Source organism: Notechis scutatus, chromosome 1 (genome assembly GCF_049901735.1).
Source record: "Notechis scutatus isolate UNSWTSFEM ecotype Mainland chromosome 1, rNotScu1.2, whole genome shotgun sequence".
Taxonomy (NCBI): Eukaryota; Metazoa; Chordata; class Lepidosauria; order Squamata; family Elapidae; genus Notechis; species Notechis scutatus.
In genome coordinates, this window is record NC_142009.1 from 23,011,246 (window position 1) to 23,079,070 (window position 67,825).

Consider the following 67,825-nt stretch of genomic DNA (forward strand, 5'->3'; position numbering starts at 1 on the left):
TAACCCTCTTCCTCCTCAATCTGCTGGAACCAGCATCATCCAAAACCAATTAATTATATCCATGACTATAGAATTAATGCTAAAAAATAATCAATGGCAGCACCCAGTTAACTACCAAATGCTTTATTGAAAAAGCTCCCTTTCAACCATCCCCCAGAATGCAAATCCAGCTTCTGAAGGAAAGCCAGTTTATAAAACCAACACTATAATCATAAAGCAAGACCTCTGGCCTTAACCTTCCCTTATTTAGGGAAATAGGAAGAGGACAACCAATAGTTTCTCCCAAGTTGAACATACTAAACAAGTCAACTCAGGTTGAAGAAGAAAATCCTCTGGGTACCTACGGGCCAAGTCATAAAGGATGAATGAATGAATAAATGAAACACAGTACCCTGAATTACATCCAGAGCTTCTCAGCAAATAACATTTAATGGTGTAACGTCTATCAGTAAGAGGGCTATCCCATTCTATATCAACTGGAGTTTCCAAGTAAATTTCAAAGGCAGCCCCGAGTAGACTATTTTGGTCCAAATGAATAGTAATGAGGGCATGAGTTACTATTGCAAGGTCCTTACAAATATGATTTATGTGGGCATGGCATTTTGCTGTATAAATACAGCAATTTTGTTTCATTAGTCTAGATTTAATGTTTTGGGCGAATCCAGTTATTCCAGCTGCTACAACAGTTACTACTTTTATAAGATCAAGGCTACTGAATTATTCTTGAAATAGCCTTGGCCTTACTCTGAACAGGGATCTTCAACACTTTTGAGCTAAGGGCCACACTCTGCCGAATAGCGGTCTGACCAGGGCTCAGTCACAAAAAGAAATGAAGTAAGAACAAAAGCAATTTTATTTAATTTACATTTCATTCAAAATATAATACATAAAAACAGCTGCTATAATTATACTTCAAGTATCTAACACTTTCCCCATTCCATTAAAAACGAGAACTCGGTAACAACTTTACATAGTCCTCACAAAGTTGGGAGGGGAGACAGAGAGAGTACACAATTTAGACAGAAAGAATCACGTTTCAGAATCCCTTCCACTAAGCCGTTTTTTCTATCATATCTGTTTCTATTTCTAGCCTGATTTAAACATTATCCTCTATCAACTGTTACTGTTCCACACTTGCTATTCTCTCCAACATATTTTGCTTGTCCTTTGCTTTTGAGAAAAATGAGGATCCAATTTTAAAATCCTAGCATATGCAGGTCTATGATTTCTTTCTCATTTCAGCTCTTCACTGCACTCAGGACTCTAAAAACCGTATTTCTTGGAGGGTGGGACAGAAAATGTTTGGCAGACCCACTGTGATGTGCATTCACATAAATGCAACCAACCAAAAGAGCAGCTTCCTTTCCTCCATCGTAATTTAACTGCCTACCCAATAAGATAGATTATTTCAAAAGGAGGGGCTACTCTGGAGCAAACAAACAGCAGGCAAAACCACCTTTGAGCAATATCAAAGGAAATCTGCAGAGAATACAGTAAAACACTAAATAATATTCTGGGCCAGCCATGCCCTTTCCAAGACACTCCATTCTATCTTTCTTTCTTCTCCTACCACCCACCACTCCCATTATGGAAAAGGGAATGGTGACAGAGTGATTTGATTCTCATATAAAAATAGTTCTTACATATTTCTCTCTGGGGATGAGACAGGGTAACACCTGCACAATTAATTACATTTTTGCACTGTTTTTTAGTCAAGGGATCATTTTGAGCACCTGGAACCACGCATAGCCTGCATGGACTTTTAATCCCCTTATCTTGAATTTTCCTGGTGCATACTCTGCTCCTACCTTGACTAGGTTCTGATCTCCCCATCCACATAGGATCTCCCATTTTGTTATCGCTGCAACAATGGAATCCTCTCCCCCCCCAAAAGAAAATGGCTAAGGGGATATAAACAGCAGTACTGAGCAACAGAAATTATATGTGTCTGCACAGTACAGTATGGTTTAAAAAAGGCAAGGTGATGACTACATTAAAAAGTTTTAATGTGTGAGATAGACAAGGCATACATTAAAAAACAGGGACAGCTTTGATTGCACCATACACCATTGTGGCCATTTTGATTTTTCTGACCGCCTCTGAAATGGTCATAGACTACAAGCTGCTGGATGGACATATTTTCATACCTCCCTTTTCATAAAAGTGTTGTGAAACAAACAAAATGGAGAACACCTCATTATCCAATGAAATATTTTAATCTTCCAGTGTTTGGGATTAAGATTTAAAATGGTTTTTTTTTAATTGCAGCCTGAAGGGTAGTCTATTCCACCTATTATGTTTCATGGACATAATCTCTTCCAGAAGTAACCTGGGTTACCCTTTACACATGCTTATTAAATGGGGCTCAAATTTCCTTCTACCATACATTTCAACTTTTCATCAATGAAAATCTCACTAATTTTTCTACCAAGTTTCTGAGTCTCCCTTCCTTCCTCCCAGTCTCTCTATCTTTTAGATTTTATTATAGGTGGTCCTCAACTTATGACCAGAATTGAGCCCAAAATTTTTATTGCTAAGCAAAACAGTTGTTAAATTAGTTTTGCCCCATTTTACAACCTTTCTTGCCACAGTTATTAAGTGAATCTGGCTTCTGCATTGACTTTGCTTGTTGGAAGCAGACTGGGAAGTTGCAAATGGTGACCAATGACCCTAGCAAAAATGCATATGTCAGTATCAAACATCCCAATTTTAATAACATAACCATGAGAATGCTGTAATGGTCAGGTGAAAACCAGCCATAAGTCACTTATGTCAGTGCTGTTGTAACTTCAAAGGGTCACTAAACAAATGATTGTAAATAGAGGACTATTTATACAGGCTTTTCAGCCTCTGCCTTTTCAGCCTCAGCATCTCTCTTCAACTGATCAAAAATCCAGCAGGGTTTTGTTCTTTTGCTTGAAGAAATATAAAGATATACTATCAGTAATTCCAAATATATTGCTGCAGCTGCAAGATGTGTGAAATGGTAGATTTGGGCATAGGTCAGCCTAGGGCATTTTGCTGCGTGAGACAAGGATTCTCCCTTCACCGCAGTAAAAACGCCATCAATTACCTAACACTCCACTCTGCTGTGAGACACACAAAATCTACTTGAGGTGGCTGCCTCTTTCTTTCTAAAGGTGGGGCTGCCCCTCCCTCAATGAGCATCTGACAAAGCTCTAGATTTAAAAGATTTCCATGCACGACCAAGCAACCTGTGTGCATGGCATATTCTCCAGAAGCAGAGCTAAACCATTTGTTTTAGGTTTGGATGTCATTACCTAGAAAGAGGTCTCTTTACTTCAAAAGTGGGGGTTTTCGTTGCTCCTTTTGCTCAGATCCAGAATGCGATCTTGAAATGCTGCCCCTGCCAGCCGTCATCCCCCCCCCCAAAAAAAATTTCACCTCTGAACACCCAACCTCTGGCACCCCTAAATTTCACTTATTTTAAAAGAGGCGTGAGCTCCATCCCATTCCCAAGAGCAAGAGGAACGAGGAGAGCGGGGATGTGCAGCCGTTTATCGGGGCAAATGGAGATTTCTACAGCATCTACAGCTTTCCGAGTGCTAAGGAGGCACCTGTTTAGTTTAGGAGAGGAACTCAAGCCCAGCACCGCACATCTTCGGAGGTGCCGAGCCTCCTTCTCAGGAGAATATGCAAACGCGTTCGCGTATAAATCTGTTTCTCAGTCAACCAGACACCTGCTACTTCGGCGTCCCGGAGAAAAGAGCAGGGGCGGGGAACTCGCCACAGCACCATCGCCGCCGCCGCAGCGTGTAGTGGCGCCGAGCCCTTCCTCTCCTCCGGCTGCCACATCTGGGCTGTTCCCACGTTTAGCGCCGAAGCGCCTCAGCCCACCGGCGCATCGCTTTCTGGCTGCTCTAGTCGTTGCGGGGGAGGAGTTTGTCGGGACGAACTTGAGGAAGAGGCGACTGTTGTCTTCCCGCCATTTCTCGCCCAACGCCATTTCTCGCATCCACGTCCTTTAGTCTGGCAAAGTGGCCTTTTCGAAGCCAATGGCTCACTCTTCCGAAGAGGCGACGGAACGATTCTCCTTCGCTGGAATCCCGTCCTTCCTTGAGGAGCTCGAGGCAACGGAGTCCCTCCTCCTCCTTTCCCCCCTTCTAGCAACAGCCGCAGGAAGGAGGTTCGGCCGAAGAAATTCAATGACCGATCCAAAGTCACTCGACAAGCTTTCATGGCTGAGGCCAGCCGCGAGACTCCCCCCCCACCCCCGGTTCTAGGAATGGTACCAACGGTCTGCCGGGTAGGGTGAAAAAGTCAAGATGGCGGCTGAAAACCCCGCCCCTTTTTATGTTTGTGTCGTGGCTGCCATCTTGACTTTTTCGCCCTATTGACAAGCATTCCCTCTAGTGGTAGCACTTTCTCAACAGGTTGTTTTTTTTCTTCGGGTTCAATCTGTCCTATTCCTGGAGACTGCCTGGACAAATCCCTGCAATTTTCTTGGTAAGATTTTTCAGAAGTGATTTTCCATTGCTTCTTCCTAGGGGGTTAAGAGAAAGTGATTGGCCCAAGGTCACCCAAGCTGGCTTTGTGCCCAAGGTGGGGCTAGAACTCAAGGATCTCCAGGTTTCTAGATGGTGGCCACCATAGTACACTTGAATCTCCTCCCTGGTTATATATTACAACCAAATGGAACTGTGGAAAGGGAACTTCACAAAGACAGTAGTGTCACAAAAAAACAAGAAAAGCCCAAGGGGAACATCAGGTCAGCCAGAAAACAAACTTACATAGGAAAAGGAATCAAATAAAAAGTATTAAAGAATCCCTATAGACAAAAGCCTAAGTAATTAAGAAAACTAGACAAATAAGAAAAGGAAACAAAAGATAATTTAGAAAACCCTTACAAACACAAGACATACCAAATAAGCAAAACAAACAGACAAAGGACACAAAATATAAATTACAAAAGGGACAGGCAGGAGATTGCCACAGAACAAATATGAAAAACTATCTTAAAGCTCAAAGAGATTACAGAAAACCAATAATACAATCTGGCCACCCCGTGGAGTTTTCCTTCTGCACCCCGCGGAGTTTGCCCTCCAGTGGGAATAAAGACAAACTCAAACAGGATTTGAAACATTAGGCACAAATACAAACACACAAAATCAACTTACAAAGGGAGAAAAAAGTATAAAAAACCAGGGACTTACCATAAGAAGCTAGCTAGCCCAGGAACGCAGACTTCTCGCTGTTCCCCGCCTTCCTGAAAAATAAAAAGATCCAGCTTTCAAGCAGTTGTCCGTATATCCTTGTGCCGGAGCTCTCCCAGCGGGAAAATTGAATCCTCGAAAGAAAGGCATTTTGACACCTTTCAACAGAACTTTGTACCATCCCCATCATCTTGACTTTTCCACCATATCCACAGACTCCCTCCCTGTTATACCACCTTCTTAACAGACGTTGGAAGGATTTAAATTGCTGGCAGGCTGTGTGGAGTTTACTTGATTTATCCTACAGTACAAACCACACAGCTCATCCAAAACCAAGTGGAAAACTAACAAGATTTGCATATTTTGCAGTTAAGCTAAGGTTAGTTTGGTTAAGCCTTTTTGCAAATCAGCAATGAAGAATGCCACGGTTCAGGTGATTAAGAGTGGGGTCTCACATTCAGTTCTGAATCGATTCTTGCCATAGAACTGTTGTGGAGGTAGATAGAAGGAAGGGCAGTCAGATGAAGCTAATAGGTCTTTTGAGGGAGAATTAGATGATAAAGAGACAGTAGGTGGCAGCAGCAACTAGCTGATATTGGCTAAGTATTGTTGAAAGAAATATCCTTCTGGGTTCAGTTCTAAGTGGGGAAAAAGACACTGGAAACATGGAGGCTGCTTGGAAGGTTTAATGGTGGACAGGACCGCATGGCCTGGAGCTCCACAGTGAAAGAGAAGAGGTCCAGAATGGCTGAGTTGCTGAGAGTGCCTGGGTTTTATAACCTTTGTTGGGCCCCACCTTAGTGTTTCCTGTTCCTGTGTAAGAAATGTATCCCATTGGTTGTCAGACTCCCAGGGGCAACTCTGTAAGCTGTCCTGAGTTCCAGGCTTGGTCTAGCCTTGCTGGATGATTTATGCCATTAAAAGGGCTTTTGGCAATTGCTATAGCTTTGCCTGGAGTTCCTTGTTATGTAAAGTATTCTGGCCCAGGCCTTAATGGCCCACCCATTAACAAAGGTGGGGATGAGTTTCTGCTTCTGAGGTGAGTTTCTGCTTCTTGAGTTTCTACTCTTTTTAGGGGAAATATTCTGCCTTTTTAATATTTCCTAGGCTATTTCAATTTTCTAGGAGAGGGGTGGGTGCTAACTTCCTACAGTATAAAAAGACAACCTGGTTAGTATTTGAATGGGAGGCCAACAGGATATTATAGAATGCATACTGAACCTAAAAGATAAAAAATACCTTAGAAGGTGACAGAAAGTTTGCTTGTATGAATATACCCATCAAATCACTCCTGATAATACTCTGGACAGCAAATGGTTCGTTGAACAAATCAGCATTCTCATTCAAGGTACAAATGACCAGGTACAAATGGTACAATCGACGTCTTCGGTCTGATCTAAGTATAGTACATAAAATCATACATTGCAATGTCCTACCTGTCAATGAATACTTCAGCTTCAACCATAACAACACAAGAGCAAACAATAGATACAAATTTAGGATTAATCGCACCAAACTTGATTGCAGGAAATACGACTTCAGCAACAGAGTGGTCAATGTCTGGAATACTCTACCTGACACTGTGGTTTTTTCCCCAAACCCCAAAAACTTTAACCTTAGACTGTCTACTATTGACCTCACCCCTTTCCTAAGGGGTCTGAAGGGGGCATGCATAAGCGCACCAATGTGCCTACCGTCCCTGTCCTATTGTTTCTTTTATATATATTTTTCTTATATGTATCCATGTATTCATAACTATGTTTTTACTTATACCTATTATCTTGTAAGCAATTGACAAATCAAAATAAATAAATAAAATAAATTTAAAGTACCGTACTTTGGACACATAAGGCAAAGACCTAGTTCCCTGGAGAAAGCTCTAATGTTGGAAAAGGTGGAAGGAAAAAAAAAACCTGGATGGCCTCAGTTAACAATGGCGATGCCTTCCTGGTTGGAAGATCTGAAGGACCAGGTTAGAGACAGATAGTTGTGGAGGGAATCTATGTGGTCACTAAGGGACAACAGCAAAAGTCTCAAAGGTGCTTTTCAAAAGGCAACTGGACTTTCTTAGGTTTTTTTTTTCTTGAAAACGTTTTGCTTCTCATCTAAGAAGCTTCTTCAACTTCTTCAGAAGCTTCTTGGATGAGAAGCAAAACATTTTCAATAAAAAACTAAGTCCAGTTGCCTTTTGAAAAGCACCTTTGAGATAATCATGACCTGAATGATTGAGAATCTCCATAGACAGTAACTTGAAGGCACCTAATCGTCAAATCAACAAGATACAAGTGATGATGGGGTGGTTAAATGCCAAATATTTTTTTAATTTGTACTGGAATGAAACAAGGAAGCTGAGAACTCATGTTGCTTTTCAGGAAGAAGAGCTATGGCTTAGATGAATTCCCTTAAATCTCTTGAAATATTACATGCTGTGGTGCCTTATCTCATTCTCTGTCTATAAATTGCTACATTCACATGGTATGTCTAAGCTAGTTATTTAATTAACCCATTTCCCAAGTTCCCTAAATACCCAGAACCACAAGATTATCAAATTGGCAAAGTTCACTCCAGCAAATTGAGTTAAAAAATCTAACCAAAATCAGTTCAGTTAAACACCTAAGTCTTCATTTGTTCAACATATTAAGCTTAGCTTTAAGCTTAATAAGGCTGCATTTGCTCAAATGCTTAAATTTTCTCAAATGCAGCCTTAGATGTTTAACTGAGCTGATTAAGTGTGTTGCGTGATCACAGACATTTTCAATAAATTATCTTGAATGTTTAAAAAAAGCTGTCTCTCTTCAGTTTTTTTAAAAGACATTGGACATCTGAAACATCTGACCCAAGTGAAGTGAACACACGTAAGTTGTGTTACTATCTCCATCTTAACATGGCCATTTTTAGATGGCTTTAAAAATGCATTTCAAACTTTAATAATCAGGTTTTTGGGTGCTGGATCATGACAAATGCCTTCTTTTCTAAGATTTTGGATTCTCCTGTTTCTCTGCACCTGATCTCTGCACGCTCACATAGGTTGTAAATGGGAATAGCCTGAACTGCTGAGGTTGTATGTTTGAGTCATATATCAGAACAGAAAGTGACTTAAAAATTCAAGGTTAGGAATGACTACTCACAGCAATGGTGGGCAAATTTGTAAGAGCTGGGATGCAAGCCAAACCTTCTAACTACAATTTTTAGAAACTGATATGCAGTTCTCTGTGCTATGAGGTGGGAAGCACACATATGTAAGCTCTTATATGGTACTAAGCCATTATATGTTGATTTGTGATTTAACAGGTTGAGTGTATCTAATCAACCTATATTACAGTAAGTAAATAAAGTACAACATAAGAGTAGTATGAAGTAGATTCAGAAGCCAACGGCATAGGTCAGGACTACTTTTATTTGTAGCGTCTCTAGTAACAAGCTTTCAAGTCTGAATATGCTTCCCTTCCCACCCACTCACCTTTATCTTGATGTGAAAAGGAGCTTGCCTGAGCCATTTTCTCAAATTAGTTTCTTGGAAAGGACACAAGCTGTGCTTGTCTGATCATTGACTTGGTAGTGACTCTTCCTCATGTCCTTCAAAGCTATTCCCTATGCCCTCTAGATCAATGCATCAATGCATTAACCACTACGACTCACAATATGGCTAATCCTGACCTATATGAAGCATTCTCTAGCTCTTCTGCACAAAATGGAATCAGCAATTTTTATGATTTGCTGAGCAAGTGAGCTTGACCAGCTTTTAAATCCATGCAGATAAGCTTTTAAATTCCACAGGATGCTTTTGTAGTCCTAGTTTACAGAGAACAAGGTTGAAATGGATATTCAAAGTTTATTTGAACTTTGTTATGGAATATTCCGCTGCTAGATTATTTTGGGGGGGGAGTGAGTGCCAAATGGAGAGAACTTCTGCTTGCACAGAGAGTCATGGATTACTTTTCTCCTGATATCTCAAGTTAAAAACCATAACAGAAGAGCTGCAACATAACACTCCCCCACTGGTGCTAATGGAGAGTCGGCATTTTTAATGATAATAATAAAAAAAAGCAATATTGAGCAAGATGGACCTGTGATTTAACTCCAGATAACACCGTATGTCACAGGAGTTACTAATAAAGGGAGCCTCTTCATGTAGGTGAGAAGTCAGACTAAAGCTGCCAGATTGGGGGAGGGGGTCTCAGCCCTCAGCTTCAGAAATCAGCTAGCAGATGATCTGGTGTTTACTACCGAGTGTATGGCTTTCCCCAGCAAAGCTGCAAAGAGGTTTACAGCAGCCATTCTGTTAATTGGATTACAGGCTGTTAGGCCTTGCTGAGAGGGTGACAAAGGGCCCTCCGGAGGCTCAGCAGTTTAACAAGAAATATACTATCTTTGGGAATAGAGGAATGAAAAAGCCTGCGGGTCCGCCTCTTCCCAGAGCCCAGCTAAAACCTGGCCTTTGCTGCCCTCTGCAGAGGTTTGAGCCTCAGTACACAACGCTGCCTGCAAACAGAAACAAAACCAGAGCAGAAACCGAATTACCACAGGCAGGGAGAGCCCAAGGCAGCCACCCATTTTTAAAAGGCATCTTAGGCTGTGATTGAAGAAGACAACTTGTATTTTTGCAGCTGCTTGCTTTATTAAGCGGTGTGAACGTAGGTGTGTTTTCCCCCAAAAACTCAACAATATTTAGAAATTTGAAGCATGTTGTCCACAAAAGGACTGACTGAAATTTGTCCTCTCACAGAATGCTCATAGTGTGGAGTATATGGCCAGCCAAAAAAAGCCCATTTACCAAAAACCAAATAGCCCTTCAGTGGGGGCTTCTATAAAATTCAAAGGATTTCTATAAATAATTATGTTGCTAGAGGCCATATTTTACTTTGCAGCAAACCAGCTTTGTACTTATTAAATAATTAGATGGGTCAGGAAGCTGGTGGGCACATTGCCAATTGTTGCAGGTTATCCCTGAAATATTAGCTTTTTCTCTCATGCTTTCTTTTTAAATTAAGGAACTTTACAGTGTGCAGTTGAAATGAAATCATCGAATCGATTCTAACAGCTGAGCTGGAAATCAGAGTCTTTTAAAAAGATGTTTTGAAGCATAGGGAGAACAATTTAACTTACCTTTTTCTTGGCATGCTAATTTTCTACACACAAGTAGTCCTCAGCTTACAACAGTTCATTTAATGACCGTTCAAAGTTACAACAGCACTGTAAAAAATGACTTATAACCGTTTTTCACACAACTGTTGCAGTGTTCCCATGGTCACATGATCAGAAGTCAGATTTGTTTGTGACTGGTTGCAGCATCCGGCAGTCATGTGATTTCAACTTACAATCTTTTTTTTTTTTGCTAATTTCTAGCAAAAGATGCCATTGGGGAAGGTGGATTCATTTAAGGACTATGATTCACTTAATGACTGCCATAAAAATTGCCCTAAAATTGGATCCAACTCAATTGATGACTGCAATGATTGCAACAGAAATTCCAGTCCCAAGTGTGGTCATAAGTCAAAGACTACCTGTAAATTGACTGGAATAAATAATAATTATATTTAGATACATTGCTACAACAATGGGCACCTTCATAGCACCAGGGGTTCCGTTTAACTATCATGGACAATAAACATGAGTACATTTGTCTAATTCCATGGGAATAATGTAGCCTTTCATTATTACGCTTGTGAGCAAAAGCCATTCAGCAGGTAATTGGGCAGCACTGAAGGACAAACCAGTGAAAAATAACTTGACCATCTTATCCATCTCTAAACTATTCCAGAGACATGAGTGTTGCAGGAAGAAAGCTTCTATTCCTTCCTGTGGCATATGATATATACATCTTCTTATACAGCCACTAGTTATTTAGTGGTATACGTATATCCTGCCCCTCACTGGAACATCAGTTGAGGATTCAGGGTAGACAAGAGTATATACCGTCCACTCAGGAATTCTCTATAATCAATTTCTCAATCTCAGCAATAAGTTTTTTTTCTTGGTCATTTGATAAGAACAGAAAATGGCTGCTTTCATCAAACTTTTGGTCTGGATTTTTTCCCTTTTGCTTTGTGTTTATTACTGCTGATGCATTTTACATTGTCCACTTTTGTTTTGTTTTGTTTTCTAAAATAAGTTTTATTGGTTTTTAAAGACAAACAAAAACAAACAAAATATAAAAACATCCAGCTTTCTTTCATAAATGTACAAGCAGTGTGTCGGTTGGTTTACCAATTTATTGTGCATCCATTTCATAGTCTCAATTACAGTTACATTGCATGATAACTCATATTATCAATCAAAAATTGAATACCCTAGTATCATTATTAAACAATCATTTGACTATAATTTTGTTCATTCATACTTTGCGAGATAACTATAATTTACTTAGTTTATTTTATAACAATTCATATAATCCTCCCAAATCTATCCTAAAAACATTTTATAGATATGATATCAAAAAAAGAAATACATCTTTATATATTCATTATTTTCTAAAATTCTAGATATTCTATTATTGTGTTTTATTATCTAACCATTGATAGAAAAGGTCCCAAATTTTATAAATTGTTATACATTGTCCACTTTTGTTTTTTAAAAAGATCACTTTTTAATATTTTTTCATTGTTTTGATTTCATTGTATTATTTTTATTTTCATGGAGCAGCGTGGTGGCTTCGTAGTAAAGATGCTCACTTCCCACTCGGAAGGTTGAGAGTTCAATCTCAGGGAGCAACAGATGTTTCTTTCTCAGGGCAGAAAGAGAAAATAACTTCTGCAATTCCACAAACTTCACATAGGTGTCAGGAAGGGCATCCGGCCAGTAAACTCTCAGCTCCATCCAGTCACCCTGACTCTACCCCAAGCTAAGAAATTACAAGGTGACAAAAAGTGAGTTTTTATTTTCATTCTTGTATCTTGCAACTTCAAAGAGACTTTTTGGGCAGAAAAAGTAGAAAAGTACAGATGGAAATGTGAATTTCTCCCCCAAACTAACTGTAGAGTGATAATGAGTGATTTCTCATTACTTTCCATCGTAATGAAGCAAGACACAAACCTCAGTCACATATGGCAAGAAAAGGGAATATGGGTAGAAAACTGGCATGACTGTATTTCAGGCATTATTGCCACTTTGCTTTCATGCTCAGTAGTTGAAAGCTTACAAATTACAACCCTCAAACTGCCACTTTGCAAGATGCGCAAAGTCTCTCCTATGTAATCAAACTGACTGCTCTTGCTGATGTCAAGTTATAGCAGGGAGGAGCATCCCACACCCCTTCCAAATTTTCCAGGTCGTTGGAGCATCTGTGCATTCTCTGGCAGCTCAGCGGGGTTCCTGTGCTGCAAAATCAACTTGGCACCATTTAAAACCCACCGTATTTCAAAAGCAATGAGCCAAAATTAGGTTGGCTTGCTCTGAAAAGCCACAAGGAAAGCAAATATTGGCATCATAGAAATCTTGCCTTGTGCTGGGGATTCCCTCAAAATCCAGCTAGGAACACATATAATCAGATATAGAGCTTTTCGGCATATATATATATATTATTATTATTTTTGGGAATATGACATGGGGAGGACCAAATCCAGGGGTACCATCAAAAAGATTTGGAGCAGCATAACCTTCATTGGTGACCCTTAATGGTTGGAATTGCATTGAGGAAAAATTAAAGTTGAATGATTAAAAAAAAATCTGCTTTGAACGTAAACTGGTTTTCTAAAGCAATGCCATTTTCAGGGGAAATCAAATGTAGGTCCTAGTAATCTGACATCCAACCTATATGGAAGGCTCCAAACTGAAAAAGACTACAAAAATGTTCTAGGTTCAAAGTCTGATAGTTCCTGATGCTGGCATTTTCAACTTGGTATCTATCTGGGTTATAAGATCCTGCACAAACCTTATAAAATGATTCTAATTGAATCAAACTGGCCAGAATACTACAAATTGACGTACTGGTCTTCAGGAAAAAAAAAAATTGTTAAAAAAAATCATTCATTCATTCCCATTAATAATTTATAGCAAAATCGAAAGGTAAAGGACGGAAAGGGGAGTTGAAGGATGTTTTATCAGATTTGATGTAATCTAATTATGTACTATTTAGTGAATCTGAATCAATGCTCTCAGTTTTTACACTACAGCCCCATCTGTTTATATGATCCATTTTAGACTACTTCAGATGGTCAAGCAGTGACACTAACAGCCTTTAGTTCAGCAGTGTATTTCTATCCTATCAGTCTGGAATCCTTCAAGCCAACTCATTAATTTACAAGACCATAAAAGAGGCCTTGTGCACTCCATGAGAATTTCAACCCTTTTTTCCTTTGCTCGAGGAAATTTTCACCAGCTTCTCCAAGATAACAAGAACAGAGTGACTGAGAAAATAAGAACCATGGTTCAAATATCAGTCAAGCGGACATACATCTAGTTCTGTATTTCTTAATCTCAACATTTTTAAGATGTGCAGATTTCAGTTCCCAGAATTACCTGGCCAGTCTACTCCCCAGGGGTGGGATTCTACTGGTTCGGCTCAGATCGGCCAAACCGGTAGCTCCGAAGATCATCTGGGAGTGAACCAGTTCGCTCCGACAATCAGCTGCTGGGCCCACCCACCTGCCCGGGCTCCATACTGACCTTTATTTCCTGCTTTTGACGCTCAGCTGCATTGCGCGGCACAGCAGATTGCTGTGCGTCCGCTGTTGAAGAGACAGGGAGAGTGCTGGAGAAAGTCAATAGGAATGCTTCTGCGCACACACAAAATGCGCCCACCAAGTTATGCCTACCGAACTGGTGCTAAACCAATTTGAATCCCACCCCTGCTACTACATGGGAATTTTGGGAGTTGGTCCACATGTCCTCAAGTTGCTGAGATTGAAAGACCCTGATCTATCCAGCAGTGGTTAATATCCATAAAGGGAGTATCCTGTGAAATCTGCCAAGATAGGCAATGTTTCAATTCCCTTCTATGAAGCACTATTATCTAGTGGGGATCCCAAAGCATGCTTTCTCAGTATTGCCCTTTGGGACAGCACATCACCCCAAACTTCAGAGGGCCCCAAGTTTATTGGTCTTGAAAACCTTTCCCTTCACCTCTGAGCATTAGGCTAGAGCTGTGTTGGCGAACCTATGCCACGCGTGCCGGAAGTGGCACGCAGAGCCATTTCCCCCGGCATGCGAGAGGTCATCCGGAAGAGCCCCACTGCACATGCGTGCGTGCGCCACTGCCCGACAGCTGATTGTCGGGTATCTGGCGCGCATGCACAGGGGGCGGAGGGGTGTGTGCAGGAGATGCATGCGCATGCAGAGATGCACTGCGCGTGAGGGTATTGCACACGCATGCAGATGCACTGCACGCAATGGGATCATGCATGCATGCGCAGATGCACGGCGCATGAGGGGAATCGCGTGCATGTGCGCAGAGATGGCGGCGCACGAGGGGGAATTGCGCTCACATGTGCAGGCGGCGTGGGGGAGGCCAGCACGCATTGCCTTCTGGGTGCTGGCACGCTTATGCGCACAAGTGTGCGCACTGCAATTAATGGCACGGCAACCAAAAAAGTTTAGCCACCACTGGGCTAGAGCACTGGAAGAGTTTATCCAGTAATGGTTTTGGAATTGCAGTGTTATATTTTGGGCTTGGTTTATGCTATAACTACTATTACTATAGTTTGAGTGTTTTGTTACTTTTGTTTGTTTGTTTGTTTGTTTGCCTATGTTTTTAACCCTAGATAAGGTTAAGGCTGGTGTCACTATTTGTGAATTAGACCACTATATAAATAATACGAACAAATAAATAGCTCATAATAATGAATTTAATTCTAATATGGTCTAAAAGGAGGTCCTGGGAGAGTGATCAACCAAATGGATTGCTTCTGAATAATGAACTTCATGCAGGTTATCAGACGTGGTGGGATTCAAAAAATTTTACTTCCAGTTCTGTGGGCATGGCTTGGTGGGTGTGGCAGGGGAAGGATACTGTAAAATCTCCAGTCAGAAGCGGTATTTGCTGGTTCTCCGAACTACTCAAAATTCCCACTACCAGTTCTCCAGAACCTGCTGAATAACATCTCTGACCTGGACAAATATTTCCTAAACTGATGAACTTAAGTCAGTGTTTATCAACCTTGGCAGCTTGAAGTTGTGTGGACTTCATCTCCTAGAATTCCCCAGAAACCCTGACTTTGGCGTTTAAGCTAATATCCATCAAGGTATCTTATGACAAAGAGACATCATTCTCTAAATCATTACTGTATAAACTGCACCATCAAAGTATATGGAACTTTCACTTTAAAGTACTTTACATGTGCTTTAATTGTGGGATTAAACAGGCAAAATTGACAAAGCCCTTCCTTTAATAGCTTACATTTCAAAGGAGACAAAGTGGAAGGTATTAAACTGCACATGGCTTAAATTATGAAGACAACAATTCAAAATGTACTTCACTGTGGAAGCCTGCATATCTTGCAAATTTTCTCCCAGCATCACAGGAATTATGAAATAATCTTGTTCTTCTAGGAAGTTTCAAAAGATGAGAGAATCTGACCACAACAACCTGTTCAAAATTCATATCTGGACCTCCAGAAATAAGTGTATATACGGACCCAAGCAGGCTTGATTTCAAATGCATTTTGGATGCATTTGGCCACTATGCAATTTTCCTCTAAATGTGCCAAGTATGACAGATTGTATTGAGATGCATCCAATAAATGAGTCATCATAATTAGACCAGAATTCATTTAGTTAAAACCTGCTTTGCATCCTCAATCCTTAACTTTGAAGATGACTATAGATATTTTTATTAATAGAGGGAGGTACAGTAGCTAAGCAATCTTTTGACAATACACAGGATATTGCCAATGGGTACCAGTATACAGGGACATCCTTATTAAGGAAGGAAAAGACCTGGAAATGACAGGACTTGTCATTAAACAACTTCTGCACTCTAAGAGGTTGACAAAGTCAACCCTCCATGCTGCCAAGTTTGAAAAACAGTGCCTTAGACTGGTGAGGTTTTCATACAGCATTTTGACGATAGGGGTTTTTTTAAAGGAAAAACAGGCTCCACAGATGTGCTACTACTTGGACAGGCTGTCTACAAATAAAGAATGCGGTGGCATTTTATAGTGTACAAGTAAGGAACGTGGTGGCATTTTACCTTGTATTGTATTAGGTGTTAGAAACTTGTAGTCTGCCAGTATAGCTTGTAGTTTCTAACAGGGCTATAGGTGATTTATAAGCTCTCCCTCTGCTTTTATTGCTACTCCCAGAATCCCTGTAGCCCTAATGCCAAATATTGGAGACAAAAATAATATTTGGAGATTATTATTGTGGTTGGTTACAAAGCCAGATGTTTAAACTGTATTGCTTTTTTGTCCACCTGTCAAGTCTTTTTTGTCCACCTACCTTCCAATAGACTTGGAACAGGCAGATGTTGTTTAATAGTATTAAAGATATCATTGCAAGATGTAAGCTGTTCCAAGTAAAGCTGTTTTTTTTTTTTTGCAATTGCCTGGTGGTGAATTATTGTCATGGTTGGTTGCAGTCAGCCAGATGTTTACACTGGATGTGACTTTATCCACAGCAATAGGCAGGTGTTGTATGATAGTGTTAAAGGTTATCACAGGATGTAAGTTGTTCTCTAGGTAAAGCTGAACTTTGTGATTGACTGATGGTGATTTTATCAATGCCGATGATGTTCCAGGTGTTTTGGGATTGCAATGCAAGGATCCAAGGCACCTATTGGTACTATCTTTGCTTTCGTTTGCCACAGTCATTCTACTTTTAGCATTTGCTGGTCTTTGTGGTTTTGTCATTTTCTCCAGTTCTTTCCATTCTATTCTGCTGCCTCCAAGTTCCATGTCCACTATCCAGACTTGTCTTTCTTATCAACACTTGTTAAGTCTGGGGTGTATTGTGGCAGGCATTTCTCTGTTTGAATTCAAAAGTCCCAGAACATGTTAACATCTTCATTTCCTATTACTCTGTGATCCCATCAGTTCTTGCTTGCAATATTATCATAATTATTGTCACAGGTTAGTTGCATAGTTCTCTGCTATTTTTACGCAGAGGACATAATACTTCTGTTGAATTTATAATACTTGATGAATTTATTTCAAAGGAAACTCACATACATACATACAAATATCCCCAAAGGAAAGTTTCCTTTGTGTTGAGCTCAGTTCCTGGGAACTTTGTGAAGTTGTTGTTTCCTTTGCAGTGGTAAAGAGGTCATTTACCACTATCTCCTCTAGAACAGGGATCCCCAACCTTTTCGACGCCGCGGCCCGGTTCCGGCGTCAGCTGGGCGCCGCGGCCCGGTTCCGGCGTCAGCTGGGCACCGCCATCTTTTTTGACGAAAAATCACTTCCGGTGGCGTCACGAAGTGATTTTTCGTCAAAAGCGGCGCCAGTGCTTCGGTGAGCTTTTTCAGGTAGAAATGGCTTTCTACCGGAAAAGCTCACGAGCGCTAGCGCCGCCATCTTTGACGAAAAATTGCTTTTTACCAAAAAGATGGCGGCGCCAGCAACCAGCGGCCCGGTAAGGCTTGTTCCAGCGGCCGGTACGGTCCGCGGACCGCGGTTGGGACCCCTGCTCTAGAATACTACACACACTCTCTCTCTCCAACCAGCCGACAGCACTGAGATTTTCTGCTGCTCTTCCACCCATTTGGCTGCTTTCCTTTGCCTCCAAACTCAGGAATCATCCTTTGCTTACTGATGCTCTATTTTATCTATTTCGTATCATTTTCCCAGACACTGCAACTCTTGAATTCCAATTAACAGCTGTGCTCAGCTATCACACTTATAAGGTAGTAATCATGAGCGTTGCCTTATATCTCATTCAGAAGTATAACTGTTGCAGTTCACTTCCATCAGTTGGAGGCAGGGAAGTTTAACCCCCTGGAGACCTTTGCTGAGCTGCAGAAAACCTCCTTGGTCTTTGGCTAAAGTTCAAGGCTTTTTTTTTTGCAAGCCATTCTCTGAGCACAGAACACAGGCATTTCCCCTAGCCTTAAAAAGGAACAGAGAAATTCTTAGAAGTGAATTGCACCAAATTTGAGCCTTCTCCCTGTTCCACTATGACAGCAGGCTGTATCTTACCTCAGTATGCCCGACGTCAAGAGATGATCAGAGCATAGGGAAAGATGGCTAACACTTCCCAGTCTACCTTGGGCCCTTTCTGGAACTCAGAAACGCGAAATAAAGTGTTTAATTTTGGTTATAATGAGAAGTAGGCCTATGTCAATATAATTGCTTTCACGGCTCTACTTGTTCCCAGAGGTCATGGCCTAATATGCCAAAAGTCTGCAGTCTTGGAACTACGTTTTAATTGATTTTCTTTATTGCCTTGCTTGAAAACAAACACGCCACTTGATAAATTCAAATATTGAACTACACGCTGGATGGACCTCTTTTTAAAACCTCCTTAGGCACAGACTATCACATTTGGGGGCAAGGGAATTTCAATGACTGTCCCCGGTGGAATTACTTTTGTCTGCCTTGCTGCAGCATACCCTGGCAATTAAGGCTATTCTTGTTCAGTAAGAGATGGAGAATAAAAACCATCTCTATCCAATTTCGCCATGGCAAAATTATTTCTTTTTTCTGCAGTAAAAAATAAACAACGGCCTCTTACAAAAGAATTTTAAACCCCCCCACCCCAATAATTTTAAAGTTTCCCTACAGGATCCTTTTTTGCAATGGGATTGGAAACTAACACCAATATGACAAACACAGCCGGCAGATACACAGACCTACATACAGTAAATGGAATATTTGTCTCTAAGGAAGACTAGTCTCTTCCTACATCTTGTCTTAAATCCAAATTTCAGAGATTTTTTTCTTCAAATGCCTCACTGCATTCTGAATCCCATGTTTTGTTGTGAAGCTGGCCTTTTTAAAATCGAAACCTCTGCTTGAATTTACTTTTTTTTTCCTGTTGGTTTAAGCTTTTTCCCAATTGGCTTAGCTCCTTTAATTATAATTGACAGCTTTTAGTCTTCCTGATGCTAGGCAACTCTTATTAAATTGTAATCTCAATGATGTCATCTGGGCAGCCCTCACCCTGATGGGCTATGAATGTGTCCTAGCTGATCTCAAAAAATGGGCCATCGATTTAGAAGTGCAGTCAGATTGATCAGTTCTCGCTAGAAATGTCTTTTTGAGCCATTCTGCACATTTTCTCCAATCAGCCAGATATCTAAGCTACAAAGTTTATGAAAAAAATTCTTTTCTATCTAATTTATTTTGGAGATGACTCTTCCTAAATTCAAGGGCATCTTTTTTGGGGGAGAAAGCATTTATTGCCTGCTCTTCTCCAAATATCATTTCCCCCCGTTTTTCACTGCTGCTTGAAGATGGAGTGAATGGTTTCAGTAATAGTTAACTCTTTTTTTCCCCAGTGGCCATTGCTTTACACTCATATACTGAACTTCATTACTAAATTTGGCTGCCCATTGACCTAGTTGAAAGACAATGTCTTTTGGAGCTTCTCAGACTGCTTGAGTTTTCCCCAGCTGTAATAATTTAATTTTAAGTAGCAAACTTGGCCATGTTACTGCTTAACCCAAGTTCCAATTTATTTTTAAATGCTTTACATCTGTATTCCCGGTAGTTTGCAGATTTCAGCCACTCAAATTATCAGCAATGGGCACCTTATTTTTCAATAAAGGAGAATATTTATAGCTCAGGGTTGAAATAAGGGGTCCTTGGTGCTCTCTGAGCTTGGTTGGGGTTTTTTTGTAGATGTTTTTGTAGATGTTTTGTAGATGTTTTTTTTGTAGATGGACCCAGGGCCCTTGTGATGTTACCTAGTTTGGGTAATGAAATGTCTGCAACAAGTACCCTTCATCTTACATTTCATATTGAAATAAGAAAAGTCTGAGTACTTTTATAATATAAAAAATGTTAAAAGCCAAGTTAATATGATATTTGAATATAGTTTGAATATAATTTGAATATAATCCAAAACTGATGGCTTAGGCAGGGCACAAATCCATCAGCTATCCATCTTTTTTGGTTTCTTATTACAGGTAGTGCTTGTTTAGTGACAAAAATATGGACATTAAGCAAAGTGCTAGTAGTCACAAATTGAAACAACTTTGGTTATATTGTTTCAGCTTTCATTTGCTTTACAGTCTGTGAAGGTCAAAAATGTGAAGATTGGTAGCAAAGTTACTTTTTGTGTAACTACAAATGGTCATTATATGAAATAGTTGCTAATTGAGGACTACCTATACTGTCTTTTGGGATTATTTTTCATTTCCCAGTCCAGCTCCAAGATTTCTTTGTAGCTCCCCACCCAATCATTCCTCAGAAAGGTTGTTCCCCTCTGCAATAAAACAACAATTATATAAGTAATTAGTTCTCCTTCACACTGACATAAAACTCCAAAGTCGTAATAGAAACCATATTGGGCTTTAATCTGAACAGTACAGTACAGGAAACCTGGCTGGTTAACAAGTGCTGTAGACCAAAATCTCTGTGTTATCAAAAGCCCCTCTCATCATCTACTACATTTAACATCCTCATTCCAAACAGTTCGTGAATATTTAACTGCCATGAATATTTTATTTTCGAAAAGGGAGAGCTGAATAAAAGTCAGTTGAAGGAACACTACCATCATTCCATTAAATGTGGACTTTCCAGAATTCTGTTTGGGCCATGACAAAGTCAATGGTGGGCTGCACTTTTTTCTTTTTATATATTTTTATCCCGCTTTATTATTTTTATTTATTATAATCACTCAAGATTATAGGCGATACTCCTTCCATTTTCCCCATTACAACCTTGTGAAGTGAGTTAAGCTGAGTGACTGATCCATAGTCATCCAGCCCGTTTAAGAGAACCGAGCAACAACCCACATCTTGATTGTATTCACAGATAATGCACAACCAGGTAGTAACCTGTTTTATAGTTTTGCTGAAAGCTACAAAACAGGTACAACTGAAGTGACCTATTTTATGATTTTGCACAAAACAGGTAGTCCTTGTTTAGTGACTGCCTTGTATAGCAACTATTTGCAGTTACAATAGTGATGGAAAAGTAACTCTGTGCAGGTTTGTAAAGCAAAAGAAAGCTGAAGGTTGTAAAATTGTGTTTCACTTAGCAAACACTTCACCTAATAACCAAGCCTCTGGTCCCAATTGTGGTCACTAAATGAAGATTATACCTGCGCTGACTCCAAACTAACCAAATAAGGCAGCTTCACCCATCGCAATAAGGCTAGGTGCTAAGGATGCACACACCCCTGTGTACAACTGCTGATTCACCAGTATCTCTGTGGCTATTACAAGAAATAAAATATTGGGAGAGACAGATGAACAGGATGTCAGGATTCCAGCAGTTACCCCAATTAAATCATGAGTCAGGATTTGACACAGGATTTGAACCTGACATAAAATACAGATCAGCAGAGAAAGATGAAAAACAAGGAAACTATTAGACCAGATCTGGACAACAGCTATGAGAGAAAAGAGGTCACAAGGAAACAATTCATCAAGATCAAATCAGGACCAAAGGACTGCAACCAGAGAAAATAAAGTTAAGAGTTAATTTCCTATACAGCGGGTATAGACAGGGCAATTTAACAGGTGAGCGAAAGGTTGATATGGAAACTGACAGAGGTTGCGGGCAAAGAGTAAAATGACAACCTTTGATAAAGACTCCCATTTCATGCATGAAATTATCTACAAAGCACTCTGATCTTCTCTAGTCCCTGTATAACAGTGAGTATAAGTGGGTGTATGTGTAATACTTAAGCAACAGTAATTAAGCTTATACTGGTTAATAGAGATTCCCCCACAAGCTGTGTATCCCATGAACATTTTTTTAACTACATGTGATCCCTGAACTCTTGTATGTATCTCCATTAAATGTCTGTGAGCCTAATAAATCATATTTCACTACCACCCACTCCCTGCCCCGGCTACGTGCTACCACGACTCAGCCACACATATCTGCTTCCTGGATTAGGTGGAAAGCAAGGATAGTGGAAGAGAGCAATGCCAGGAAGAGCAAGAAATGAACTTTAAACAGAAGCAATGGGAAGCAATGTTTCTTGCATTTCTTGCATTCTTAGGGGGTTCATTGTTTTTAACATGCAGCTGCATTTACCCCACCCTATTCCAGAAATGTAATTGCAAATTAAAGTTTGCCTATGAGGTACTATAGGGTGCTGGTTGTAGGCATATTTTTAAGCCCTATTTAAACCACTTTTTATGACACAGAAAGCAGGTGGCACACAATCCCTATGGAGAAATTGTGTGTGGCTTTGAGTGACATGAGCAACTTCAAAGCAGAGGATAAAACACTTATCCGTTTACTTAAAATTAACAGTTGAGGATACTTAATGTTTATAACCCCTGATATTTAACAACACCCTTGTGGCACATACACAAATATCATTTTGTTCCTCAGCACCTTTGGGGATTGTGACAATTACTGTATGTACATTGCTAATAAGTTAACTTTGATAAGTTGACTTTGGGAGGAAACCAGAATGCCCCAAAGGAACAGAAGAGCCACGTGTAGCTTTTGCAGGTTGCAACCCCCCCTTTTAAAAACCTTGTTTAGCAAGTTACCCTGGGTGTTTTGAAGAACCTTTTCCATCAGTATCAGCCTGCCAGCATTTTGCCTACCACCAAGTGCAACTATTTGGGCAGGTGTGAAATGCGGGGGTGGGTGGGGGGTTGCAGTTTCCCCAGAAGCCCAGAACTGTATTTTTCAATCTTGACAACTTTTTAAGATGTATGGACTTCAACTCCCAGAATTCTCAGCCAGCAAGTTTAAAAACATGAATGTGTTATGACCTCAACGTACACTACAGTTGGGATTAGAATTTCCACTGATAAGCGAGGTGGCTGATTTTACAACCTTATATGGCACAGTTGTTAAGCAAATCACTGCAGTTGTTAATGAAACACAGTCATTAAGCAAATCCAGCTTCCCTCATTGACTTTGCTTGTAGAAATGGGAAGTCACAAATGTTGATCACCTGACCCTGGGACACTGCTATTGGACACTTCCGTGGACCTTTCTTCATACTTGTGGTTAGTAGAGGGGGTGTGCACTAACGTGCCTATCGTCCCTGTCATTGTATTTTTAGTCTCTTATTCTTGTTCTCATTTTTGTTTGACAAATTCCAATAAATAAATAAATAAATAGTCATAAATACATGCCAGTTGTCAAGTGTCTAAATTCTGATCACATCACTATGGAGGTTATAAGTGTGAGGAGTGGTCAAAACTCTTCTTTTTAAATGTGTTATAACTTCAAATAGTAAATAAATGGTTGTAAACTAAAGACTACCTGTACCAATGGTGCTTCTTTGAGTCTCCCAGCTACAGGCTTCTAAAAAAATCCCCAAAAGGAAACTAATTTTCTCTGAACCTAAAGCTACACATGGGTCTTGTATGACATGCCAGACTATAAAATAATTTATCTCCTTTAAACATATAATGAAATGAATGGTGTAGAAAAGTCAACCTGACACCATTCAAGAAGGATAGCAGTGATCTTGGTTCTTTCCTATTAGATTACAGAAAAAAGTAACACTCAATTTTGTAATTGAAAGTGAGGTCCATTTTTTGCCCCCAAGAGTAATAAGGTATAATAAAAGATACTTTGATACTATTAGCAGTTATAAGCTTTTCAGGCTTTAAAAGATTTGTGACTAAACTTGAAGCATCAATGATACATAAAAAATTGTAAATCAAGATTTCTGTTGACTAATAATGAGTCATGTTGTACATGGTTTATTTCTGTTGACAGCAATTTAACAGCAGTAGCTATAATGATGCCTTTTTGGAGTGAAATATATACCTGGAAAATCTGAAGTAGCACCTAGAGTGTCAAACAACGAGGCCAAGAAACAAAGCTCTGAAAATTGAAAAATCTGATCAGCGTGGACTTTCTGCAGCCAAAGAATAGCTTGTTTACTTCACTTCTACAAATTTAATTGAGGAAGAGGAAAGAACATAAATATTTAACCTTTCAAGAAACTCCGACATTAGCTGAGTTGCAAACTGAAAACCGATATGCTTTTTAAAGCAGGTATACATAAAACAGGTCACAGTCTTGCAAAAGACCTTATTGCAAAAACAGATAAATACCTGTACAACTAAAATGTTATAAAGATGGCTTTTTCATATGTTGCCCAAAATCATGGTTTGGAATGATATGAAAGACTTTGGAATCCCATGTTTCCCAGGAAGACTCAGAAGAGTTGAGAAGAGCTTAAGAAAAAGAGTTGATATTTTAAAAGTGTTCTAATACTAAAAACAGGTAACATTGTAAAGAGTTTTTTTTCATTTCCCTTGAATTATGAAGTTTGTTTGAGACTTAGTGATAATCAGGTTATCCAAGATCTTGAATACATGTCCCTGACATTTAAGATTTAGCAATGGGGGAGGGAGGGGAGGACTGCGTTTAAATTATATCCTTCAGGAAAATGCTAAATATAGTTTCACACAACTCAACCTGGCCTTTCAAAGAATCCCAGCTCTGCCAAGTTCAAGTGGACCTTTAGCTTAATTTGCAAAGTTAAAAGTTAAAAAAGCATCGCCCATAGACAAATTCAGCATTCCCTGGTGCCCCCCTGTATCTCCCAGACTACAGTTCTATCTCCCCATGTATCTTGCCCAGGAAAACAACTACCATAGTCTAACATGCTGGGGAAGGCTAACTAGTTCATCTAGTTTGGCAAATTCTTGCATCCACACAGCCATGCTAGATCTTTGGCCAAAGAGAGAAGATTTTGACTGGTTGGAGTCACTACTAATACTGAAAAGGTTGGAGGGGAAGACAGCCATTCACAGTGATATGTTGATGTGTTATGGGAGGGAGAGGGGGATTCTAGAGATATCACCAACGGACTTTAATCTTCAGGACAGCACTAAAAGAATTGGGAAAGCAATGGGTCCCTCCTGAAGGAGACAGCTATTCCAGTCATCATAGCAATCAAGACAAATCCTGGAAGCTGTAGTTCAGCAATACAATAATATAGATTCCTATTTTGTTCAAATTCATATAAAAATGTATGTAGTCCACAAAATTGCATAATCCAGTTTACTGCCTTTAGGATTGTCCATATTTGTTTTCTGATCATTTATAATTCAGGGGATGAATCCATTTAAAAATGTGATTTAAGAAAGCAATCATAAACTTTCTTTTGAACAGCTCATTCTTTGATTTTTTTTTCCAGCACAAGACAGTCTCGTGTCATACTAATCATTTCTTGGAAGGCTCTGCACAAGTACTATGAAGCAAATGACTTTTTTTTTAATCACTAAAGCACTTTTAGACCCATAATCTTGTATCATGTGATTTTTACAGCAATTCAAACTGGCTCCAGCACTTCACCACCCACAGCTACTATCCAATTCTGCTCTGATCTTCATAAAGGTCTAACTGTGCAATTGCTAGAAACCAGCACAGCAAAAAAGACGCTATTCCAGGCTGAAATTTCAGATAAGAAATTATAAATATTAGGAAATGACTTTAGTCATGTTAGAACTGTGTCCAAATATGTTATTTACTACAATGTAGTGTTTCCTTGCTGTATCCTATTCTAGATCAAAACTATAAACCAAAAACTTAAGAGTGAAGGAATTAAAAAACCTAGTTTCCATTCTTTGTTAAATGTCATGCTATTAAGACATTGCTCAACATTCAAACCTATTTACAACCTTAAATATTTACTTTACAACACATCTGTTTCTGAAAACAAAGATTAAGAACCCTTTACACTTCTTTCTCAAACACAGCATTCTTAGCAAAGTGTGATAAGCAACTCTGTTTAGGGAGTGAAGATAGCACAACCAACCACCAGTTGATGTTAAAACATGTGCATGCTTCGAAGAAAGCAATCCCCAAAGCATTCCTTAAAAATTATACTGAATTTCTGTAAAAATGAAAGGTAAATTCATTTCAGGAACACATAAAAATTCAGTCCTCATAGTAACCAACTCTGACTAAAATAAATATCATGGAACACATCTAACAACAAAAAGTACCTTTAAAATGTGCCAATTTTAAATTTGTTTCATTCCTCCCCCCCATTAGCCCATCGGCCAAGCAGAAAAAAACAGAAGGAAGGAATATCTGAGTCCTGAAGCCATTCTCATCCAGCGTAAACCTGAGGTTGCAGCGGAGGGGGCAGTTTGTCATTTTCAACATTTTCAGAGTCAATGGCCGCCAAGGCTGGGTTTGGGGCTTTAATCTCCAGAGGGTACTTCTCCACAATCTCCTGGACTTCCTTGGTGATCCCATCAGTCCAATCAATGAGGTCCCTCTCAAGCTTTTTGGCCTCACTGACAATCCTCTCCTGCCTCTCATTCAGTTGTGAGAGGAGACCAAGGTTCCTGTACATTTGGCGCATCCCCACACATACATTAGCTGGCCAGTTCTCGGGTTCTTGCTTCTTTGGAGAGGTTTGGCCAGACATATAGCGGTCAAAGTCTTCCTGGCTCAGGTTTAAGGACTGAGCATCCAACTTCTCTATGAAGGCAACAGCACAACACTGCAAAAGCAAGAGCATTGGTTCTTTCAGGTTGCATACAGTTAACATCAACTTCATTCATATGTAAACCATCTGATGCAACTCTTAAAACCTTGATAATGAAACCTTCTGCGGAAGATAGTTTAAATTACCACTTAATAACAATAATACCAATAATAGTAAATAATGTATCAAAAATTGCTCAATTTGTTTGATCAGTTTTTTGTTGGAGACCTACAAACTTAATTAGAGATTTACCTGTGCACATAGAATTCCCTTTCTAAAGCTTTTGTAATAATACATACTACAGTTTGTATGTTCTGATACATGCAAATGTTTATGCAACAGCTATGTGTGTGACAGAGTGAGACCAAGAGTGACTATACCACTCCTAGACCAACATTAGCTATGGAGCAAAATCTGTAAACTACCCAAAGTCCATGACAATTGAAGTAGTAGATAAATCGCACAAATAAATATAGAAAATGCACTGTTATTTTTTAAAGCTCCCATGCCTTCACCTCCTCAAATATATACCAAATGTCATGCTAAAGGTAGGTCTGGATTAACAAAACAGAAAACTTGTACAAAGAAACTATATTGTGGGTTAATATAATGACCTGGTTTAAAAATGTTAATGTCTTGGCTGGGTTCCAATCAAACAATGAATAGCTAAGTACACAACACCACTGTAGCTCACAAACCCAATCCAAGTTTTCCTAGTTTTAATTTTAGTTCTGTGCAATAATTCAGTCACACTTGACTTGCCATTCCTATTTGGCAAACATGGCAAGAATATTGGAATAGTTATTATTGCATACTTCTTTTTTTTTAAGTACATGCAGATTTTCTGGTATTTCAACAGCAAGAGGCAGAAAGTTGGTATTTTTCAATATATTTAATATATTATTTGAGTGACACACAGGATGTTAGATTTCCTTGATGTACGTGCATCATATAGCATCTCCACAGTGCCTCATGATTGTAGGTTCAAGATCCAGAAAACATGCCAAGCACATGCTTGCTGATGTAACTATGAAGGCCACAAATAAGGACACCAAACCAGACGAGCCAAAAATTGTTAGGCACCCAATAATTTAAATAAATAATGATGATCGTGATCTCTTCCATTAAGAGAAAACAAGGAAAATAGGTTCGGTATCTAGCAATATATTTTTCCCCAAATTCCCCTAAAAAAGAGAGTCATGATCACAGATCTACTTACCAGGTTCGTAAAGTAGTATCCATCTTCCCCACTCATCAGCCTGCTGGGATTGCAGAACCGAGTGATGTACTGAATGTTGGACTGCAGGCGAGGTGGGTTGCCCTTCAGGACAATGTAGATGAGAGTGGGCAAAAAGTCATCAGCTGAAGCTGGCTCAGCCTTTGTGGTCCTGATGGCGTTAAAGATGTGCTTGCTGCAGCTAGTGATGCAGGCCAACTTGTCCCGGGGGACACGCTTTGAGTCCATTTCAATGATGTCTGCAAGAGGAAAACAATGTCAAGAATCAAGGGGGGGGGGGGCTGCATTCATTGGCAGGGCTCTTTCCGCTTTAGTTGCCCCACCCTCCATGTTTAAAGTGTTTATTAAATCTTGCATGGTATCTATCCTTTCAAGTCTAGAAATCAGGAGACTGTGAGTTTTAGTCTCCTCTTAGGCATGAAAGCTGGCTAGGTGACTTTGGATCAATCATTCTCTTTCAGCTCACAACATTAAGTTTGGGTGATAAGCTGATTGGTCAATTCCTGTTGCAGCCAATGGATCAACATGCAGCTGGTCTGGGGGAGGCGGGGGAATGGATCCTGCACTTGAGGGAAAATGCTAGGAAAGGAGGAGGAAAAAAAAGCCTTATCAGTTAGCAGCCTTGCCGTACAAGAAGAAGAATGCACGTTTTAATATAAGCAACCCACTAATAAGCCAGATTACCCAAAAATGATTTAGTTTTAAATAGTTTAAATTTTAAATAGTTAGCTACTTAAAAGAATGACAAGTACCAGTGCTATTCTTTGAAGAGAGAATCCTCATATGAGTTAAGAAAAAAAGGAATACTTTGAAAATGCTGCTAGCTGCAATATTATCATATTTCCTTAAAATATTGTATATATGTCTGTCCTAAAACTGTTTTATAGAATATATAAGACTCTGCAGAGGGCTCAGATGATTGACAGCTGAAAGGTACAGTTACAATCAACCAGGTTATTTATTTATGACAGCTTTGAATGATGAACCCTCAGTTACTGTATTCGGCCTGCCATACGCAGGCAGTATAAAACACTGTATTAATAATGATTTTTACTGCACCAGAATAGCACAATTAAACATCTAAGTTCAGAGAGCTGCTGAATGACAATTTTCCAGTTGATGAGACAAGATTGAGAATTGCTGTGAGTTATAGATAAGCCACATCTGAATGGCCATCAATTCATAATCCCAATTCTAGAATGATTCAAGTCTCAAGCCAGAACTGCAAGGGACAGAAGGCTTGATGACCCAGACTTTTGGCCTTGGGGAAATCAATTGCTATGAAAATATGTAATGGCAGAGAGTAGGCACACCATCAAAAGGAGACTTATTCTAAAATGAGTTTTAAAGAATTCCAGGCAGTTATTCCAGTGGATGAAATGAAATACAAGTAAGCAAGGAAGAGGAGAGGACAGGAAGAATTTCTTAGAAATTAGGGACACCAACTAACTAAGTCTATACAAAGTATTCGGGTCGAATACGGGTCAAAGTATTCTTCTCAACAGTTTGTTAAGTAGTCAGTGTGAATAATTTCCATTCCCTTAAAAAGCCCTTCCTGGGTGGGGAGTATGGAGAGAGAATGAAACAGGTTGCATTCTCATGTCATTCTGAATTCTGGTTCTACAGCTGTTGAATGTACCAAACATTACCCTTGTAATATTACTCTTACGTGTTTTCATACTAGCATGTATAATGCTTAGCAGAAAAACTAACAAACCGTAATATAGGTTTAGATTAGTATGTATGAACCAGCCACATGAGAAATATATTCTCATGATTTTTTTTTTTTGAGAAATCACTCCTGAACAAGGTTTTCACAAAAAAAAAAAAGGAATGTAGACACCATGGGTTAAACTCACATTCTTCTTACTAGCCTTCTGATATGAGACATGTTTACTCCTGGGATTGACTTGATGATTTTTACCGTGGTGAAAACATCTGAGATCAATAAATATCCCCTCTCCAACCCACCAGCTCTTTACATACCTGTGATAGCTTTCACAACTACATCTGAGACTTCAGGGATTTCTTCATTGACAGGAACACAAAGCATTTGTGGAGTAACCCAGTGCAAAGCTCTGCGGGTTGATTTGAAAGCAAGGGGAGGGGAAACCACTATTAAGATCTTTAAAATAGTTACAAACTATAGCACAAAACTCTGTGCCCCCCAAAATTGCTGTCAGGATTCCGCCAGTTACCCCCATGTAAATCATGAGTCTCCAGCCAAACTTTCAAAACTTCAAAAGGATTTATTGGGAATTAAAATGGCCGGCACTGCCTGGGTGTAGCCAACTCTGAGACACATAATTCATTGTTACCCTTGACGCTGGTTTTCCCCTCCACACCCCTGGGTGTATCGTAATTCATATTCTCCAATAGGACACATCCATAGCCAAGAGTCATCAATCATGATCTCCAGTTAGAATTTTGCAAGGCAGAAACTTCAGTCACCTAGTTACTATCTTTGAAAACATTTAGGGAATGCACTTTCGGTTTGCAAGCTGCCACACTGCTCCCCCCTCCCTTTCTGTTGACAACTCTAAAAAGACCATAGAAATATTTTATGAGTTGATAGTTGCATTCTGGAAAACAAAAGCAGAGAGTAAATATTTAGTTTTTTAAATAATTAATCTGCTTTTATTTCTTAATTTAATTTCTTATTGCAACCTAAATCATCTAGTTCAAGTCCTATCGGGTTTTAGAGACCAATATCAACATCATGAGAAATCCATTCTTAGGCATGATTTTAAATAATTTTGGATGCATCCAAAACCAGTCATTCTGAAAGATAATAAAGATTTGTTTTAAGTCACCCATAAATTATGACTGGAAAATAAAAAGAAACTATCTGATGTTATATATTTTGACTGCCAAAACTGGAAAATCTGCAATCTGTCCTACATCCATCTGATTCAGAAAAGAGAGGTAGTCCTTAATTTACAACTATTCATTTAGCAACCATACAAAGTTACAATGGCACTGAAAAAAGTGATTTACGACTGGTCAATGGAGGAAGCTTATCTGATTGATTAGTTTATCAACCTACATGATTCACTTTCACTTAACAACCACAGCAAAGGAGGATATAAAATTGGGCACAATTCAATTAATTGCCACCCTACTTAGTAATAGAAATTGTGGTCCCAGTTGTGGTCATAGGCCTGTAGTTGGGGGCGGGGGGGAATTAACTTTGGTGCCAACTCCATTGGTCTTTGTGAAGCCTACAACATAAATGTTAACATTTGGGTAAACTTTTCCTCAATGTGCTCCCATTCATCTATTCACATGTAACTTTGTGTTAAGGAGCTCACGTAATCTCCAGTGATACATCCTTATAGACAAAAAAAATGTATGAATAGAAAACGCAATTACAATCAGATACATTATTTTTCTTAATGTGTAACATTGCATAAAATTAGCGCCTCGTAAGCTTCTTGTTCTTGCTCTATGCCCTACAAATTGAATGATAGCAGCTGGCCTTATAACATGCTTTTTTTTTTTCATTTGAGTCAAAAAATATATTGGCCAATTGACCAATTGGCTATTTTTATAGCATATGCATATATTTTGTGTACGTAAAAGTCCAAAAGCATTCAATCCTTAAAGAGGAACCATCTGTTGCCAAAGAGCTTTCTATATGTCCTAGGCACTTGGTCGGTTTGAGGCCAATCTACTGGGCATAGCAGGCAACTAGGTCAGAAATTGAAAAAGATGACATTTGATAAATCAGGATAGTGAATATATGATCTCTGTACTATTCTTCTATTTTCCTGTCAAAAGTATATTTTGAAATTAAAGCATTTCATTTATTCATTCATTCAGACAGTCTGAAATATGGCATTTTAGACTGTAATGCATTTATGTTTTTTGTCTAGAAATTAATTCTCCAAGCTCTGCAATGTTTTTGAAATTACTGCAGAAAAATGTCTGGATGACTTGACTTTTAGATATTCACAGGGAAATAATTTTATTAGTTGATATTTGTTTAGGTAGGTAGTCATGAAACACTAACTACATATTTTTCAAGAATGCAACGAAAGAAAGCAATATAAAACATTGTAAGAAGAGCTTTCAAGATGATATATTTCAAACTGAGTAATCCCCAAGGTTCTTCACATATTGCTCTTTTAAAGAAAAGAGATCAGTATAAAGTTCAATTGGTTTCACTGTTCCCTTTGAGAAATCTAAATTATATTGGACCTTTAAATCCTTCAGAAGGATACAAACGTTTACTGTTTTTCATTGTTGTTTGTATGATGTACTGATATGTATTTAACTTTATCCCACAAAATCTGCTAATACTACGGTAAAAGTTTTTTTATTTTGACCATAAATTTAATATTAGTTATTCCAAAAAAATAATTAAGGATTGGCATGGCCTCTCTCTGAGGAAGGCAATGAACTGAAACATTACACAACATAGATAAAATGGCCTAAAACAGTGAGAGTAATGATTCCCTGTTGGCAATAGTGCAGCTTTTAAAAGTTCAACTACCTCAAAGAGAAACCTGAGAAAGGTAAGAGAAAAACTGCTACAGCTGGAATCATCCAGGTACAACTAGGTAACAAATGTTAAAGGATCCTGCATCTGAAAGAGAGAAACTAGTCCTAAAGTCAAACCTGATTCTTCTCTGGACAGCCAGATCTTTCTTCTCATCCTCCGTGGTTTCCGGGCAGAAAACGTATTTATACAAGCGGGTCATTATGTATTTCTCCACTTGATCCGTCACTTTTTCCACTTTTTCTGGAGGCACTGAAAAAGACACAGAGATAAACAAACACATTTTTACAATCATCACAATCATGACCGTAATTGACTACACATCAACTAAAAAGCCTAAAAGTTATATTAAAGCCTAAAAAAATATGAAAAGTTAGAAGATATACAAGACATGCATTAAAACAGAAAGTGTGTGTGTGTGTGTGTGTGTGTACACACAAAATATATACATATATATAAAAACAAGAGTCTAAAAGAAGAGCTAAGAACATTAGCAAGGGAGTGGGGGAGCATAAAAGTTTTGTATAAGAAAACCATATCAAATTGCAGAGTACTCTAATATGAAGAACTAAGTACTTATTAAGAGAGTTCTAACACATCCAGCTTCTTCCTCATATCATCACAGCAATTGTTTGAAGTTAGACATTTTTTACCCTCCTTTTATTAAAACATCACCTACAGTAACATATTATTTGAGAGTGGGTATGATGTAGTAGTTAAGATGCTGGACCAGAAGCAGGGAAACCCAGGTTCCAATGCATCTGTAGGCATGGAATGCCAGGGCCAGTCATCCCTCTGAGTCCAAGGAAACTGAAAATCAAAGCCCTCGTTGCACCATTCATTGATAAGCTTTGCTATAAATACTAGGCGAGCAAACAATGCAAAATAAGCCAGCAGCTAAATGGAACCTTGCAATTAGGTGGAATAAATGCCAAGAAGAACCTAACAGAACATTCTTTAGTTTGTAGCCAAAAACTCCCCAGCAATAGCTCCAGTGAAAGTAGAGAGGCTTTTTTCACGGAGTTTTACTTTACCCAGAAAAAAACATAGAAAACGATCACAATTGAACCCAAAATTTCCATTGCTAAAGAAAGCAGTTAAGTGAGCTATGCCCCATTTTATGATTTTTTTTTGCCATGGTTGTTAAACGAATCACTACAATTGTTAAGTGAATCATGCAGTTTTTTGTGAACCTGGTTTCCCCCATTGACTTTGATAATCCCAGGTCCTTGGAGGCTGTAACCATCGTAAACACCTGCCAGTTGCCAAGTTTCCAATTTTGACCACAAGACCATGGGGATGCTGCAATGGTTGTATGAACAACAATCATGTCACTTTTTGCAGTGCCACTGTAACTTCAAAAGGTCCTTAAATGAATGGTTGTAAGTGAAGGACTACCACTATACCTGAAGGTTTATTTGTACGATTTACACATACAGATAGTCTTTGACTTACAACTGTTTGTTTAGGGACCGTTTGAGAGGTTACAACGGCACTGGGGGAAAAATGATTTACGATCATTTTTCATACAACCATTGCAGCCATCCCCGTGGTGACCAAAATTTGGACGCTTGGCAACTGACATGTATTCATGAAGTTGTAGTGTCCCGGTGTCATGTGATCACCTCATGTGAACTTCTGACTAGCAAAGTCAATGGAGAAGCCAGATTCACTTAGCCGCCATGTTACTAACGTGACTGCAGTGATTCATTTAGCAACTGTGGAAAGAAAGGTTGTAAATGGGGTGCTTATCAACTGTCTTGCTTAGCAATGGAGCTATTGGGCTCAATTGTGGTCTTAAGTCAAGGACTAACTGTTAAACCCCTTTTCAATAAAAATGTAATTTAAATTCTGAACTTGGGGATTCTGGAAAGGCTGAGTTTAGGACTTTCGATTCCTTTCGGCAGCCTTCATCCATACTGCATTGGTGAATGATTTCTTCTTTATAAGATAGGGACCAAAATGTGTTCCCCAGCAGCAGCATCACTAAGGCAAAAGTTCCCCCCCACCAAGTCCACTCCAAGCACAGACATGAAGAAGCACATTTATAAAATTTGTATCCATAATGGTTATTACCTTTCTTTCTTCTGAGTTCCAAAAATAAAATGGGAAAATATGTAAGAACAATACCTTTCCAGCGAGTCTGTAGCTTATCTGCCACATTCTGATAGAGGCTCTGAGCATATTCAGACTGTTCCTCAATACTCAACTCCTATAAAGAGAAATCAGTCATGTGTGCGAGAATGGGCAACCCCCAAATTTGAGATCGCATAAAATCCAAGTACATATTATTCTGTTCATTGTCCATATGGGGGCCAGATTAAGTCCACGGTGGTAGAACGTTTGCTCTTCCTTCTGCCCTATAAGCTGTCCTATAGTTCAGCGGAGGTCCCAATCTTACAAATAACACACTGAACTCTTCATAGAACCAGACAGCATAAGGCAGACGCTAGAGGCTGCATATCTTTTTCCAGATCAGATCGTTTATTTTCAGGTCAACCAGTAACTTTAGTAAGATTCTCAGAGAAGATGCGAAGTTTCTCAGAGAGGATGAAAAACATTAATATACATGAAGAAGGGGAGGTTATGTCAAGGGCAATCAGTGCCGAGAAATGTCAGAAAAGATTTGATCATACATTATTTCGTAAGTATACCGGTAGTAAACACACTATCATATTTCTTGAAAGGGAAGATGACTCTATACATACTAGAACAGGGGTGGGCAAACTTTTTGGCTCGGGGGGCCGCATTCACTTTTAAAATTTGACAGACGGGCCGGGTCAGCACAAGATTTTTTGGGAATCGCCCCCCCTTCCCCCTTCTTCTCCTCCTTCCCCTCCCCTCGGAGGCCCCCTGAATCAGGAGTTGCTACTGCCGGCACGGCCCACGCGGCTCCAGTCCCACGTTGCCTCGGGAAGGGAAAGGCAAAAAGGAAGAGCCGCGGCGGTGCTTTGCAACGGCAGCAGCGGCACCGGAGGTTCAGGCTCAGCGGCTCCTGGTTTTGCCTTTCCCTTCCCAAGGCAACGCGGGACTGGCGCGAGCTGCGCCGCGGTAGCAACTCCTGACAGCCCCAGCCGGACACCTGAGCAGAGCCCGGGCAGAACTGCCTGTTGCTGCTGCGGGCGCTGCTGCGGGCGTCTGGCTGCCCAAGTAAAGAACCGCACCAGCTCAGGGCAACTGTGAGGAGCAAGAGGGGAGAGGCAGAGAAGGAGGCAGAGAAGGAGGAGAGCACCTGGCCAGTTGGGGAGGCTTCTTGTGCTGCGAAAGAGGCGGCTAATGATCTCTGGCTCCACTCTGCCTCCAACATCCGCCGCTGCCCTGTTCTGTGCGCCGGCTGCTCGGACTTGCTGGGCCTGACACAGAACAGGGTGGCGCCGGATGTTGGAGAAGCAGAGCGGAGCCGGAGATCATTAGCCGCCTCTTTCGCAGCACAAGAAGAACAGGGTGGTGCCGGACCATTGGAGAAGCGGAGCAAAGCCGGAGATTAGTAGCTGCCTCTTTCGGCTCAGAAAGCTTCCCCCAACCAGCCGGCTGGTCTCTTCCTCCTCAGCCATACAGAACAAACAGACAGAGAAGGAGGAGAGCAGCTGGTCAGTTGGGGGAGGCTTCTTGTGCTGCCAAAGAGGCAGCTAATGATCTCCGGCTCCGCTCTGCTTCTCCAACATCCGGCACCGCCCTGTTCTGTGCGCCGGCTGCTCGGACTTGCTGGGCCTGACACAGAACAGGGTGGCGCCGGATGTTGGAGAAGCAGAGCGGAGCCGGAGATCATTAGCCGCCTCTTTCGCAGCACAAGAAGAACAGGGTGGTGCCGGACCATTGGAGAAGCGGAGCAAAGCCGGAGATTAGTAGCTGCCTCTTTCGGCGCAGAAAGCTTCCCCAACCAGCCGGCTGGTCTCCTCCTTCTCTGCCTGTTTGTTCTGTATGGCCGAGGAGGAGGAGACCAGCTGAGAAGCACGCTGCCAGGCGGGGGCCACGCGGCGCAGGGCAACACGCCACCGCCCAGCCCTGGCGAGGGAAAGCAGTGGGCGTTCCCCGGGCGGTGGCCTTGGCCCCGCTACCAGGGAAGCGGCTGCCCAGCTCCGTGTTGTGTGTGCAATTTTTGGCGCGCAGCGCGGGGTCTCTTTTGGCCGGCCCCAATTTTTTTTTCAGAGGGGAATTTTTTTTTTTCAGAGGCGGGCCGTATTAAAATGACCAACGGGCCGGATGTGTCCCGCGGGCCGTAGTTTGCCCACCCCTGTACTAGAAGATTAGAAAAAACTTTGATCTCTGCATTTCTGTGTTGCAAACAAATCTAATATGACTCTGCTATTTAAAAAGTAAACTTCAGGTAGTATTCAACTTATGACCATAACAGAGCCCAAAATTTCCATTGTAAGTCATGATGGTTATAAGTCGAGGCAGCCACAAGATCAACCCAATTTTATGACCTTTTCTGTAGCAGTCATAAAGCGAATGTAACAGTTGTTAAGTGAGTCTATTCATTCCTATGGGTATTTTTTGCTAGAAATAGCAATAGCACTTAGACTCATATACCACTTGATGATGCTTTACAGCCCCCCTCTAAGCAGTTCACAAGAGTCAGCATGTGGCCCCCATCAATCTGGGTCCTCATTTTATTGACCTCAGAAGGATGGAAGGCTGAGTCAACCTTGAGCCGGTCATGACTGAACTGCTGGCAGTCAGCAGAGTTAGCCTGCAATATTGCGTTCTAACTACTGCACCATCATGGCTTTGTTCTAAAGACTAGAAACTAGCAAGAATAATTATAAATCATGATCACATAACTGCAGAATGCTGCAACCAGCTGTAAAAATAAATCAGTTCTGTGACCACAGGAATGTGTTTGCCAACATAGGACCTCCAGAATTCGATCATAAGTAATTCCGGGAAGGGTGGGGAGAGGCATTCATCATAACTTTAAGTTATCATTAAGCAAAATACTGTCTGTATTTAGGCAAAAAAAAACCTCCCCTTAATCTCCTTTCACATAAAAGCAATATACTTTTCTCCTTCTTTAAATATCATGTTTACGGATTGCTTCCCAGGCAGGTTATAACTGAAATTCATTCCATTTCCTGCCAGGCCCCTTCTAATGCTTTTGCTACCTTCACCATGAAAGGTGCTTGATCCTCTCCTTCTACTCCACATCCAGAATTTCACCCCTGCAGAGAAAACCCCAAATGAGTCATCAAGGCCAGCAAACCCCTCACCCTGCAAGAATGGCTCACCCGCTTGCGATGCATCGTGTCCAGGAACAGTTTGCACTGTTTGTAGACCTCCTGGCCAGCCCTATTGTAGGTCTTAAGAAATTCAATGAAGTCCTTGGACACTCTATCGGTTTCAATGCTGACCTGCCTACTGATAGAAGGACTAGGCGCCTTGGCTTCTGGGACTTCTACAAAAAGAGGGAATAGCACACTGTTACAAATAAAAATTACTCAACTTTCTTAGTCAGAGGTGTATTATGAGCAACAGATGAAAAAGAAGCTATTTATTGTCGGGAAAAAACACTCTACACACAAAACCTTGAAGGCTTATTTTCTACTACTTGTAAGCTAAACTAGAATTGCAGCCAATAAGACTTTCTCAGATGGAAATTACAACCTCAGATGTCTGCTGCATGACAGACACCATTTATCAAGAGTCAATTTTCCCCAGGTATCAAATGTTTAATCAGACCTTGTGCCCATGTCCTACTTTTTAGAAAAGTGGCTGATTAAAGCAATTAACTAACACATGCTACTTATCAAACCTATTCTCAGAGGCAATATATGTAAGCTGCAGTCTTCCATGTATCACTGTGACAAATCTTGTAAAGTATTTACAGAAATAATGTAAGATAGTCCATTAATCTACTATCACTTATAGCATTTTCTGGAAACACTGCTTCTATCTTTGCTCAAGCTGCCATAACTTTAAAAACTACAGATATAGGATGTGTTTAACACGCTAGCTTCTCCTTCGAATATTTTTCATGTTGGTGTTAAATACAGCAAGAAAAATATACGTAATTACATATGTAGATATGGTTCACTCAGATTCTACTAATAGACTAAAAACACGGCAAGTACTACTTAGTAAAGACTGGAATCCACCACTGTTGATATTTTTACAAATAGTCAGGTGATACAATTAGATCTCAAGAAGGAAGGAGGGGTATTAAGAAAGAAAAACAGAATTTGAAATGTTAATACAAACCGAACACCACCTATGAGGGCATTTTATATTATGTAAACTTTTACTGAAATATGACACTGAGACATAAACAAAAATGGATGCAAAACTTTAAAAGAAATAGCAAAAAATAAATAGCATAACGAACAAAAACATGGATGCAAAATTTTAAAGAAATAGAACACAACAATGGAAAGAATCATGGCCTTATCTATAAAACCCATACCAAATGATAACCCAAAGGAAGATTGGTATGTAATATTTTACAAATGATATACAACTCCATCAGTAATATCTAAGATTGACAGATCATACTGTAATAAATATTGGAAATGTCATGAAAGAAAAGAATTGTTTCAGTGATGTTGGAATGTCTAACTCTGTAGTAATTTTTAGAAATTTATTTTGCTTTCTATAATACTCTGTGACATTGTTCACCATAAATTTAAAGTATATTTCTTTATCCTTTACTATAATATTTCATTAATATAAATTTAAAATGTCTGTTTAAAAATTTTCATTGCCTATTTCTGTCGAGCTGGAATCAATTATCATATTTTTCACCACAGAAATATCATTTCACGTAGTACAAATTCAAATAATACGATTATTTCCTGTGATTCATTAATTGCACTAATGGAGATCTACCTGTATTGCAAAATAGCAGGTGTATAAAAAGGAAGAAGTCAGAAACCTAATAGGTTTTTTTTTTCTGTTTTGTCTTTTTCTACTTTTTATTTTAATTCTCCCTATTTAATCCTCCCTAAATTTGCTCTGTACATCTATTTTCCCTTTCATTAACATAACAGAGACATACATACAACACAACACAATGGAGATTTTAATATTAAATAATCTGCTTAAGACAAAAACCTTTATAATATAACAAACCCTTTCATGCGCATCTCAGCTTTTTTCAATATTATCCTCAACTCTGAATGAAAAAGCAAATAATTGAACAATAGTTAAATCCAACAATTTCATTGTTAGCTGCTCCCTTTTAGCTCTTTATAAGGGAGATAATTACAGTCAGAAAAGTGTAATTACATACACAGTCAGAGTCCACCCAGATTTTATTTATTTGGACTTGCAGGATCCAATCTAAGTGGGTCATTGGGACCAGAGGTTTAGTCTTCCGAGCTGGAGCCCATCTTCAGGGAACTTCTTCCTACATTTCGGCAGAGAAACGTTCCCTGAGGATGGGCTTCAGACGTTCCCTGAGGATGGGCTTTTGAATCCGAAAGCTCGGAAGACTAAAGCTCTGGTCCTGGTAACCGACCCAGATTGGATCCTGCAACATTATCCTGGGATGTGTATATGTGGACTTTTTATCCCACCTTTATTATTTATTATATTCAAGGTGGTCAACTTACTCCTTCCTCCTCCCATTTTCCGCATAACAACAACCCTATCAGAGAAATTGTGGTGGCCCAAAAAAACCCAACCAGCATTCTTCCTGAAGTTCACAAGAATATAGTAGATTAAAAACCCAGCAAGGTGAAGGACAGAACATGACATTTATTTATTTTTTTAAATTAATTTAAAATAAGAATAAACTCAGTGGCACAAGGAAGCCTGAGAGGAGGTATTAAACTGACACCATATTGTCCATTCCCCAGTTTAGTATATGCCAAGGGAGTATCATGAGACAAGCAGCAAATGAGTCTATATTAGCCAAACTATTCAATGAATGATGCATCCATGGAAATACTGAAGATGAGTTCTTGACATGAGACAGGCAATAAAAGGGGCAATGAAATACAAGAATGTAAATTTGGTTGACTATAAAATACCTAGCAAGTTGTATGGACCTAATTCATATTCAGTACACTAATATATCTGAATACATTTCTCACCTAGGTTAAAATGCATAGTATTTGGAGCCCTTCCAAAAAGAAACAAAATGCAAGACTAAAAAGTTATTTTGTCTAAACAGCAGCATAAATTCACCCACCTTTCAGTTTGCTAACCAGCGCTATTCAGAAAGAAGCACAGAAGATGCAAATGTAGCAGGATGAAGGGAAAGAAGCAGGAGACAAAGAAATAAAACACAAAGAATTTTAATCAGCACCTCACAAATGCAAGCCAAACACTAATGCATCTAACACAGAGAACCAATGATTAATGTGAGCACAACAAGGAATGAAGAATGCTGAAAGCATTTGTTATGAAAACATGGCAGCTTACTTCACATTTTTTAGCAGGTGGGAATTTATAGGTTTGCTGACAAGTGTCTGAACTCCGAGAAGTCTGATATTGTTGTAAACTGCCGTAATTCAGCAGCATACAAATTGAACAAACAAAGAATACTTGGTTTTCAAGACCTATGTGTTCACAAATGATTTGTTACATGCCTATGCAGAAGTAAAATTCTTTTTAAACTTTCAAGAAATAAATGCAATCATTCACATGGTCATAAGGACAGCAGGTTATTACTATACTCTTGGGTTGATCCTATATGCTGGTGCAAAAAATCAAAAGTGTAACTAAGGCTTATGCAGTATTTCAATCATACTTTTACCTTATTTTCCTTTCTCTGCTTCACTCGAGTCAGCTATAACATGAGGTACTTTCTATGATAACATACACTGGATTGTTCCAAGTCTTCCACACATCTTCTATAAAAGACTTGTAACAATCCAATTGGTTTGCTTCCAACCCCTCAAGGAACCCCCAAGACTATAACTCCTAGCCAATATGAAGTAATGCCTCAGATAGATTCATCAAGATTGGGTCCAAAAATCCCAGTTCTTCCTGCAAACTTCCTTAGGATACATGGGGAGTTCTTGCCAATACCAGAGCATCATATGCTACTGACCTTACACATGGGGAGAGGAGGTTTTTAACCCAATTGCATATTTTAAAAATTACAAACGAAGACCCAAACATATAAAGCTATAATGATCTTTACTGGCCATTTATACAAGATCTGATTAAATAACTGCAAGAGTTAAGTGGCTTTTAGCTAAGCTGCATATTTTATGCAAGGGATGGTACGCAGCCTTGTATCCAATTTCTATCTCCGATCTACAGTATTTGGCAGAGTTCATGTCCCCAATCTTAGGCTTATATAATTCTTTTTATATTTCCATTTCCAAAGAAGAAACAAGTCCCAAAACACAGCTTGCGTTGCTAAACAGAAAAAGGAAAACAATGCTGTTTTCCAGTATTTCCTAGGACAATTATTAATTCCACATGCCTAAAATTGTTCTGGAAGAGCAAAAAACTCAAACATACAAAAACAAAAAGGCCACAATCATGAAAGTGTCCAGCAGAGCTGCTACAAATGGCTTTTTAAACACCACTGCTTTTAAATTCCTGCCAGGAAAAACTAATCACAACGTTTGCAGGGTACATGATCCAGTTCTGCAACTATGACTACAGCAGACAATGGTCAAAATGTGCTACTGCAGCACACGGTGCAATAAAATAAGAGAATGACTTGACAATATGCATAGAGGAGATCAGCAACAGCTATTACACTTGATATCTAATTGAAGCCTGTGGACGCACAGGTAGGATATCTCTAAATGCCAGACAGCAAGACAGTGAGATGATTATCTTTTTATCAGCAGGGCTGAAAGCTAGACCTCTGTTCTGATCAACAAGGAAAGCAGATCCAGCAACAAAATGTTAGAGTTATATTAATGACATACATCAGCTGTTTTCCAACAAAGAAAATATTATAAAAGACAGATAATAAAGCAATGGTACACATTAATAATCCATTGCATTACTTAGAATGGCAAGTCCTTAGTCAGAGGTTACATATTACTCATTGTAAGATGGTGAGGACACCCAAGGGAGGAATATGGCTTTCATGCCCCACTGATTCTATTCAGTGGTGGGATTCAATTTTTTTTACTACTGGTTCTGTGGGCATGGCTTGGTGGGAGTTTCAGGGGAAGGATACTGTAAAATCTCCAGTCAGAGGGGGTATTTGCCAGTTCTCCGAACTCAGTGGTGGTATTCAGCCGGTTCGCACCGATTCAGGTGAACCAGTAGCAAGGATTTGGTGTGGGTTGCCGAACCGGTAATAACTTCTGGCTGGCCACGCCCCCAACCCAGTCGCTGCTTGCTTGCCCCCCCCCCATCCAATCTCACTCCATCCGCCCGATACTTGCCCGCCCAGTCACTCAAGGTATTTCTTTTCTTTTTTTTTTAACCTCCCAACAAGCCAGGATTCCCCTCGCTTCTTACTGCTTCTTACTGTGATTGGGTGGGCATGTGTTTTTTTTGCAGCACCTCACCCCCACCCCGTTTTTTGGGCCTTCCTGGCCTCAGAGCAGCTTCTAGGGGGGCGTTTTTTTCCCCAGGAGGCTTCCCTGAAGCCCAGGAAGGCAAAAATGGAGTGAGGGGGCGCAGCCTCCCTCCATTTTTTGCCTTTCTGGGGCCCAGGGAAGCTTCCTGGGAGAAAAACGCCCCTAGAAGCTCCTCTGAGGCCAGGAAGGCCCAAACGGAGCGTGGAGGGTGCTCCATGCCCCTCTATGTTGCTTTTTTTTTCTGAGCCCCAGGGAGCCTTCTGGGAGCAAAAACACCCCCCTGGAGGCTCCCCTGAGGCCAGGAAGGCCCAAAAAATGGAGTGGGGGTGAGGTGCTGCAAAAAAAAAACCATGCCCACCCAATCACATGGCCATGCCCACCTAGCCACGCTCACAGGACCGGTAGTAAAAAAAATTTGAATCCCACCACTGTCTGAACTACTCAAAATTTCCGCTACCGCTTCTCCAGAACTGGTCAGAACCTGCTGAATACCACCTCTGGTTCTATTGCCCCATGCAATATAACTGTCTGTTTTGGGAAACAGGCCATTACATGAGATACAGCTTGACCTGTGCCATGCAAATCCAGCTAAAAGTAATGTATGCAATAATACATGTTTAAATATTGTTGATTTAGCCTGATCCACCAGCTGTTTTGGCTGTTTTCTAAGCCTAATTCAAGGTGCTTACAAAACTTAATACATTACTTATATATAGTCTGCCCTCTGCTTTCTTATCTTTGGTGGCCAACAAAATATGTGTCATCCTTTTAAATGACTTGCTCCACTGCAACATAACAACAATAGGCTGTAAGATAGCAGGAATGTTAGTAAGTTATTGGCTACCACTTATCTGTTTTTATTTATTAAATCTATATTATATTTTATATAATTATATTATATAAATTATATTTTATATAATTATTAGATTCTTATATGAGTCAAATATATATAGGACTCCCTCCCCCAAGTTCTCCCTATTCCAACAACTCCTGTGAGATACTTCACTTAGGAGGAGCAATGAGCTTCTATGGATCTCCCAGGTCCTATTCTAACATTTTAAGCACCACATCTGCTAACTGAAGCTTTCTCATCCCTAGAAACGGAACAACATGTATACTGACAAAATGAATTGCCTTTGCAAGGCAAATATACAAGGTTAAAAAGTATTTATATCTTTCAGGTCAGTTTCTGAACCATGCAAATTTCTGCATTATAATCATGCTATCTTCTCCAGAAAAAGTCATTTTTTCCAGTATTCTTCTTCAGCACTATTTTCTCAAAACTCTTGGAAATTTTTTGCTTAATTCAGTAATTTCTAATAATGCTAGAATACATTTCCTCTTCACAATTGCCTCCATTTAATATATCCTGGCCATTGGAGATACTATATGCCTGGAAGACTGCAGATTGGGGAAGGCTGCATTTAGTGTGTGAGAGGGCAACTAAGCCTTTGAAAAAAATCAACTCTGTGAGTCGAGCTCTACTTCTCGTGAATCCATGGACACATCCAAACAGTTCTCACAGCAGCATTATGGAAGCGGGTTGCAAGTGCTTTCTTCAAGGCCACCTTTTGACTTCCCACAGTTCTGGTATTTCCCAATAGTCAATATTTGGTTAAGAGAGTAAGATGACCTTCAGTAGCCTCTGAGCCTAGACAAGATCAGCCAAATGCTCCTAACTGAATACTGCACTTCAGAGTAGCCAATATTTTTTTAAAGATGTAAAACACTCTTTGCAGTCTTCACTGCCTTTTGTAACTGCATTTTAAAAAAGGATGTGACAAATCAACTACACAGCATATTTAAAATGTTACTACCTACTTGGCGTTTAACATGCATACTGTTCGAGAAAATGAACTTCCACATTATGCTGTGCTCCTGATGCTAACAGGTAATTGGGCAAGCTTCTTGAGAACTCTAGAAGTTATGGTTGAAAAAGGCTGAGTGAAAAAGTAAACACTAAAAACATTTGGGTTTTCTTTTTTATTATAGTATTAGATACGAGAAGTGTAAAGTTTGGTATGAGATATGAGAAGTGTAAAGTTTGGTATCTCCAGCATCTTCTGGCTGAATGATATTAAAAAATAAAAAATAAAACCTGACTACATACAAAATAAATTGTTACGATAAAATTCAGAAAAAAAACCTTAATCTTTCATCAAAACTATTTGGCTTAAAAATATATACAGCAGCCAGTCTGAACAGTCTTTAAAACACTTGACAGAGAGCTGACAGAAGCCATAAATAATCCGCCCAAATGAATGAAAATAAGGAAAAGCACCACAGCATGCATCTGAAATCCCTTAGAAAATTATTTCTGTTAAAACTGGTTCTCACTGTCCTCATCTTTGGAAGTCAGCACAGTAACAAGAATTCCAACAGGAGTGGTTTTTTTTTTAAAAAAAAAGCATAAGATTTTATACTATACACACAGTCTCTCTTTTTTTAAGAGTACACATTTAGTTTTGGATGGAAAATACACTGGAATTGTGTGGATACTCTCTACTGAAATATTAGAAGCAAGAGGAGCAATCAGCTAAATTTCTTGTAATAAGAGAAGGTAGAATCTTCCAAAAGGTAGCAAAAATACATTTGTTTCTATGTGATCGCTAGGCATTTATTTGATGTCACTTAAATGATCAATCAAAACAAAAAATAGAGCACTTATGAACTACCTGCCAAGATGAGGAAACACTCAGCCTTATTCAAGTCTTCACAAAGATTCTTTTGCATTGCATCAAAGAAAATAGCCCATTCCCAACAGTTAAACTCATTTATTTCTCAAAATACATGAGTAATTTCTGTTTTTTCACTGACCAAAATTTTGGTCTGAGCAAAATTTTGATCTAATTGATCAATAAGGTGCCTTACAATTTGCCTTTTCAAAAAATATTTTATTAATCAAATTTATATAGTCAAAATTAAAATACTTAGATTCAAAATGATCAAGACTTCATCGATTTTTAGCTTTGCTTGAAGGTTAATAGATACAAGGGTTCCTTTATAACTTAACCAAGCAAATATTTAAGTAGAATTTACAGTATTTCCTGCTGAAGGAAAAAAAAAACAAGGTTTAGGCTCCAAAATCATTATTTTTTAAACTCCTTCTATTGTCTATACTTCTCTTTAGCATACCTATTTAGGTTTAGAAGATACGGTAAGTTACTCCTGCCATAATTCTAGCTTGGCTCCTGCAAAGCCACTAAAAGAAGCACGCGCATGGTTTGACCCTCTGTGCTTTATTACCTTCAGCAGGAGAAGCAAGCTCCCAAGACGGAGTAAACATCTCCTTCAAATGCCTTAGAAGATTATCAGCACTGACTTCTTCCTCAAGCTGTTCAGGCTTAAAACTGGATTCCTGAATGGCTAGAGCAAATGCAAAACAGCAAGCAGGACAGCCACAGGCAACAGGGGAAATAAAGAAGAAGGGAGGCAACGGATCTAGGGTTCCTGGTCTGATCCACAGAAAGAGATGGCAGTATAATAGCTTGGACATCTGGGGGGTCAAGCACTTTGAAAGTGATGACTGAAGAAGGAAAAACATATTTCAAAACGTAATAAGCGCAGAATGGGCAGCACGTGAAAACAAGCAGTTTTGAGGAAACATGCAACCAGCTCTAAGGTTGATTTAATATTCCAAAATGCATGTGCACATGAAAGATGTTAGTAGCCAAGAGTAACACACACACAAAAAGCAGAAAGGAGGTGTTAAAGTGCTGACAGTGGAATGACAAGATTTTAATCATGGCCATTGAGTGGATAGGCCAATATCTAAACACAATTTTCTGTTATTCCTTGTATGCCTACCTGAACACTCCACCGTCAAAACATTTCTCTGGACCCACTACTGTTGCTGGATTTATAGCAAGTTGACACTTTAGTCTTTCCAGTTGTAGTCCCAAAGACTCCCCCCACTCAAAAAAAGGCAATAGGGCTTTGTTGTTGTTTTCTTTGAAAACAATTCATTTCTCATCTAAGAAGTTTCTTTAGTTCTTGGATAAGAAATGAAATATAAACAAAAAACAAAAAACAAGAAAGACCAGTTGCCTTTCGGACAAAGTACCTTTGGAACACCCATGACCTGGATGATTGAGAATCTCCAGAGATATTTTTCAGTTGTAGTAGACAGAATTTGAAATAGTTTTCCAAAATGCATGCTTAAGTCGTAAGTGCATAAGTGCATAAGCACACCAACGTGCCTACTGTCCCTGTCCTATTGTTTCTTTTATTTTTCTTATATGTACCCATTTCATGTATTCATAACTATGTATATACTTATACCTATTTTCTTGTGATTGACAAATCAAAATAAATAAAAAAATAAAAATAAAATAAAGTCCACCACTGCTAATTTCAATCAGCAGCAGTTTTATTCCAGCTGGTGTTATCTGAATGTTGTTGTAAAATTAAATTTTAACTGCTCCTGAATTTAATTGATACTTGTATTTTGCCATTTTATTGTTCCTTAAATTGTTGATTTTTGTAAAAAAAAATGACAAGAGGGTTATAAAATTAAGTAAAAGGTACTTAAACACAAATCAAATTTGACAAATATTTATGCAGTCCTATAAAAAAACTTAATATGTGGCTTTCATATGCTACTCATTTGTGCTAATTTTAGTAAAAGGGATATAATTACCTGCTTTCATCAGATTGCAAGAAACTTTCATTCACACAGGTCCCTTAAAATTGCTGCACAGCTGTTGTTTTTCTGTGTTTCAGAACTACCTTAATATTTCTGCATGCTAATGTTTGCTTTGTTTAAACCTTTGAGTTTCTTCATATCAGCCCATGCTCAAGCAGTTTTGTAAGAACAACAAACAAATGTAATAAAATCAGTCTCTTAGATCTTCCTTTTTTCCTTAACTTTTTTCCCTTCTTCGGTTGACACAGAGTATCTACTGAAAGATTTGATAAGAACCCTTTCTTACCTAATCTAGAGTCCTGAACTTTAAGCATTTGTTTTTGTTTATTATTCAGAGAACAAAACATGACACTGAATTATGGCTTAAGATCTGAGTCCACAGTCTCGCTTGCTTCCAACAACTTATTGCTCAATATGTTTATCAGTGATTCATCACTTGGAAGGTAGGTCCCTATCTGAAAGTCTCAGAATTATGACTGGTTATCCTAATGACCCTTGGAATGAAAAATCCCTCAGAATTTCAAAGTAACTATTAAAAATGTTTATCCAAATGCTGGACATGAGATCATGAGAATTTCAAAGTATCTAAACCAGCCCAGCTGTTTCACAATCAAATAACGATAAGGGGCACCTTTAACCACAGTACTGACTTCTGATATTCACCAATATTACAAAAATGAAGAGACTGGAGTTCGTTCATACCATCCCCCAATGTACCGATAGTCCTCGACTTACAACTATTTGTTTAACAACTCTTCAAAGTTATGACAACACTGACTTATGACCAGTCCTCACATGTATGAGTGTTGTAGTGTCTCGGGGTCAGGTGATCACCATTTACAAACTTCCAAAGAGGTTTCAGACAAGCAAAGTCAATGGGGGAAGCCAGATTCATAATGATTACAACAAAGAAGTTCACAAAACTAGGCACAACTCATTTAGCAACTGCATCCCTTATCAACAGAAGTTCCAGCTCCAGTTGTGGTTGTAAGTCAAGAACTGCCTGTAAGCCTCTCCAGAAGCCTTTCAGGTTCAGCAGTGTGTATTTTGCAGGAGACCTGCTATTGCTGAACCTGAGAGATTATGGCTTTCTAGAGTTTAGAATGCCCTTAAAAAACCCTCTTCTGGCCAGTTTTTGGCTCCTAATATTTTAATCAGCTGTACAACTGTTTTAGCAATCAAGGCAGTGTATGTGAAAGACTTTCAATGCTGATGTAAGACACTCTAGAACCTTCTACTACTATGAAACTTCCACTTTCCAGATAGTAGTTAGAAGATTCCAAAGGAAATTACTTAGATGGCAGAATGCCCAGAGCAGATGCACACAAGAAATGGAGAAGATCAATGAATCAGATCAGTACGTTCCAAGCAACCTCTTCCATAATAATGTCCTTAAGAAGCAAACATTTCTCTTTCATTTCTTCTGTCTACCTTACCCTTCTTAGTTCCAGGACGCGAAGATGCTCCAAAGAATTTCTTCACTGTTGCCACTTTCCGCAGCTTCTCACTTGTTTTTTTTTCCTCAAATTTTGTGAAAGTTAGTGACTGAGCCCCATGGGTATGAGTATTAGCATAGGCCTCTTCTTCTTCACGCTGTAGTCTACCATTGGGAAGAATAATAAACAGTCTCAGTTCTCTTAAAAAGTATTGCCAAACGACTAGCAACATCCTTATACTATGCTGCTAGACCCAGGCTTCTTAGAGGTATTCAAACTATTTCAATTTCAAAACACCCCATTTCATGTTCAAAGCAATTATTTCACATACTTGAAACAAGCTATTTCAACAATTCTGACAGTTATTACAGTCTGAAACAGTGTATTATAGCCTCAAAATAATTGTTCCAAGCTGAGTACATTTCCAGAATCACTGAATTAGATTGTTCAGATTACACAAAGCTACCGGCTAGAGGTGGCTTCCATGAAAAATAGGCACAAAGAAGCCAGACTCCAGAGCTTTGTCTGTATTGTGCAAACCAAAGGAAGTGCCAGAATAGAAACTACTGAACCATGGTTGTCTGTCAGTATTCTTTTCTTGAAGCTCTTCAGAAAAGTGATGAATGCTACATCAATGAGAAATATTATCACAGTTCACTTGGTAGGTTAACATTATTGTTTGCACTATTGTTTACCAATGTACACATTTACCAGTCTGCGCTGCTAAATTTATACTGGTGCTAAGTGACTTATGGAAGACCAAAGACTAGAAACACAAAGCATCAACCAATATACTGTACCTACAAGTGAAACTCAAAAACTTAGAATATCGTGCAAAAGTTCATTTATTTCAGTAATGCAACTTAAAAGGTGAAACTAATATATGAGATAGACTCATTACATGCAAAGCAAGATAGTTCAAGCCGTGATTTGTCATAATTGTGATGATTATGGCTTACAGCTCATGAAAACCCCAAATCCACAATCTCAGAAAATTAGAGTATTACATGCAATCAATAAAACAAGGATTGTACATAGAACAATATCAGACCTCTGAAAAGTATAAGCATGCATATGTACTCAGTACTTGGTTTGGGCCCCTTTTGCAGCAATTACTGCCTCAATGAGGCGTGGCATGGAAGCTATCAACCTGTGGCACTGCTGAGGTATTATGGAAGACCAAAATGCTTCAATAGCGGCCTTCAGCTCTTCTGCATTGTTTGGTCTCATATATCTCATCTTTCTCTTGGCAATGCCCCATAGGTTCTCTATGGGGTTCAGGTCAGGAGAGTTTGCTGGCCAATCAAGCACAGTAATCCCACGGCCACTGAACCATTTTGGCAGTGTGGGCAGGTGCCAAGTCCTGCTGGAAAATGAAGTCAGTATCCCCATAAAACTCGTCTGCGGAAGGAAGCATGAAGTGCTCCAAAATCTTCTGATAGACAGCTGCGTTGACCCTGGACGTAATGAAGCACAGTGGACCAATACCAGCAGATGACATGGCTCCCCAAATCAACACAGACTGTGGAAACTTCATACTGGACTTCAAGCATCTTGCAGTATGTGCCTTTCCATTCTTCCTCCAGACTCTGGGTCCTTGGTTTCCAAATGAGATGCAAAAGTTGCTCTCACCAGAAAAGAGGACTTTGGATCACTGAACAACAGACCAGGTCTGTTTTTCTTTAGCCCAGGTAAGATGCTTCTGACGTTGTTTGTTGTTCAGGAATGGCTTGACAAGAGGAAATACGACATTTGAAGCCCATGTCCAGGATCTGTCTGTGTGTGGTGGCTCTTGATGCACTGACTCCAGCCTCAGTCCACTCCTTGTGAAAGTCCCCAACACTTTTGAATGGCCTTTTCCTGACAATCCTCTCCAGGCTGCGGTCATCCCTGCTGCTTGTGCACCTTTTTCTTCCACACTTTTCCCTTCCACATAACTTTCTATTAATGTGCTTTGATACAGCACTTTGGGAACATCCAACTTCTTTTGCAATTACCTTTTGAGGCTTTCCCTCCTTATGGAGGGTGTCAAGGATGCTTTTCTGCACAACTGTCAGGTCAGCAGTCTTTCCCATGATTGTGATTCCTACTGAACCAGACTGAGAGACCATTTAAAGGCCCAGGAACCCTTTGCAGGTGTTATGGCTTAATTAGCTGATTAGAGTGGGACACTTTGAGCCTAGAATATTGAACCTGTTCTAATATTCGAACCTGTTCTAACAATATTCTAATTTTCTGATATTGTGGATTTGGGGTTTTCATGAGCTGTAAGCCATAATCATCTCAATTATGCCACATCACAGCTTGAACTATCTTGCTTTGCATGTAATGAGTCTATCTCATATATTAGTTTCACCTTTTAAGTTGCATTACTGAAATAAATGAACTTTTGCACGATATTCTAATTTTTCAAGTTTCAGCTGCATAAGGGTAGGCCAAACATCACCATATCCAAATGCATTCCTAACGTGCAGAATCTTTATAACCCTTTATAAGGTAGAGGAGGACCAAATGTCCAAGAAAAGGTTCTTTAAAAAGAGACCACCACTGGCAAGGCTTGCCTCCAAGTCACTTTATATGCTATTCCCTCAAACAAGGAACCTTCAGCAAGTTGTTTCTTTCTGATTTCACTAGATAAACAGATTGAATCCAGAGAAAGTAGTGTAATTGGTATCTGGTCCCTGAATCATGAATACAGCAACTTTAAAGGTGACAATCAGCAAACTGAGCTGCAACCAATTCAGTTCCCCAAATAATAGTATTACAATATAAGGGCAGAATTCAATGTGCCCCAAGCCCAAAACTACTAAGACAGCTTCACTCTATACCAGTATTAGTCAGAACCTTTTGAAGATTGGGAGAAAGTCCATTCTTGTAATACCTGGAAAAAACAATTTCAGTATCATAGCACTCCCCTCTGGTAAATATAAAATTGAGATATTTTTCCTTTTTTAAGAAAAGAGTGTTTTACCAATCTTCCCCTAAGAAAAATAATAATTACACAAAACTTGAATATAGCCCACCCAACTGTAGCATGGCCCATTCAGTGCTCAATGGGCCACTCAAGCTTCCCCCAAGAAGATGCAGTTTTATGACCTATAGCAGGCCTGCCACAACTCAAGAGGGGAGGGGTCCACATTGATAAAATCACCTTTTTATCTTTATGTGTGCATGCACAAACTGGGCAGTGAGCATGCGCACACTAGTGCCCGTACAATGCTCACAGCGATGCTAGAACCCACACAACACTCACGGTGACACTAGTATGAATGGCGGGGTTGCACATGCACGTGCACGCACTGGCCAACCACTTGTGTGGCCCAATGGACAACAGGCCATGGCCTGGTAGTGGGCCACAACCCACAGATTGGGGACCCTGATCTAAACTAGGATATATATGAAATGTACCTGAAATTTAATTTTAACTAAAAAATATCTGTATCAAAGATGAAAGTTATTGTCTGTAACCAACTTGACATGTTTCATACTGCAGTTTCATGAAAATGATCTGAAACTTTTGTTACCTGATACACTTCCAGCCAGTGAACACGTACTCTGCTGAGTTTAAAAATTCTGTCTTATGACCCAAATAATATTTCATGTAGTTTAGCTAATGGTGAAGCACATATCATTGTTGTTCTGAGAAAAAATAATCTAGAGCTCATCACGTCCTCAGGATAGTCTTACCTCTCAGCAAGCTCCCAGTCTTCCTGGATTTGCTTCTGCCTGGCTTTTTGGTACTCTTCTCTCCAGCATTTGGAACAGTAGCCTTGCCAAGCTACGTTGCCATAGTAGCCACATCCTTTCTTGCAAAGCAGTTCTGACTGATCAACATGGATCCCTCGGCGTTCTGACTTCACACTCATTTTGCTCCTGCTACAAAGAGGAAAAAGGGAGCAATTTTGGCCTTCTTGCACAACTCACAGAAAAAGCAGAGTATTTTGTTTTACAGGTTAGTTCTCGACTTACGACAGTTCATTTAGTGACTGTTCAAAGTTACAAGGGCACTGAAAAAAGTGACTTATGACCATTTATCACGCAACCATTGCAGCACTCCCATGGTCATAAGATCAAAATTTAGACATGTGGCAACTAACTCGTATTTATGACAGCTGCAGTGTCCCGTGGTCATGTGATCCCCTTTTGCAACTTTCTGACAAGCAAAGTCTTTGGGGAAGCCAGATTCATTTAACAACTGTGTTACTAACTTAACGACTGCAGTGATTCACTTAACTGTGGCAAGAAAGGTTGTAAAATTCACTTAACTGTCTCACTTAGCTACAAAAGTTTTGGGCTCAATTGTGGTCATAAGTCGAGGACTACCTGCATTTATTAAATTTCTGTGCTGCCTATCTCACGAAAGAGCAACTCTGGGAAGCTCTTATTCTATCAAGATGTGATATTCTCCCATTTGTCAAACTTTTGATAAGCTTAGGTAAAAACAAGGAAAACTAAATGGGCTCTGCAATAGTAGAGTATTAATCCATATAGGTAGTCCTCAACTTACCACTACAATTGGACCCCAAATTTCTGCTGAGCCAGGCAGTTGTTAAGTGAGTTTTGCCCCCTTTTACAACCTTTGTCACAGTTGTTAAGTGAATCACTACAACTGTTAAGTAAATCATGCCGTTGTTAAGTGAATCTGATTTCCCCCATTCGCTTTGCTTGTCAGAAGGCAGCTGGGAGGGTTACAACTGGTAATCACATGACCCTGAGAGAAAGTGCAACTGTCATAAATACAGGTAGTCATTGACTTATGATCATAATTTAGCCCCAAATTTCCACTGCTAAGCAAACAGTTGTTGAGTTCCGCCCCATTTTACAATGTTTCTTGACACAGTTTATAAGTAGCTGTAGTAACACGGTTGTTAAGTCAACCTGGCTTCCCTATTGCCTTTGCTTGTCAGAAGGTCGCAAAAGACGATCATGCAACTACAGGACACTGCAACCATCATAAGTACATGCCAGTTGCCAAACATCCAAAATTTGAACATATGACCGTGGGGATGCTGCAACAGTCATAAGTGTGAAAAATGGTCATAAGTCACTTCTTTCAATGCCTTTGTAAATTTCCAGGATGGAAAATGGTTAGCTTATCAACAACTGAAGAAAACTTTCTGGCATAAAGTTCAGTGCCACAGTTTTATTCATTCATCTAAATATCCCAAAATTATAACTCTCCTGCCTCATCTGAGAGATGCTAACCAGAAGTACAATGCTGGCTGCTAAAAAAAACAAATCTGTTATATTTATACATGTAACTTTTTTCAATATAGAAAACAGAAAGTGTTCTGGAAGTTTTCCTCTATCAAGTAGGATAATTTGTATGGCGCACAATTGCACAGCAAACGTTTCAAAAAGAATTATCAATATAACTTAGAATCATTCCTGATGAACTATTACAAAGTGGTTTGTCATTTTATTCCAACTTACAAATCATTCGCATATACATATACACAAAACACCTAAAATGCATATATAACACACATACACATATGAACTCAAAAACAAGATTGTCTACTCTTTGGCTTCAACTGGCATATTTTCATTATTACTGATTAATTCATGAAATAGATTTTCATCACTAACACACAGTTTTGCCTTCATTAACAGAAGAGACTGGACTGCCATCTGTCAAAAATGGTGTAGGGTCTGCTTGGGGGGAGGGGGGGTTGGACTAGATGACCTACAAGATCCCTTCCAACTCTGTTAATCTGTATATCTGTATCTGTATAACAGTTATATTTCTCCCACTGGGCAAATTCTTTTCCATCACCATATAACTACCTCTCACCCAACATTTGCTAATCAATTAAAGAAACCTCTCAGTTCATAGGAAATCGTCCTTAAGCATACTCCATTATTGCCATGAGACAGTCCAGAAACTAAAACTGAGAAACATTTAGGTCATGCTGTCAGTTCTTTGCCACAGGATAAGACTCTTCTGGTATTTCTCAACATGCCTTTCATTATTGATACCACAGTATCAAGGGTAATGTTAAGGAGTCCAAACAGCACTTTTTCCCTGAAAAACTAAAGAAAGTGATCATGCATCACTGTTAGTGACAGTCAAAATTTTGCCTTAATAGAGGTGCAACTATAGAATATCAGAGCTATGAGTGTTCAAGAGTGTCATAAACAATAGAATTTGCCAATTCAGCAGTAGACACTCAAATCCCTACAATGCTATAGCCCAGTGTTTCTCAACCTCAACCCTTATAGACTTCAAATCCCAACATTCCACAGCCATGGTATCATTATCACATAGGACAAAGTGATTTCACACCAATTCAACTTTCAAATAATCAGACTCTTAGGCTGACTAGTGTATCTCTGTGCCACACACTCCAAGCAGTATAAGGATTAAAAAAAAACTCACATGAAAGAATATGACAGTGATCTAATCCCTAGAATTAAAGAGAAGAAACTGATGTTGTTAAGATTCAAAATATAATGTAGGACCTTTATGCAACTCATCTTAAATACACATTGTAACACGATTAGGCGGAGTCTGGATAATCAAATCACACCCAGTGGTACAATGACTGCAAGGTTGTTAATTGTACAAATTATCAAGTTAAACAAGTCAGCAAAGAAGGAAGTCTTGTGCTTTGGGTACCTACTGAGTTATGACAGCTTCAAATATTCTTCCCAAACACAGTGACGGTGGCCTTTTTGTCCAGATGCATTTCAGCTATGCATACAGGCCTGGCATGCAGAAGTAAAAACAATGAATGTGTGTCAGTATACTCATATCTGTCTTAGTACAAGACAGAACAAAAGCAGAAAGAAGACGAGCTCACTGATCCTTATATTAGCAAAGCTGCAGAAAAATTCCTTATGCTACTTAAATCTGAAACTACTTAATACTTGAAGAAAAAAAATCCCTTTGTAGCAAGGGAGTCTCCCAGAACTGTGGGAATGTTTGCTCATCTTGAGTCATTCATTTCCATAAACAGAATAATGCAAGAATGTCTCTGGTATGTAAAAATACTTGTTCCCTTTAAAGGAGGGCAACTAGAATAATTCCATCCATGACATTTCCTACAAATCCTTTAAAAAATCCAGGAAGAAACCAGACTTGATAGATCCATTCAGAGCCAAATTAGCTTCATCTTCAGCAATCTGACCCAACAACAGAAACTATTGAGGGGGGAGGGGGAATTGAAGTTAGGGAGTTTTAGAAAACCTACTTCAGGCACTTTGTACAAAGATCTAGCTCTCTGGAAAAAGCTCTAATGCTAGAAAAGATGGAATGAGAGAAGAGGATGACCAGCAATAACATAGAATTCAGGGGTGTCAACCAGTGACCCACAGGCCGGATGCGTCACACGCAGGCCACGCCCAACCCAACTCCACAAAAGGAAAAAATATTGCAATACGTCATGTGATAGCAACATGACGCTATGAGTTGGACACCCTTAACATAGATGGATTCAGTTACAGTCCCTGCAATCCAGAGACTGCAACATTGGAAGACCTAAAAAAACTGAGTTAGAAATATGACTTGAGGGCTCATAAAGCTAACAGGTTGGCAGAATCAAGATAATTTTACCTGAGTAGCTTAATTTTTGTAGATAGTACCCCAAAGATTATAGGGTGCCCAGAGGTTAATCAGGAAATTATCTTACGAAATGCTGAAGAACAGCTAAATTCCTGACTCACAGTGAAAAATTACAAGAGTCCTTCAGTGTTTTACTGATATAAATACTGAGTATAACATAAAAACCTCTATGTATACCATGTACTGTAAACCTTTATGACATCAACTCACAAATATATCATGTTTTATAGGCTAGGTGAAGGGTTAAGTGGAGACAAAAAGAGAAATTAAAGAAAAAACAGGAACCAGCATTAAAGTACACACCTATCTATATTCCTATTGCCAAAGACATAAACCAAATTCTCTCATCTTTTATTCAAAAGGTGGGGGGGGGAGAGATAATGTAATGTGCAAAACACTGAATTTGATCTTAGTTATCTCTTCCCTAGAAACAGCAATCATAAATGAGAAAGACCAGGTTATCTTCATAGAAGAGGATATTGACATTTCAGCAAATAATTGTCATTAATCTTATGGAAATAAAATCAGCCTCCTCTTTACATATTGAAATACTAAACCACTCGACGCAATTCAGCACAACCAACACAAACGCTAAAAAGAATTACACTGTCATACATCAAGAATATCTCAAAAACCACCAACAGACTACAACCACATGGAATCAGCGTAGCACACTAGCCAATCAAAGCCCTTCAAAACATCCTAAGCAAACCACAAAATCCAGCAATCCCAGAAGAAAAAACAGGAGTCATCTATCACATATAATGTAATGACTGCAACAGGCACAAGACTGGCAGAATGTATCAATGAACATCAAATAACAGTCATAAGACATGATGAAAACTCTTTAATTTCACTACATATACAGACTTAACTATTGTTTCAATTAGGAAATGTGACCATCCTAGACCAAGCCAAATCCAAAAACACCAGGGAATTTCTAGCACTCTGGCACTCTGGCAAATAAGCCATCAATAGACACATAGACATTAATAACATCTATAGACTATGTAAAAGAAACAATCAACCAGCCAAAACCTGATCAGCATAGATTAACTCCAGGATTAACATTAGACCAACAATCAAGTAAACATTACCCCAATCAAGAAACTGCCAAAGCCAACAGCAAACAGCCAAGGAATCTCTAAGGCCACCCCCCCCACACACACAGACACACAGACATTGATGAGGCAAGTCATTAGAATATAAACTGACAGCAAACTGTACTCCTTACTACTGGTAGTACTGATGATGTTACCTAGTTTGGGTAATAAAACATCTTCAAGACAACAAGCATGCTCAGAGAGCCCCAAGGACCCCTTACTGAAAGTCTAAGATCAACTGCAACTTATTTTGTCCTTAAATTCTGCACTATTTCTGCTTCCACCTGAATGACTGGCTTCAAGAAACTCAGTATACTATTATAGAAAAAGTTAAAAAAAACTAATTTTAATTAAATTTTGCCTAATTTTGCATGGCTTTGTGTGACTTTGAAGAAGGCACTAGCTTTGTTTAGTTTATAGGCCACCCTAAAGAAAAAATCAGATACAGTGTTCACAGTGGGTATGAGATTTATCATATTTGAGGGGATTGAAATACAGTACAATAAACCAATGTTTAACAGTATTTTCACATATTAACATGACATCCCACTATAAAAATGGCTTCAAAACACTGGTCATTCATCTCACTGTTCATATCTTTTTGGAGACCATTCCTATGGCTTTTGGGGTTAGGTGTAGCCATGAGGCCTTAGGTATGGATGTCAGTTTTCATCAATGATAATTAGCTAAAGCAGGTTTCCCTAACCTAGTGCCCTCCAAATGTATTGAAGTATGATATCCAGAACGCCCAGCCAGTATAGATAATTTCTATGGAGAAAGTTGAGCTAAATCTTTAAACTGGTTAATGTTTAGAAACGCTAAGTACTGCAACTAATGCTGACGGTATAAAAGTCATTACAGCATCTTTCCAGAATGGTATCTATCCCAAATACAATATTCCAGCAATTCCAGGCAATTAGATCAAATATTTCTCTAGCATCCAAACTGACTGGTGGCAGTTTTCAAGGTTTACACTACAGGATACATTCCCCCACACATCTATAGCTCTTTCTCTGAAGGGCCGAGAGGGTTCTTTCTGAATCAAGCATGCTACAAATTAAGCACTGGATTACAAAAATCTATGCCAGGTTTGAGTGCTAATATTATCATTATTTGTTCATTTGCATTCCACTTTTCTATCCAGAGGCCGTTTCCAGTGATTTCATACATATGTACAAATTTTTACATTAGCATACAGCAGTGATGGCTAACCTATGACACGCGTGTCACTCGTGACACACCAAGGCACTTTGACTGACACGCCTGTTGGTGTGGGGAAAACCTGCACATTTAGAGGCTGCCTGTGCTCTGCTCCAATCCCTGCTCCCTGCTTGTTGCGTGGAGGCGTGGTGTCACCGCTGCCGCAAGATCTTTGCAGCAGAGAACCAGTTTTAACCGCCATAAACTCAGGTTTGTCAGTTTCATTACCTCAGGAACGCTACAGGAGGAAAGGAGATCCATGAGGTTCACAGCCCTGTAAGGTGGCCTTCCGATCCTCACATCCTGCACCTGCAGCCCTGAGACCAGGGAGACAAGTTTCACAGCCCTGTGTGATCACCCCAGCTCAGTCCGTCATAAACCAAATTATTGATATTTCTTGAAGTGACACACGACTCGAGGAAGGCTACACTTTTTCCCGATTTTCGACACACCAAGCTGAAAAGGTTAGCCATCACTGGCATACAGTATGTGATCAAAGTTTACCACTTTAACTGCTATTGTTTTAAAAAGACATCGCAAATTCCAGAAAACTTTCCTAGAACCACATCACCTCTCTTAGTTAATCCTGGAAATCAATCCAATTTTGGAACCTCACAATCAGATTCCTGTCCAGTTTTAAAGACAATTTATAAAAGAGTTCATTATAATGTATCTACCCCACAGTTGTGAAACTATAAATATACCAATTTTCCTTCCCACACACCTGAAAGATTCTAGAGTCATCTAATGACAGCATTCTGTATGCACTGTCTTATAAGTGAGAAGTTGGCAACATTCTAGTGGACTTTTTCAATAGCACTATCGAAAATTCAGAACTTATCACAGAGGTAAAACTTTTTGCTTCTGCTGCTATTATATCATGGTTTCAGCAAACTTTTTCCCATCTCTCTGAATGTTATGAATTACAGTATAAACTGGCTTTATATTAGTAATGTTTATCAAGCTATATTAAATTAAATGTTAAATTATACTTCAACAGAGCCCCATTGATTGTATTAAAATAACATGTTAATTTAAGTAATTAATAACAAGAAGTCTGGTGGTATCTTAAAGACCAACAAATTATTAAGTTCTCACATACTACAGATCATATATACATGCATGCTTAACTGGCTCTTTGCTATTTTTTTTTACTGCAAAAAAGAAACTAACATAAGAATTATTTTAATTAACGTTAGCCATTTTTAATAATCCAGTTAAGAAGGAGAAAATCAGATTTCTCTAAGCCAATACATTTGAGAAGGATTAATTTGGGGACAACTGTAACAAGTAAAACCACCTTAAGTGGAAAGAAAACAGAAACAACAGTTACGCCATTCCGAGATGTCCTGGAGAAGGCAAGGTAGAATTTAAAATAGCAGTAGGAACGAAAAGAAATTGGTTTTTTTCTTCCTCCTCTTCTTCTGTTTACACTGCACTTGGACTGTAAGTTTCTCGAAGGAAGGAGTTCTTCTCCTGCAAACTGTAAACACTGATGTTGCCAAGAATAATTTCTTATGCTTCTTTCCTTTTCCTTCCATCTCCAGGTGACGTAAATATGCTCCTATTTCGCCCTCCCGTTTCTTTTTCCTCAACAGTCCCGCAAGGCTCCTTGAATATTAACGTATAACGTTAACAACAACGGCAATATTACCACAATACTAATACTAATAATATGCTTCAATTAATGTTTATAATCATGTATTAACTTCTAATTTCGGAGGGGACGGAGGTGCGGCCTCGTTCGCTCCCCAAACCCCGTCTATCCTCACCTCTTCTCCGCCGCTTGCTTCCGGGACCAAACCCAGCCGAGGGACAGGCTCCCCTCTCCGGCCTCCCTCCGCCTCACCCGCTGCCTTCTTCTCTCGGCTTCTTCCCGTCCCTTGACGGGTTTACGTCACTTCCGCAGAAGGAAACGAGCATCACTGAGCGCGTTCGTGCCCGAAGCGTCGAGTTCGAAGAGTAAACAAGGGCAAATGAATGAAGCGTTTGTGCACCTTAGACTGGTATGGAGACGGTACGTGGGTGTAAGTGCCTTTGATTTCTGGTCTGTTGTGAAGCAGCCGGCGGAATGAATGAAGAAAGGCTCTTAAGTTTCATTCATTTTCATATTCATATCATCAGAAATAAAATATTCCCTGTTCTCTATGCCCTGCGCCTTTCCTGTGAAATAGCTTTATTAACTTTATTAACGCAAAACGTAGTCACCGAACCGGTAGTAACGCCGGTTGAATCCCACCCCTGCACCACACAAAATACAAAGTAGTTTAGATATAACATTTAGAAGTCATCAAAGTGGTATTCAAAATATAGAGATATGATTGTTCAATGCCTAACAAAGTTAATGCTCATTGTATTTGTTCAGCAGAACTATTTCAGGGTTTCATGAAGAACAGCGGCCAACTGCAAAGGCTTTATATCACATATGCTGATTAGATTATCTCCCCATTTTCATTCGAGATCACGAAGATTAGAGAAGCAAATTTATTGCAAGTGGGAATTTCATCAGGAAAAGAAATTGGGCCCCTCCTGCAGCAGGTATGAGAACAGTGGAGAAGTGTGATTTGCTGTCAATTTATACTCTATCTAGTGGCTTGCCCTGTCAGTGTAAGGACAGGCCTCACCCCCATTTTGAACAAGTATAGACTCTTGAAAACTTTGTATTTCAAAGGAACCTTTTACTGAAAAGGGGTGAAAGCAAGTCGTCCAGGTTGTCCTAAAGGTACTTTTTCAAGAGGCAACTGGACTTCCTGTTTTTTCTTCCAAGAAGTTTCACTTCTCATCCAAGAAGTGAAACATCTTTTAAAAAAAATAAAGTCCAGTTGCCTCTTTAAAAAGCACCTTTAGGACAACCATGACCTGGACGACTGAGAATCTCCATAGACATTTAACAGTCAGAAGATAAGATTTTCATCATATCTTCTGATAAATGTCTGGAGATTCTCAGTAATTTCACAATATAGACAGACTTGACTATAATTTCAATTGGGAAAATGTAACCATCCTAGACCAAGCCAAGTTAAAAAATGCCAGGGAATTTCTAGAAGCTTGACACCCAAATTAACCATCAATAGACACATAGACATTAACATCTATAGACTGCAAAAAAAAAAAAAAAAACCACCAATCAACCAGCCAAAAGGAACAAACAAATCAAAGCACCTCTCCACCAGCAATCAGCACCCTGATCAGCATAGATTAATTCCAGGATTAACATCAGACCAACAATTAAGTAAACAATACCCCAATCAAGAAACTGCTTAAAGAAGCCAACAACACAACCAAAGAATAAGACCACTCACACCAACACTGATAGGACAAGCCACTAGAATATACATTGACAGCAAACCACACTCCTTACTAACACTGGTGATGTTACCTAGTTTGGGTAATGAAACATCTGCAAGAAAACAAATCAGAGAGCACCAACAACCTCTCATTTTAACCCTGAGCTATATTCTCCTTTATACACTCCTATCTAGTTGCCAGCACAGCTCCTATGAATTCATTCAAAAATTCAGTCCCATAACAGTCAAAATCCAATTAAATTGGTTTCATGAAACCAGGTATTTTTAGAGTTGTGAAGTTATTAAAGTATCTTTGCTAAATCATACAAAGATATCTCTAGTTCAGCAGTTTGTTTTTTAGTTCTTTGGGAAGATAGCAGGACATAATTTTCAATCAATCAGAATAGAGCAGGAAGGGATCTTGGAGGTCTTCTAGTCCAACCCCCTGCTCAGGCAGGAGATCCTATACTATTTCAGACAAGTGGTTGTCTAGGGCAGGTGTGTCAAATTTGTGGCCCGTGGGCTGGATGCATCATGTGCTGGCCCCTCTCCCACCCAGCTTAGCCAAGGGGGGAAAAGTCCCAATGCATCACTTGACGTCGCCATGAATTTGACACCCCTAGTCTAGGCTCTTCTTAAAAAACCTCCAGTGGTGAAGCACTCACCATTTCTGTTCCACTGATTGTTGTAATGACGAGGCAGTCGAGTTGTTTGATCATGAGCAACTGAATTATGATGATCGTTATTGGAGTATAGTCTTGCATTTATATACATTTTTAGTTATCCTCCATCATTGGTTAACTTTGGTTACTGCTTAACTTTTGTTACTGTTTAGTACAGTAACCCATACAAATAATTATCTCTAGTTAAAGTCTAACATATGTCTACTTCCCCTCTGTTATCCTCCTTTATCCATAGATTAGTGACTTTGTTTGCCTGAGTTGTATTTGCTTGGAAACATTCTTTATCTGAGGTTTGCCATCCGAGATTGGAACATTCCTGCAATTACAACTCTACATATCCTCGTTTTTTATTTTAAATGGAGGATTCAAAAATTTATAAATGTATCACAATTGAAGAGGGTTAAGAGAGGGGGAAGCAGGACGAAACAATGCAAATAAATTTGGAATACATTGAATAAAACAACAGGTTGCAATTAGTACAATAATAATAATTATAGCATAAAAGAAAAACTGTCTGAGCCAAGACCAATCAGGGAGCCAATTGGTTAGCCACTCAAAAGGTGAGTAATGAGCATGGATATTATTTTGAATGTATGATTGTAAATTGGCAAGCTCATCCTCAATAGTTTTATTAAAAGAATGAAAATGCACAGCACATCCACGGCGTCCAACTATCGTACAGAACCCTCCCTGACGGGCTAAAAGATAGTCTATGGCAAAACGCTGCTGTAAGACATCTTGATTTAAGTCTTCTATTTCATGCTGCAAATCACGAATAATAGCAGCGGTAGCATTGATGGATTTTTCAAGTCTGCAGGTGAGACCAAGAATAGATCATCTGTTTTCTTGAGCAATTATGCCAGGATAAGAGCCTAGAGTAAGGACTCCTGTAACGGCCCCTGCCAATGCACGGCCAAATGTAGAACCAGAAGACAATTGTGTGTCAATAATGACTTCATCATTACATGTAGGCCCCAGAGAGAAACGCCGCTGTCAAGTTGATGGGAGCGTACCTCATTGATAATTCTGAGGATGAACATTAGTAGCATATTTATCAAAAAAGAACCACATATTAGGATCCTTAAGCTGCCAACCAGCGCATATCGATCCTGTATTAGATTGATCAGAGGCATTAAAAAATAGGAAAATTGTCAGGATACATATCAGGAGCTATATTAATTCCATGCAAAGAAGAATTAAAGGTACCTGACAACCAATAGTAGTCAGAACAATAACTATAATTCCCTAGCTTTTTAAATATGTGCTGAGCAGCATCATAATCAGACCAATTATGAAGCCAAGTGTGTTTAGCGTGACAACAGAAACAGACTCCTTGTAAATTGACTAACTTTCAAGTAACGCCAACGGACAGAATTCAATTGCATAGGGGGTGTAGAAAATAGCCAGGAGTGTGAAATAGATTGTAGTTGTGAGACAATAAATGTAGAAGACATGATCAAGTTAGGGGTAAAAGAAATTTGACCAAATGCCATTGGGGGCTCATAGTATATTTGACCAAATGCCATTGGGGGCTCATAGTATAAAGTAATATTTGTGCCATGGGTCATAAACATGTATTGGGCATGATGAACCCACAAATTAGGGTTAAGACGAACCACAGAAGTGTCATTTTGAGCAGAAACACCATTAACCATAAACAAGAAAATACAAAGTAAAATGGTAACAGAGTTAGCAGTAATAATAGCAAAAACAGCAGCAACAAGATTTTCAGGAGTCTGAGGTAATGAGGCCTGTTGCAGTTGTTGTTGAGCTTGATATGTAGTAGATTTAACCTGGCCCCAAATGATAGGTTGCGGGTGCGTCGACCTTGGAAGACAGACTTCCGTGTTCAGATGAAGATTGAAATCCAGAATCGGGTTGTGAAGGCCCTGATGCCATGCCATGATACGGACGAACACAGCGCGCTGGAACCCACACTGCTTGTCGAGTAGAAGGATCTTCCACAGCGGTGTAACCGCGACCCCAGGTGATCAGCGGTGTAGGGCCTTTCCAGGCTGGATCTGGAGCTTGGCGATACTTTACCAAAGGCCTTGCTAAAGATTCAGTAGTTCAAAAATGCAAATTAACAGGTGAGTCTGCAAGAGAATCTAAAAAGGTTAAATAATTCCAAGTATATAATGCTACAGCAATGAGATTTTGAATCTTTTGCAGATGGTAAGGTGCCAGACTCAGTTTGTAATTGTAATTTGTAATTGTTTCTGAAGCAATGCCTTAAAAGTACGATGAGCTCGCTCAACTATAGCTTGACCCTGAGAGTTGTAAGGAATTCCGTGCACTAAAGTAATATTCCATTTCTGACAAAAGGTTTGAAGTTCCTTACTAATATAAGCGGGGCAATTGTCAGTTTTAAACTGAGAAGGCCGACCCATTACAGCAAAAGAGGATAGGCAATGAGAAATAACATCTGAAGTACGTTCATGTTTTGAAGCAGTAACCCAAAGGAAGTGTGAATGAGTGTCAATAGACATATGAAGATAACAGTATGACTTAAAGGTTGAAAATTGAGTTACATCCATTTGCCAAATTTGATTAGCTTGGGTTCCTCGTGGGTTGACACCCACTGGAAAGGGAACTGCCAGTTGCTGACAAGCTGGACAAGCACGGACAATATTCCAGGCTTGAGATAATGAAATTTTAAATTGCTTTGCAAGCGATTTGGCATTTTGATGAAAATAAGAATGACTAGCAACTGGATCAGCAAACAAAGACGCAACATGCTTTAAGGATTCATCTGCCTTCCGATTTCCTTCAGTCAAGGATTAGTAAAAGGAGTATGACTTCGAATGTGTTCTACATACAAAGAATACAAGCGAATTTCCAAACTATTCTTTAAAGATAAAAACAAGGATAACAAATTCTTATCCAAAGAGAGAGCACAATAAGAAAAGGGAAGAGATTGCATAGCTAAATACACATATTGAGTATCAACGATCAAGTTAATAGGTTGGTCATTGAACAATCGTAAAGCCAAAATCACAGCAGCCAGCTCAGCACATTGAGCTGAAGTCTGCGTGGCAGTAAATCTAGAATACCATTGTTGTTGAATCTGCCAGACAACCACAGCCCTTGTAGGTGATCCATCAGTAAAGACTGTAAGAGCTTTAGAAATAGGATTTCTCACAAAAATGGAAGAAAAGGCCGGATTTAAAGTAGTAGTAACCACTATTCTAGGATCCTTGGGTAAAGAATACAACAAGTTTCCCACATATTGAGAAAAGGCTATCTGATATGATTCTGAAATCATCATCAAATACTCATGTTCAACTTTTGTATGAGTGAAAGCTATGCTAATGAGATCCTGTCCTGTAAGATGTAAGGCTCGTTTACGACCTTTAATAATCAAATCCTCTAATGTTGACTGATAAGGATAAATGTTTCTAGGCGGAGTAGCAGACAAATTAATCCATTCATGAATGTTGACTGCCTGTGGAGAGGCATTAGAATAAAGACATCCTGTGGGTAAGGATGCAGTAGGAAGAATAACTAAGCAAAGTCCTATTGTTACGGACGTTATCCTGTCCACATATCGATGCTTAAACTTACTCAATATTTCTTGAAGGCATGTTCTTTGAAGATCAGTTAATACAACTAGATCTCCTGGTGATTGTGCTCCCTTCAAAGACTGAAATAAGGGCAACATATCACCAGTTGTAATGTAGAAGAATGGGCTTGCCCAATTAATAATGCCAAGTAATTTTTGCCATTGTACTAATGTATATGATTTCTGTACTTGTAATTCAGGAAGAATTGGAATGGAGGAATTGTGCAACATTCTATGTCCTAAGTAGGTATAAGGTTCTACCTTTTGAATTTTGTCTGAGGCTATATACAATCCCTGTTGTGCCACAATATCTGTTAACTCTTTTAACAACTTAGTTTCATCAAAATCCGGGGCTGCTATCAATATATCATCCATATAATGATAGACTAAATAGGAAGGAAATTTATTCCGAAAGGGTTGAAGGGCATTATCCACGAAATATTGACAAAGTGTAGGGGAATTAAGCATTCCCTGAGGCAACACTCGCCAATGATATCGCTTTTGTGGGCATGCTATTATTAAAAACTGGGACAGTAAATGCAAATTTTTCTTTGTCTTGAGGCTGCAAAGGTATAGTAAAAAAGCAGTCTTTAAGATCAACTACCAATAATTTATAAAAATTAGGAATTAAGTTAGGATTTGGTAGACCACATTGTAAAGGACCCATGGGTTGGATACATTTATTAATTTCTCTTAAATCATGAAGGAAACGCCATTTCCCATTTTTCTTTTTTCTAACAAAAACAGGAGTATTCCAAGGACTAGTAGAAGGTTCTATATGACCAGCAGCCAATTGTTCTTGAACTAATTGTTGTAAAGCAGTGAGTTTTTCCCTTGATAATGGCCATTGTTCCACCCAAACTGGTGTAGAACAGAGCCATTTAAGAGGAAGAGCCATCATCAAGAATCAAATGGGCATTAAGAAGAGAAAGGATATCACGGCCCCAAATATTAGTATGAATATCTAGAATGTATGGTTGTAGGAAAAAGGACTTACCAGCAGATGTTGTAACATTAATTTCTTGAACACTCAGCCAAGCAGCTGTAGAACCTCCTATTCCCCACAATGAAGAAACTGTCATTTTTGGCCACTGTACTGGCCACTGTAAAGAGGAGATGACAGTAACATCGGCTCCAGTATCCAATAACCCTTGAAATGGTTGTTTATTAAGGAAGAGCGTTAACAAAGGACGAGAGGAGTTCAGCTGATGAAGTAAACCTACAGATAAAGAAGTTGATCCAAATCCTGCATCCCCACGATTACCTATACCAGGAGATGGAATTTCATATGGAAGAAGAAGCAATTGAGCAACAGAAAAATTACAAGGAAGAACTTGAGGAAGATTCACTCAAATCTGAATCATGAGGATACCAGTGTAATCTGTATTACGCCAGGCACAACAAAATAGCCCTTTTTGTGTGCAGAAGAACGAGGCAAAATTAAGCCAACTAATCCCGAAGGAAGAGGACCTTTAAATTGAGATGGAACTATTTTAACTTCCATGGGAAATTTAAACTCAATT

At 39.3% G+C, this 67,825-nt stretch overlaps 1 protein-coding gene across 5 annotated transcripts; it reads right to left on the reverse strand.

The window, feature by feature from the left end:
- Window positions 1–23,881: 23,881 nt before the first annotated feature.
- On the reverse strand, window positions 23,882–60,665 carry RABGEF1 (RAB guanine nucleotide exchange factor 1). Of its 5 annotated transcripts, XM_087958299.1 has the most exons (10): window positions 60,543–60,665; window positions 52,591–52,779; window positions 48,904–49,067; window positions 40,515–40,535; window positions 37,615–37,781; window positions 34,517–34,598; window positions 32,506–32,638; window positions 29,872–29,963; window positions 27,868–28,124; window positions 23,882–26,663 (listed from the first exon to the last, which is right to left on the reverse strand). In XM_087958299.1, exons 2-10 carry the CDS (start codon window positions 52,767–52,769, stop codon window positions 26,265–26,267), a joined length of 1,494 nt encoding a protein of 497 aa, XP_087814425.1. In that variant the 5' UTR covers window positions 52,770–52,779; window positions 60,543–60,665; the 3' UTR covers window positions 23,882–26,264. The 5 variants fall into 5 exon arrangements, with proteins under 5 accessions (XP_087814425.1, XP_026527257.2, XP_087814432.1 ...); XM_026671472.2 differs by lacking the exon at window positions 40,515–40,535 and having other exon boundaries at window positions 60,543–60,663; XM_087958306.1 differs by lacking the exons at window positions 48,904–49,067; window positions 52,591–52,779; window positions 60,543–60,665 and adding an exon at window positions 46,069–46,476.
- Between the last annotated feature and the right edge of the window lie 7,160 nt (window positions 60,666–67,825).

Bases quoted from the DNA above. Each gene is read 5' to 3' on its own strand.
- RABGEF1 (XM_087958299.1), bottom strand. From the start codon at position 52,769: ATGAGTGTGAAGTCAGAACGCCGAGGGATCCATGTTGATCAGTCAGAA. The intron at 49,068-52,590 runs GTAAGACTATCC...TCCCAATGGTAG, and splicing joins GACTGGGAGCTTGCTGAGAG to ACTACAGCGTGAAGAAGAAG. The intron at 29,964-32,505 runs GTTTGACTTTAG...ATCAACCCGCAG, and splicing joins GCTGTCCAGAGAAGAATCAG to AGCTTTGCACTGGGTTACTC.